Raw genomic sequence first — 69,208 nt, 5'->3', positions numbered from 1 at the left:
CTGGACCTTCACTATAGCGCACTATTAATATTTGGGGCGGGAGACTTCTTTGTTGTGGGAACTGAACAGTACATTGCAAGATGTTTAGCAGCATCCCCGGCCTTTATCTGCAAGATGCCAGTAGCATCGCCCCAGGTGTGACAACCAAAAATATCTCCAGACATTGCAAATGTCTCCTGGGGGTGAAATCACTCCCACTTGAGAACCACTGTCTTTAATGTAGGTCGTAGGGAGCCATGGGATGTTCTAGAGCAGAAGGCAGGAGAACAGAAGAAAAGTCTGGAAGCTGTACAACTGGCGCAGGCGGTCTTCTCTGGGCTGGGATCCTTGACTGATTCCAGTGGAGGACGTCCTCCTGCCCCCTCTGTGAGAGTCCTCTGCTCTTTCCCAGAAAAGGCAGGGCCTGGGAGCTCTCTCTGTGGCCTGACAGTGGGGTGGCAGGTGTGCTGTCAGGGCCTCGAACATCTGGATGGAAAAAGAGAAGCCGCCATCCAGATGTGTTGATCACCCAGATTGGTCGTCATCTGGAGCCAGTCGTGGGCGACGGCCCTGCACACCTTAGAGCTATTTGTGGACTGCACCCCTCTGGGGGGGGGTGGGGTTAAATCGGGCTCTTGGCATCCTGAGACAGTGCCCTGCTTTACTGAGTCATCGGGCTGTTATTACTGGAGGACCTCCCCGTCCAACGGCTGCAGGACCTTCCTCAGCATTTCACTGGGTTTGTGGAGAGGATTCTCTGGGTCATGAACGATTTACGACCCAGACTTGCACGTAGAGGAGTTGGAGAACTTTTGTAAAGTGGCCTCTTTGGTTCTGGCAACCCAAAGCATGTCCCAAGTTAATGGCAGGAAATTGGGACCTGGAAGACCCTTTTGCCCAGAAATATCCCCCTCCCTAACCTCTTGTCTCCAAGGTGCCTTGAGTTCCATTAGAGATCCGTTATCTGATAAAAAGCGTACACCCACGGTGATCTCAAGCCTGTAGCAACAGGATACACCAAAACAAGGCCTGGAGGACATGAGACTGATACTAGCCGCGGCTTGTCCCTGGGTTATAGGCTGTGAAAGCTCTAATTTTTTTCTATTTTTCTGTATTCTCTGTATTTGGTACAATGAGCATGTATTACTTTTAAAAATAAACGTTTTATTTTAGAACAGTTTTGGATTTACAGAAAAGTTGCAAACGCGTAGTACAGAGTTCCTGTGCACCCCACACCTGGCTTCCCTCGCTGTTAACATCTTACGTTAATATGGTGCATTTGTCACAATCGATGAGTCAATACTGATATACTATTATTAACGGCAGTCCTCACTTTATTCAGATTTCCTCAGCTTTTCCCTAATGTCCTCTTTCTCTTGTAGGACCCCACGTTATATACAGTCCTCACGCCCTCTTAGATTTCTCTTGGCTGTGGTAGTTTTTCCGATTTTCCTTGTTTCTGATGACCTTGACAGTTTTGAGGAGTCCTTGTCACGCATTTTGTCAAATATTCATCAAATGGGACTCTGGTGGTTTTCTCTTGGTTAGACTCGGGCAATGTGTTTGGGGAGGATCATCGCAGAGGTGAAGTGCCCTTCTCCACACTTCACATCAAGGGTATGCGCTTCTGCATGTCTTCTCACTGTTGTCGTTGACCTTGATCACCCGGCTGAGATGGCGTTTGTTAGATTTCTCTGCCGTAAAGTGACTTTCTCTACCAGTGTTCTGGGGTCTGACCACTTGAGTTACAGACGTGCTGGCAGCGGGCTCCTGTCTGAGGCACTGCTAATAATAAAACACTCAATGTCTTATTTTAAGGAGCCGCTGGTGCATGCAGATTCATTTTTTCCTTTCCTTACTGTGCCCAGCCCCAGGCCAGCACATGGGCCTGACTCAGTCCCGGCCTCTGCCCTCTAGGGATTCCAGCCTACCAAGGAGAACGTGGGATGATGGCGTTGATGGGTGACCGCGCTGGCTCTGATGGGGGCACAGGTGGGAGGCCTTAGCCCAGCCCCCGGGTGGAGGCTGGGGATTTAGGAAAGGCTTTTGGAAGGAGGCCTGAGTGCTAAGGAGGAGCAGGACTTCGCTTGGGAATGTTGGGGAGAAAAGGGCATGCTGTGGCGGGAGCAGCCTGAACAAAGGCTTGGAGGTGGGAAGGGCCAGCTGATGCTTTGGAAGCACTGAGAAGCTCGTAGAGCTGGGGTCGAGGGAGGGATGGCCGTGAGGTGTGGTGGCCGAGGCTGCCGAGGTCAGCAAGGCTGAGACTGGACCAAATCCCTGGCTTCTCTCAGGCTTCACGGTGAAAGGATGGATCTCTGTTTGACCCAGTGCTCTCATGTCACAGATGAGTGAACGGAGGCCCAGGAGGGTCCCTGACTTGCTCCAGATCACACAGGGGGGTGGGGGAGGGGCCTGCTCCAGGCCTCAGCCACCCGCACGCAGGGTGTGGGACGAGCCAGCGAGTGAACAAATGAATTCTTTACCTGGCCCACGGCCCTGGGTGGTCGGTCTGTCTGAGGGGCCCTTCTCTCCCCCAGTCTTCATGTCTTCCTTATGGTCCAGCTCACAGGAAGCTTCCCCCTCCAGGAAGCGCTCCTGCTTGTCCTCTTTAGACTTCCAGCGGCTCGTCTCTCTCTGCTCCACTTTGGGATGGAAAAGATCACAGACCCGTCTCCACCACTCACTCATGATGTGACTTTGAGCAGGCAGGTGCCTTTGCTGTCTGGGCCTCAGTTTCCTCATCTGTTAAATGGGGCCAGTGGTCCCTGTCTCAAGGGTCACCATTATGAGGTATTGAGCTGATGTGGCCCCACTGGAGAGTGGGGGCTGGCAGGCGAGTGCCCAGTGTGGGCTGTGGGCTGTGCCCAGAGGCCACGCCTCTTCTGAGAGATCATCTGTTTGGGGCCTAAAAATAGGTCCCGACTGTTAGGTTGTCTGTTAGAATCTCTGCCTTCACGCCTGATGCCCCCGTGTGAGGTAGGGTGGGAGTCGTGGCCCCTCCCCAACGCCATGGCCAAGGGGCCCTTGTGAGGACTCACTTGTGCTCCTCATCTCTGGGGTGTGCACCCCACCTTCTAGCTTATAAAATGTTGGAGGCCCTCGAGGGGACCACTGCACCCACTGGGCCAATGGGGGGTGGCACCCAGGGCCTTCTGGGGGCAAAGTTGGGCTCTTCCTGCTGCACCAGGCTTGGTGGGCCGAGTGATGGTGACTAGTCACCTGTGAGGTGGGCCAGGACGGGCCAGACCCCAGGCTGGGCCTTAGCGCCTCCCAACTTCCTGGTTCTCAGGCCCAAAGGGAAGGGAAGGAAGGGCCTTCTGAGAATGGAGGGTGGAGAATGGTGGTTCCAGCCATCGCGGTCACCTTGGTTGGAGGGACCCACTGCTGTCCGAGGGCCATAGCTGGGGGAGGCACCGGCCCGGGGGAGGGTCCTCCCTGGTGGTGGCACTGGGGCCCCCCGCAGACTCGGCCCTGTGACTGGAAGGCAGGGCCTGGGTGGGCCGAGGTTCTCGGTCGCCACCCTAGTCCAGAGCCCCCCGGAAGTGAGGCTTTTATTTTGAGCCCAGGGCAGTGGCCTGGAACCAGGGCTTCACTCGGAGCTCACTCTGAGGCCTGCCTTGGTCTCCCAGGGGACCCCACCCCGCGGGGGGAAAGGCGGGGTGGGTGCACAGAACCTCTAACGAGGCAGGAAGCTGAGCAGGGAGCTGTGTAGAGCGAGGCACTGGCTCCTGCCTTCCAGCCTCAGCCCCGCTGCAGGCCCAGGGCGTCCCTCCCCCTCCCCGAGCCTCAGTTTCCTCCCCGGTGCACGGGGGGCCGATAACTATGACCTGCAGGATCAGAGACTTGAAGGAAACCAGGTGGGAGACACACCCGGCACCCAGTGCGGGCCCCGCAAATGGTAGCTACGCCCTGAGCCCCCATTCGACAGAAGAAGAACTGAGGCTCAGACAGGCCAAGCGACTTTGCAGCCTGGGGTAGATAAAGCACTAGAGCCCAGGTGTCCTGCTTGAGGCCCAGGCTCCGCCGCTGCTGCTCCAGATCGTGGCAGGGGAGGGGCAGGCTTCTTGGCAGCAATGGGGTGAGGTTCAACCGTAAGAGCTGGGGAGTCTTGTTCTTAGAAACAGGGAGCCCACATGCAAAGATGCAGTCTCAATTTCACCTCCAGAGTTGGAGGAGAGCGGGAATGATGCCTGAAACTGCCTCCTAAGGCTGAGGCGAGGACAAATGAATGAGTGTGTGTGGGTGTTCAGAGGACCCGGCCTCTCCTAAATGCTCCAGGAATAGTAGCGCTTATTATCACGTGGGGGCCTTTGCCCTGAAGGTAAACAAGGAACTGATGTTTTATGGGGATGGTTTGGGGGGGTGCAGGGTACTTCTCCAGATACTCAGGAAGTGAAGGAGGATGGGGGTGTGGACCGAGCCTGGGGGCTGGCCCTGGGCCCCCAAATGGGTGCCCATAAAGGATGACCACTGCCTCTCCCCTCCCCCTAAGAATGGCAGAGGCCACTGGGATTCACTGGGCAGGAAATTTCACCCTTAGGGCCTGTTCCTTCAGGGGAAGGCTGGCCATCCTGTCTTCTTTTACAGGAGCAGATCTGAAAGGTTGAAGGGCAGAGGGCAGAGGCCAGGCCTTGCTGGGCTGTCACACACGGGACACCGGCAAGGGAGGGGGCTCGGAGGATGACACACTGGCTTTTCCGGACCCGGGGCCAGAGTGAGCTGCTCCGGTTCTGGCCCTTCGCACACTGCAGGGTGATGAACTGTGGCGTGCACCATCCGACCCATGTTCTCTGCCAGCTCCTGGCCTTCGTACGTGCTGTCTCTTCCACCAGGAGTGCTCTTTTTCCCATCCCTGCCAACCCCAAAGTCAAATCCCTGTAAAACCACATGTCCCCCCAGCATCTCCTGCATCCCCCCACTGGCCCAGCCACCGGCAGCTGCCATTTCCTGAGGGCCTCCTGTGTGCCTGGCACATGGTGAGTCCGATTTACAGTTCCTCAAGAGAAGCTTCTTGCGTTTCCTAAAAGTGTCTCACCCTCTTTTGCTTTCGCTCCTGCTGTTCCCTCTGCCTGGAACACCCTTCCCACTGCCCTTTGGGAGAAATCTTCAAGACTCACTGCCTCTCAGGAACCTTCCTGGAGCCCCGACTCCTGAGCCCCGAGCTCCCGGCATTTCTCTTCATCCCAGGGCAGCTCCCACCCCCACCTGCTGGGGCCCTGGGGGTCACGTGGTCTGGCCTGGAGGCCCAGAGGCTCATCCAGGGCTTGGCCCGGTGTGATACATCTTTGTAATCTTCAGGGCCTGACACGGAGTAGGTGGCAATCAATCTTGATTTTATTTTACTTTCGCAAACCTTTCATTGATGTATAGTTTACGTAAGTGCACGTCTTGTTGATCTTCAGAATGAACACGCAGGTAACCTCTGCCCAGGTTGAGAAATAGGACGGGACCTGCTCCCCGGGCCCCTCATGCCGCCTCCTCGTTGCTACACTGGCTTCTTCCAGAAGCGCCCAGGGGTGAGATTACGCAGCACGGGCTCTTCCTCTCCTTCAATACTGTGTGTGTGAGATTCCTCCGTGTGGCCGTGTGTATCCAGCTCGTTTCCCCATGCTGTATAGTACGTCACTGCATAAACATATCACAACGTATTTGCCTGTTGTGCTGGGGAGGACCCTGGGGTTGTTTCCAGTGTGGGGCTGTTACGATGGCCACGGGGACCGGTGGCTTGGTGTCCACACCAAGCGCCTCTGCTGGTCACTCCATCTTTCTGAATCATCTTTGGTAGCAGACCTATGTCACCTCATCTGCTCCTCCCAACAGCTCTGCTAGGGGGTGGGGCCTTCCCTCTGTTCTGCAGATGAGGAAACTGAGGCACAGAGGAGTACAAGGACCAGGTAGGGGTGGGGGTGGCAGTTAAAAGTAGGCGGGGGTGGGGTGGGAGGCAGGCAGCTTCCAGGGAAGCCGGGCTCCCAGGGAGGTGCGGGCAGCCTGGCTGGGGCAGCGGCTGAGCCGTGGCTCCAGGGGGGCACGTCGTGATGGTATCTGGGCCGGCTGGGGAGGTGTCTGGGGAGACAGTGCTGCAGGGGCGGGGGGAGTGGCCCCACACAGTTGCCCCCGATAAGCTGTGACAGGAAGTGTGGGGTGGGGTTGGGGGAGGGGAGCTTCCTTCTGACGCTGACACGTCTGGTTCTTTTCTCCCATCCTCTGGCCAGACAGCCCCAGGGGGCCCCAAGGAAAATAGGGTGGGTGGGTGAGGTAGAGGCGACGGAACTCCAGGGAGGGGGCGAGGAGGAGGAGGAGGGAGGGGGGGATTACGGTGATAATAGTCTAAATGTGCAGGAGCCCTTGAGTTCCTAAGCCACCAGAGCCGGAGGACACAGGCTCAGGGTGGAGCAGCCCTGGAAGGGGAGAGGGCAGGAAGTGCTGTGCGCTTGGGGCCGGTTTCCCATTGCGCAAGCGGCGCTGTCTCTGCTGGGGAGGGTTGAGGACAAGCCCGGGCCTGACGCCTTGTGCAACCTCAGCCGAGGCACACGCAGACCCCGTTCTCCTCTGATGTAAGTGGGTAAACAGTCCTGACATCACAGACTGGTGAGGAGGGGTAAGTGGAGTTAACAGACAGGAGCGTGTCCGCAAACCGGCTGGTACGTAGTCGACGCTCACTGACCGCTGGGTCTCTGTAAAGTTTACCCCCTGGAAGCTCAGAGGATGGGTCTCCGCCTGCCTGCTTATAAGAGGGTGGGTCCTCAGCCCCCCAGGATGTCCGAGAGGGTGGACCCACGTTCTTAGACTGGGAACTGGTATTTGATCCCCAGCGTTGGGGGGTCTGGTGTCACCACCACCATCGCCACGACCTTCATCACCACCAGCATATCATGTTGTCACCTCTGCCATCGACCTCAGCAGCAGCAGTATAGTCTTACGGTCCTTGCAGTTAATTACCACCTCCTAGCAGACCCGTGGTTGCCTCCATCACCCCCACCCCTGCCACATCCAATGTCACCTCCGTTATCACTGCCCATAGAATCATAACTGTCACCACCACGCTAAACCCAGCCACGGGACAGCCAGTGCCCCCCTCCCAGCACTGTCACCGTTGTCAGCCCCGCCTGAGCCTCATCTCTGCCCCATCCAGCTGCCGCATCACCACCATCATGGCCATGGCCGTGTTCCGTAGTGCTCCCAACCCCCACCCTCCCTGCTTCCTCCTCTCCTCCTACAACAGCGGACCCTTTTATTTCAGCTCCGACTCTTGGTTGCTTCTCAGAGCCACCAGGAGAACAAGCAGAAATTCTCCTGGCCTCCCGGCTGGCCGGCCACTTCTTCCGCCAGCCGCTTCTTCCATTACTCAGCTTAGGGAAGTTGTGTTTGTTTGTTATTGAGAAAGAAGGGCCAGGGTGGGGATGAAAATGGGAACTGAAACCAGGGAGAAGCCGAGGGAAGAGGTGAGAAAGGGGAATGGAGAGCGGAGGTGGCAGGGGGTGGGCTGAGCGTGGCCAAGACTGATGCGGTTATGCAGCCCGAGCCCTGGTGTGGCGTGAGGAGGACTGAGCCTGATTCTGACTCTGCAACATGCGTGCTGTGTGGCCTGGGGCTGGTCACTGCCTCTCTCTGGTCTTCACTTTCCCACTGGTGACATCCCCTCTCTCAGAGAAGAGGCATTCCCACCCCCAAGTTTCCCTGGGTCTGTACAGTTGGCTCCCAGCCTTTATACACAATGATCACTCTCCCTGGTATGCTTTTCTTCCCTCTCTGTTGGAAAACTCCTGCTTATCCATCAAAGCCACGGTCAAGCTTTTCCTGTTTGTGAAAGCCTCCCTGAGCCTTCCCATGTTGTGGCTGTGAACACACTCATCACCAGTTGGGTTCCCCTGGGGACTGTGACACCTGCAGGCCAGGGTCAGTGGTTTTCCTGGACAGGGCATGGAGGCGGTAATGTGCTCAGAGAGTGTTTACTGGATGAACAAACGAGGGAGCAACTATATACCTGCCCAACAGTGTGCACTGATGGAGCGCTTGCTGTATGCCCGGCTTGATGCTGGCATGTCATTTGACCTGATAGCAACCCTACGAGGCAAGTCCAGTTATTATCCCCATTTCCCAGATGAGGAGACTGAGGATCAGAGAGGTTAGTGGCTTGCTCAAGGGCACAGAGCTGGGTTGGGGCCAAGGCCACTTAAATCCAGCACCCTGGCTCTTAACCACATGATCTCACCATGTGGAATTAAGTGGGAAGACGCTGTGATGGAGGAAAAGTGGGCGAGTGAATGCCATCTGCCTGGGTGTTGCAGGAAGAGAGAAGCCCTGTTCCTGTCTCAGGAGGGCATAAGTCACAGCCCAGGCAAGTCCTCAGAGCTCAGGGAGAGGGCAGCTCTGTGTCCACGTGGAAACCAGGGGGGTGAGGGGAAGGGGAGGGCCAGGTGGCCTGGGGACTCTGGACTCTTGGGGTTTCCTGGCCTCTCCCAGCTTATGTTATAGGTAAACCAGGTACTTTCTGCAGCTACAGTCGGTTCTTGGCTGGGGACGTGGGTGGAACAGTGAGGGCCTTCTGATGAGCGGGGTGCAGCTCCAGGGTGGCAGACCCTGGGCAGCCTAGGTGTGGCATGCCGCAGCTGGCAGGAGTTCACCTATTCCAGTGCGAACAGGGGTGACTCTCCTCATTGACTGGAGGGTGTAAACGGAGGCCAGGGAGGAGCCAGGAAGCAGTGGGCGTGGCCTCTCATGTCCCAGCTGCTGTCCCCTAAGCTGAGGGCATCCAGGGCTGGGGATTGACTCTGGGCGAAGGGTGGGCAGACGGTGAGACCAGAGCTGGGTCCCAGAGCAACCACTCAGCCCTTAGGGGAGCCTGGACCCTGGGAGCCCAGGCAACAGGGTTCACATCCCAGCCGGGCCATGTGACACAGGGCACGTGAATCTTCCTCTCTGAGCCTCCATTCCTCATCCATAATGTGGGGGAAATATTGCCTCTTTTGCAGGGTTTTGGGAGATGGCCGTGAAAGCCTATGTGTACAGGTCCGAGCACATAGTAGGTGCACAGTAAATGTCAATTTCTCTCCACCCCATCTCCTAGGGAGCTGCCATGCCTGTCTTTCTTCTGAATCAGGGACTGGTGTCTTCCATTGAAGGTTAGGGGCCAGCAGAGGCTCTGAGTCAGACTCTGAGGTTGCCCTGCTCTGTGACCTGGGGCTAGTTCCTGCCTTCTCTGAGCCTCAGGGTTCTCGTCTGGCAGATGGGGACAAAATTACCTCCCTCCCTCTACAGAATGTTTGAGAAGGTGAAATGGGGCAAAGGAGGAGGTTGGTTTTAAACACATGTGGTTTTTACAAAAGGAGAAATGCTTCTAGTGTCTGCTGCTGCTTCTTGCACAAGCTGTGGGAGGTGGAGGAGGCGGCAGGAGGTCGGTGTCCTGCTGACTCTGCTGGGTACCCACACGGGAGTGGGGGAGGAGGGCAAGCCTCAGACGGAGCCAGGAGGCCAGGAGATGCTGGGAGGACAGTGGAGGGGGGAAGAGAATCAGATCCAGGGTCCACTGGCCTGGGTTTGAATCGTGGCCCTACAGATGATCAGCTGGGAGGCCTTGGACAAATTACCAGACCTCTCTGAACCTTGCTTTTCCCATCTGTGAAATGGGGGTGGGAGGACTAAGAACAGTCCCTTGGCTGAGTTTGGAAGGATCATTGGGATGATGTGGGTGGCAAACATGGGATGGAGTCAGGCTGTACAAATGTCTCTCCTCTTCCCCCCCCTTCCTGGGGTTCCAGAATATTCAGGAGGGGTGGTTGGAGAGGGGTGGTTGGGGCACTACTGGCAGGATTGCAGACACGGTGGCAGGGTTGTAGGAGATGTTTAGGGTCAGAAATGAAGATTTGGGGAGTGGTCTGTGGGTTAGCTCTGGTCTCCAAAGTGGGGTGATACCCAAGATGACCCCTGGGGCCTCAAAATGACAAGATTAGAATTTCTAATTTTTTCAGTCATGTTCTATATTCCTTCCTGGATTTTTTTTGTGTGTAGGTTTTCATTCTAAACCAGGACAGTGGCACAAGGATATCATTTGGAAATCAAGAAATAGAGGGTAGTGTGTGCAAAATGTTTTGCTGACATAGGGCGTGATCAAAATATCTGAGCCCTCTGGGGTCAGGGATAGCAGGGCTCTGAGGTGACTTGGGAAGTGGGGTGTGTGGGAAGGCATCAGGACGCACTGGGACACTGCGACTCTACCTCCACTTCGTCCCCAACTTGCTGTGTGTCCTTGGGCAAGCCAGCTAACCTCTCTGAGCTTAGCAAACAAGCAGAAGGAGCTTATGAAATAAGTGGGCAGAGGCTCTTTCCAACAACTGGAGGTTGAGATTTTCAGATTCTGAGCTTCATTCTAGATCTCAGATAATCCTGGACTCTTGGGACTTCAAAAGCCTTCTTGTGCCACGGCTGATAGATACTCGTTCCTCTCTAAGCCCAGCTGCAGCGGCTCATCTGTGCCTGCTGGCACACCCCAGGGAGCCCCAGAGCTCACCATCCTTCAGGGTGCCCTGTTCTGTCCTGGACTAGACAGTCATCTGCCTCCCTTTCTCTACCCCTCATTACAGGGGAAACTGGGACAAGAGGAGCTGGAGCTCCAGGCATTAGGGGATGAGGAAGCATCATTTCTCTCTCTGAGCTGTTTCCTGTGGGTACCGGCCACAGCCCCCACCACATCTGCTTTCCGCTCTGAGCTGCTTTCCACCCTCCTGGTGAAGCAAAGCCTTTTTGGTTCACCCCACACCAGAAAGAGGGGGAAGCTAGAGCAAGCTCACCGTCAGCCCCCAGGCACCCGCCTCGCAGTACTGCTCCACTGCCCCATGTGAGCTCACACCAGCCAAGAGCAGATTATACCTGCTGAGCACCCACTGCGGGGCTCCAAGCTCAGTGCTTTGCAAATACAATGCAATTTATTCCTTATTAAATCCAGTGATTGCCAGTTTCCAGATGAGGGAATTCAGAGAGGTAGAGTGACTTGCCCAAGGTCACATAATGACCTGGATTCAAATCCATCTCTGCCTGACTCTGGGGCCCAGTTCCTCATCAGTCTTCTCTGCTGTCCCTTTCTGCCCCCTGAACAGGATGTAATATGGCAGGAAGACAAATTGAAACCTATGTCTGAGCTAAAAAAACCCACACAATCAGCGAGGGGGAAACAGATGGTGGGTGTCTAGTTGCTTGTCAGCTGCGCATCAGTTACTAGTGCAGGGCCGCCTAGAAAGCCAATGTAAACTTAGGTCATGTTAATAGAGGTACGGTATCCACGGCAAGGGAGGAGACAGTGTTGCTCACAGTGTGGGCAGATGGTGCCTGGAGACGTGTGTGTGCATAGTGGGGAGAAGGCTTGCTGTAAGGATGTGGATACACGGAAGATTGTGAGTTCCCTGTGGTTGGAAGCATTTAAGTAGAGGCTGCTTGGCGCAGAATTCCTGCTTTAGAAGATGGAGGGCAGGGGTCATGTGACCTCCAAGGTCCTTTCAAACTGCAGTTTTGTGGCTGGACCTCAGCTGTTGCCAGGGCCACAGCAACACTCATGCCCATCAGATTTGCCCTTTCTCTGTCATTCTTAGTAAGGGTCCCCTGAGGGAATAGGGCTTATTCGTTCATCCATCCATCCTTCTGTTCATTCATCTACAACAGCTAAAGCAGTGAACAAGAGACACAGAACCCAGAGTCCAGAGGGAATAATAACAATAATAATAATAATAGCACAGATAGAGTGCTTACCTTTTGTCAGGTACTCTAGGTGGCTTATGCTATCTGGCCCCACCACAACCTTGAGACAGGTGTTATTCTTATCCCCACTTTGAATATGGGGATTGAAGGGCCATGGGGGCTGGGATTCACAGGTCAGATGCTCCCAGGCCTGTGCTGATGATCCCAAGAACTTGAAGTTCTATGATGCTCAGATGCTGTAACTAAGATCCCACGATGCCCAGACCTTGTCATTATAAAAGGGAGTGCAGAGCAGGGGCTCAGTTACTGGTGAGAGCTCTCAGTTTCCCCCACTTCCTCAAATCTGACCTTCCATAGTCACAGTTATTGCTTTAGGGAGAACTGGGTGTGGTTCTAAGTGCTCTCCTGGGATGTTCTCATTCACTCCTCCCATGTGCCTCCTTAGGTAGCTATCAGTATTATTTGCATTTTACAGATGGGGAAACTGAGGCACAGAGAGGTCAAGTAACTTGCCCAAGCTCACACAGCTAGGAAGAGGAAGAAGGAGGACTATGAGCTTGAGCTGTCTATCTGTACAGGCCACACTTTATCCAGGATGCCCCACTGACCCATATCCCATCTCCACCAGGATCCCTCCCTACAGGCCCTGACTGCACGCCGTGGGGTGGGAGGGGTTGGTGGTGGAGCTGCACAGGGCCGGCTCACGGATGCTCTGTTCTGCCCCCAGATCATGAGTGTACTGCTGTTCATTGAGCACTCAGTGGAGGTGGCCCACGGCAAGAACTCCTGCAAGTTCTCAAAGACGGGCTATCTCAGGATTGGTAGGTCCAGGGGAAGCCGTAGGGGGTGGGGGTGGGGTGGGGGGGGAGGGGCGCTGGCCAGGGGTGGACAGGCTGGAGCTGAGGCCCCAACACGTGTCCTTTTTGATGTCTGCAAATAGAAAAATTCCACCCGTCCGCACCAAAGTCTCCAGGTGTGAGAGCAGATAGGATGGCGCCTTGCAAACCTAACCAGCTTAGACCAGTGACAGCAGGACGGTCCTGCTTGCCCTGTCAGTAGCTGCCCATCACACAGAATAAAATCGCAACTCCTGACGGCGGGCTCCAGCCCCTGCCGACCTCTCTGGCGGCATCTCCCACATCTCATAGCTCCCTGCATGCTCCCCCTCGCACCCCGCGCTCCAGCTGCCCTGACCACACCAAGCTGGGCCCCGTCTTGGGGTCCCTGCCTGCACTCCTGGTCACTCGGCTCACAGGCCACCTCCTCAGGGGCCTTCCCCCACCTCACCCCGGTTAAAGGAGACCCCAGGCTGCCCTCCCGCACTGCACCCTCTGCTACACCGTCCTGTGTTACCTGAAATGTTCTGTTTGCCGTCTTGGTAGCCCCTCAGGACGGAGGACTGCTCAGGGGGGTGGGGCCTGGGCTTTCTTGTTCACTGGCATGGCGCCCACACCGGCGGTTCCCAAAGGGTGGCCCTTGGGACCCCGGGTGGGGTTCCTGAGGGCACCTCCCGGCCCCTCACTGCTCTCGTTGCCTTTCAGCTGAGTTGATCTCCAGCTTCCTGCTCATCACCATGCTCTTCATCATCAGCCTGAGCCTGCTGGTCGGCGTGGTCAAGGTGAGGGCCTGGGCGGGGAGGGGAAGGGGAGCCAGGACCTGACGGCCTGCGCGTGGCCCCAGCTGCCCTCCTGGCCCTCCTCTTCACACCTACTGCGTGGGCAGCATGCTGAGAGGTGGGAGGTGGGTATTTGGGGGAGATCCAAGCTGTACCCTAGAGAGCTTCACACTTACTTTTTGGAAACCCCCTTTTCCACACCAGACCCCTCAGGTGGGAGGCCTCGGTTCCGTGTGAAAATACACCCTCCACGGGTGAGGGTGTTCACAGCTGGCTGCAGCCGTCACTGACCACTGATACTTCTAGCCAGCAACCCACATCCTTTTGAATTGCAAATGGTGGCAGGGAATTCGGTAGAGAAAAAGGGAAGGGTCATTTTGAGGCCTAGGTAGACGGAAGAAAGCAGTGGGTTTTGTAATCAGTGAGAGGAGTCAAAGCAGAGGGGAGGGTGTAGATGTGTCCAGCTCAGGGCTGTCCAGCTAACAGATGAGACAGACTGGTGTGGCTCAGACTCTGGCGAAGAGGAACCCGTCTGTCCTTGGCCCCCGGGGGGCAGGAAGCCAGGGCCCCGGCCACACAGGCATGAGAGCAGACCCTGGAAAGAGAGTCCTTTCTGGGCAGACAGCGGCCTGGCACTCCCAGGGTCGGCAGGGTGGGGTGGTGGTCTGGTGCTGGCTTGCAATGTCTCCACCTTGCCTGAAATGCCTCTGTTCACTCCCTGGCTAACGCCGCTCTCTCAGGAGTCCTGCACCCCAGGGAGTGTCTCCCTCGGGTTCCTGGTGGTTCCTGGGCGCTGTGCAGAAACACAGATGCTCTGGCTAGGAAAGTGGATCAGGTCGTCCCTGAAGCCTCTGAGCTTCAGGCTGGGCCATTTCGGTTGCCTCCTGAGTGATATTTAGACAACCACATGAGAAACCACTAAACCACCCTTTCTGTGATTTTGTCGCCAACTGTGGGTTCCTACACATTTCTACTGGTCACAGTGGTCACTTGCTTTCAGTCGAAGGAGAGGGACTTCAGCCTCGGCCCCCCAGGGCCTCTTACTATGACTGAACATCCCCGGGGGTGGCCTACATAGAGGAGAGACCCACTGTTAAAGCAGCAAAAGTTTCTTCCCACCTCTGGGCCTTGTCTCACGCTGGCCCTTCTGCCTCCAACACCCTCCCCTTTCCCTCCCGCTTCTTTCCGGCTCTAGCTCCGGTGCCTTCACTTCCAGGAGGTCTTCTCTGATTCCGTCTCATCTGTAAAATGGACACAAAGTCTTTCCTCATTGGGTTCTTAAGAGCGAGTTGAGGCAGACCCTGGTCCTGGAGCCCCCAAGCATTTGATGGGGACTGTTCCCGGTGTCTCCCGGGACACCAAGACTGCCTCACCCTCAGGGCCTGGGTCTTACCTTCTCCCCATGCCCAGAGCCTCCCTCAGAGGACGGCATGTGGATCCCCGTGGGGTGACCTCAGCCAAGCTGGGCAGGTGGTTCGGGAGAGCACTGAGTTCCCTGGGAGGGAAGGGAACTGCAGGCCAGGGGGCCTGTGGGGCCATCCAGCTGCACGGAGGAGCCTTGTGTAAGGGACCCCTGACCATGCTGGGCCTGCCTTTCAGAACCGGGAGAAGTACCTGCTGCCCTTCCTGTCCCTGCAAATCATGGACTTCCTCCTGTGCCTGCTCACCCTGCTGGGCTCTTACATCGAGCTGCCGGCCTACCTCAAGTTTGCCTCCCGGAGCAGCAGCCGGGCGGTGAGTATGTCCCATGTCCCTGTCCCATGTCCCACAAGCAGCCAGCAGGGGAGGCGGAGGAGCTCAGGCCAGTTGGGGCGGGGTGGGGTGTGTGTGCCAGGGCTCCTTTCTAGTTCAGCAAGTCCCCGAGCGCCTCCAAATCACCTCACGTTTCCTCCGGTAAAGTGTGTCTGAGATCACATCTCATCAATATGTCTTACGAGCACTAAACAAGGAAAGTGTGCACAGGAGCTCAGCACGTGCTAAGCATGGAACATACGCAGCCATGTGTGAATGTACACTGTAGGAAAGGGGAAAGGCCCCGTTTCCCTCCCCAGCCCCTGCTTTGTCTCTCCTCTGTTACCGTGTTGAAGGAAGGAAGGTGAAGATGGTGAGCATCCTTAGTGGGAATGCCCACGACGCCTGGTGCCAGTCACCGCCACAGCTCCCCGAATTGCTTTTCACATTTCCCCTGACTGTGGTCCTTGAGGAGACCAAGGAACTATATCGTAGATAGCCCTGGGCTGGGAGTCAGGAGACCCTGGTTCTAGTCCTGGGTCTGCAGCAGCCCATGGTGTGAATGTCTGAGAAATGGGCCTCCATTGCTCTCTGGGTACTGTGGACCGGGGAGTTCCCGACGTCTCTGGTTGACAGTCTCTCAAGCTGAGGGCGCACTGTGGGCCTCGCAGTGCCCGGGCCTCTGGATTGGGCCTGACTTGCTGGTCTGTCTTCTTCCTCCAAAGGGCCCCTCCAAGGTCCCACTGATGACCCTGAAGCTCTTGGATTTCTGCCTGAGTATCCTGACCCTCTGCAGCTCCTACATGGAAGTGCCCACCTATCTCAACTTCAAGTCCATGAACCACATGGTGAGTCTGGGCCGAGGGTCTGCTCCCATCACTGGCTATGTGGCCCTGAGCGAGTTGCTTTCCCTCTCTGTGCCTCAGTGCTTAGGCTGTGTTCTCTAAAAGTGGAGCTGGGAGAGGGATTCTTGTGTGAGTGATTTCCTGAAGAAGAGCTCTCAGGAAGAGAGCTGAAAAGAGTGAGGGAAGCAAGTTAGACAAAAGGAAGAAGCCAGGCAGACATGTGGCTTTAGAAGTAGCCAGGCTGGATCCCAGAGCGTACCCTAGAGTGTGAACTGAAGTGCAGAAGTGGTATTAGAGTTTTCACTGCTGTCTAAGAAATGATCCCCAAACATAGTGACTTAAAACAATAAACAGTTGTCAGACTTCCCTGGTGCAGTGGTTAAGAATACGCCTGCCAATGCAGGGGACACGGGTTCGAGCCCTGGTCCGGGAAGATCCCACATGCTGTGGAGCAACTAAGCCCGTGTGCCACAATTACTGAAACCTGCGCGCCTAGAGCCTGTGCTCCACAACAAGAGTAGCCCCCGCTCACCACAATGAGAAAGCCCGCATGCAGCAACAAAGACCCAATGCAGCCAAAAAAAAAAAAAAAAATATATATATATATGTATACATGTATATCTCAGAGATTCTACTTATAAAACAAACAAACAAAACAATAAACAGTTGTTATCACTGTCAGGAATTTGGAAGTGGCTTAGCTGGGTTGTTCTGACTCAGAGTCTCTCTTGAGGCTGCACCCCAGCTGGGGATGGGGCTGCAGACACTGAGGGCTTGACTAGGTCTGAAGGACTGGCTCCCAGGCTGGCTTGCCTGTGTGTCTGCGGGCTCTTCGGCTCGTTTCCTCACTGTGTGCGCCTCTGATGAGGCTGCTTGAGCATCCTCACGTTGTGGCTGCCGGCTTTCTCCCAGGGAAGATCCGAGAGAGCAAGGCGGAAATGGCCGTGTGGTCTCAGAGGTCATGCTCGGCTCTGCCACATCCTATTGTTTGTGAGAAGTGAGTCTCTAAGGGTAGCCCACACTCGAGGGGGGCGTGTCAAAGGACGTCTGCACATATTTGCAAATGTCACAGCGGTTGTCCCACCAGAGTGGGAACCTTCCATCAACCAGTCCTGCTTATGAGCTGCCCCTAGGGGTGGGGGCGTACCTCCCAGGTGTTTGAGGATTAGGTGGTTCCGTCTGCCAAGACTCTCCTCCAGAGAAGGGCCTGGGTGTGGCCCACCGCCAGCTGGGGGATGGGGGCACCAGCCGGATAAGGATCATCTGGTCGGGCATCAGCTGCATCCACCTCCCTGGGTCTGTTTACCTGTCGGATGCGGCAGGTGGGAGGTAGCACCAGCCTCCCAGGGCCCTTGCAGGCATCGGCCAAGATAATGGCTGTGTCACGGCTTGTTCCTGTGTGGTGGAGAGCTGGCTTTTATTCCTCGTTGTGTGGGCACCGTTAGAGTTCTTTGTGGCAGAGACACTGATGTGGCCCCCAAATCTGTTGCAGAATTACCTCCCCAGCCAGGAGGGTATAGCTCACAACCAGTTCATCAAGATGATGGTCATCTTTTCCATCGCCTTCATCACCGTCCTCATCCTGAAGGTGAGTGGTCCTTGCCCCACGGTCAGGGAGGGGTGGTGAGGCTGTGCTGCCCCGGGACCACCCATGCCAGAGGCAGGGGAGCATGTCTTCTGCCACTGTCCTCCCTGCTTTTGGCTCCTAATTCCAGCCTTCACCACACCAGTTCCTCTGCCCCCCACGTGGGATCCTTGGGGACATTCCATTTAGAGCAAGTGGATCTGTGAAGATCCACCTGCATTCAGGGGTCGAGGACTTAATATGTACCTCAGAGACACCCCGATCCAGGGGAAGGAGGAGCGGTTTTGTCTGGAATTAGATTCAGGAAGACCTGGGTTTGAATCCCAGCTCTTCCCTCACTAGCTGTGTGGTTGGTTTTCAAGTCACTTCTCTCTGGGTCTTGGGTCTCACCTCATCCTAAGTCTTGTTTTGCCCATGTCAACAGTTTTATGTGATTCAGGCACCAAAATGTAGATGGGTCCTGAGGTCATATTACTAGAGGTTTGGTGATGAGACGGGTGGAGGGGATTGTTTTTTTTCTTCTCAAGGGTAGTCAAGCCCAGAGGATAGAGACAGGAGCGTGTTAATAGCAGCACAACAGAAGGGTGAAGAGGCAAGAAAACTCTGCTGTTTTCAGGAGTCAAGGAAACCAGGGCAGTTCAGCTTGGGAAAGAAATGACTCAAGGGGGACCTGATCGCTGCCTCCAAGTACCTGAAGGACTCTCATGGGGATTCTAGAGGCCACAACAGGGACCTGTGGCCGGAAGCCACAGGGAGGCTGGTGTCGACTCAAGAAAAGGAAGGGCTTTTAAAAGTGTTCTTTTCTGATTGTGAAAGTAACATATGATCAGTGTAGAAATTTAGAAACTATAGATGAGCAGATCAGCCCACCATCCACTGCCACTCAGACAGCAGCATCTCTGATATCTGGGTGCATTTCCGCCACCTCTTTTTATGCGGGTGGTGTAACCAGACCTCACTGCCTCCTTTCATCTGAGGCCCCAAGCAGTCTCTGCTCTCACCCAGTGCCAAACTGGAAACAACTTCGCTCCTTTTAACCTTCCCTCAAAGGACTGACCTAGCACAAGCACATTAGTGATGTACAATGAGAACATTCCTGAAGGGTTAGGGGGACCAATGTGGGGATTTACACCATACACTCTGCTGGAGAAAAACTGCCCAAACTCCACCACACAACTCTGTCCCCCCATCCCTTTCCTATTCTTTATCTTCCCCCAGTGGGGGTTCTCTCTGTACCTCCTTCTCCATCCCACCTCACTGGTCACGCTCCACCTCTTTGCTTTGCCCTGACTTTTCATACTTCATTCTTTCCTAATTCATTTTATTTATTTCCGCGCCCTCTAAGTCCCTTCACGGGGCTCCGTAAACAAGGGAGCTTCCAGATGCCAGGATCCGCTCTCCTTCCTTAGGAGGCAGTTTGGGGGCAGAGAGAGACTTATTGGCTATTGTTTCTTGAACACACCCCTGGGGACTTCACTCCCCACCCTGGAAACCTTCTCCTCAGTTCTTACATCAACTGCTAAGAGAAAGCAGTTCCTCACATCATCTGACAATTATAGACATGCATACATATAATTTTTCTGCATTTATAAACATGGGCTACTACTGCATACACTATTGGATAATCAGCTTTAAAAAACAACCCATTGTCAGCAATTTTGAAGAAAACCTTTCCCACTGTCAGCTCTGTCTCAGGATGGGTGGGGCCACCTCAGGAGGTGGTGAGCTTCCTGTCCCCAGGGGTGGAGAAGCAGGGTCTGCAGGATTATTGCCAGGGAGGCTGAAGGGTGGCCCAGAAGCCTCTAAAAAGCTCCTTCCTGTGCTGAGTCTGTGGGGCAGTGAACAGGGAAACATCTGGAATACCTGAGACTGGCAGGTGAGGCCCCTTCCAACCGGAAGAGGGGTCTGATCTTTCAGGGCAAGCCAGGGATCTCCAGGAAGCGCCCAGCATCTGTCCTAGGCCTGCTGGGGCAGTGAGGAGGAGGGTCACAAAGCAAAGCCTGACCTGGGCCTTTTTTCCAGGTCTGCATGTTCAAGTGTGTGTGGAAATGCTACAGATTCATGAAGTACATGAACTCGGCCCAGGAGAGGAGCGACTCCAAGATGCTGCAGAAGGTGGGCCTGCGGGGGGTGGGGTGGGGTCAAGTCCTAGCTCTGCCACTCACTGTATCATTTAGGGCAGGTCTCTCTGCCTTGCTCAGCCTTAGTTTCTCCACCTGTAAGATGAGGGTTGGCCCAGAGGAAATGGGAAGATCTCTTTCCATTCTGATTGTCTAGGATTCTATTCATTCATTCATGCATTAAACATTTTCTGCCTCTTACTCTCTCTTGGAGTCATATCCAACCCTTGGAATGCAGAGAGAACTAAGATGCCACTCTGTCCTGGAGGAGAGTATAGTCCAGGGTGAATCCAGACACAGAGATCCAATTACAACTCAGTGTGAAGCACAGGGACAATGGGAGGCACCTGGCTTCATCTGGGGTGTCAGGGAAGGCTTCCTGGAGGAGGTGACGCTTGACCAAGTCTTAGACTGTCAGTGGGTACACGTTAGCTGGGAAAGGGGAAGGAGACTCCCAGGCAGAGGGAGGAAGTGCACTTAGAAGCAGTTGATTGGAGAAGTGATGGGAAAAGTGCAGCTGGCTTAAATTACTGGAGGCTCACTTCCCTCATCTGTAAAATGGGGATCGTATTAGTCAAGACTTTTTTGGGTTGCCAGTGTCAGAAACCCAACTCAGTCTCTTATGTAAAAAAGAAAAGGAATTCATCATAGCTTATAGAACTTGGATGTCCAATGTAGGTCTGGCTCAGGCGTAGCTGAAGCCTAATGTCCAGACGTGATCTTATTTTCAGGCAGCCCTTTCCTCATGGTGGCAAAATAGCTGCCAAAATCCTTAGGTTGACATCCCATCCTCTCAGCAACCCCAGCAGAAAGAAAGACATCCCAGAAGCATGTCTGATTAGACCAGCTTGGGTGACAAGCCTATACCCAAAACAATGACGATTGCCAGGGGGATGAAATTCTACTTTGAGTGGCCAGCCCAGGTCTCATGTTCACTCCTCTGCATCAGAGCGCTCATCAATTCTTCTGAAAGCACATGGACTGAGAGTGCTTTCCCAGGGAAAATGGTGTGTTGTTTAAACGGTGTGTGAAAACCAGGGGGCTTCATGCTGAGCAGGCAGAGGCAAGTCTGTCCATTACAGGAACAGAAACCTCATGATTTGCCTGCAGTGCCTAGCACGTAGTAAGTACCCAAGGCAGCTAGTCATCCTCAGCATCATTTTGCCAGAGGTGGGGGTTGGAGCCCTTTGACCCCAGGTTGGAGAGGTGGTCCCATCTGGTCAATTCTCAGCCTTCATTTCTCTGTCTCTCCCAGGTGGTCCTGCCATCCTATGAGGAAGCTGTGTCTTTGCCGTACAAGATTCCGGAGGGGGGCCCAGCACCACCCCCCTACTCAGAGGTGTGATGCTCGCCAGGCCCCAGCCCTGATGCTGGGAGGGGCGGAGCTGCCTCGCAATCCGCTTCTTTGCTTTGGTGGCCCCTGTGGCCGGGGTGAACCACCTGGCTGACTTCAGGACAATCCGCTTGTGTCCCCCTCGCTGGCCTGCTTTTCCTGTGGGGCCTGGGAGATGCTCACCATTGGGTCAACCCCTTTAGGCTGAATGATGCCTTGGGTCTCAAAAATTCAGTCCAACAGCACTCGGCTTCTTTTGATCAGCTCTGACATTGGTTTAAATGATTGGTCTTTCTAAGTCATTGAGTTTGGTTAAATAACTCTGAACTTGACCAGTTTTACCAAGTGGCTGACAAATCAAAAACGCTCATCAGTTCAGTGAAAATAATGTGGTCAAACAGCAAAGTCCATTGTGTGGGTTTGTAAATAGTTGTCAATTCGCGGAGCAGTTTAGTCAAGTAATCATCAATTAGTTCTCCCCACCAAATACATACATCCAATTTCTTCTAATAGTTGCTTAAACAACTATTGTCAGCCAACTCTCAGTTAATTTAGAATTGTGATAAAGTCCAATAATAAAAAAAAATCAAATTAGCCGCCAAGCCATTCAATTTAATCTGGTTCAATAACCAGCCACCCACTGTGGTTAATTCAGTCTTTGTGAGTTCTGAAGAATTGTTAACTCAAGTGAAAATTCAGTCAGTCGGCAAACTGTCATTCAAGGGCTAGTACCAGGAATAACAGTTGTTTCAATTATCAAACAGTCCCTACAAACACACAATAGGTTTGCTAAAGAGCTGTCATCCTTAACAACCAGTCACACGTGGCCTCATAGCAGTGGGTCCTGGGAAATGAATCTCCCCAACCGTGGTCTTCATCGCTAGTAACCAGTTGTCAGCCCATTCTACAGCCTGTCCGTTGCCAGATAAGTTGTAGGCAACCCTGTTCTGCCTGACGCTTGTGGTCAAGCAGAAATTCAGCCCTGAAATCAGACAAATCCATTTGTTGGACTAAATCCACAGGTTAGTTCAGTCAAAACAGGCAAACTCTTTGTGGGCACAGACCCTGCCTTGGGGGCTCGTGTTGGTGGGGCCGTAGGGAAGGTTTTGGCCCCTGCACCCCCTTTTGCCTGCCTCCCTGGGGGCTGGGATTCCCAAGGGTGCTGACCCAAATGCCGAGATGAGGCCACAAAGGCAGGTTCTCTGGGGTCTAAGAAGGGGGTACAGAGGGAGAGGGCTGTGCAAGGGGCTGCCCACCAACACCCCTTGTGTCATTGCTTTGTGTGATGGGGAAGAAGTTTCAATAAAGCAGCAACACGCTTCTCTCTGGCTGATGTGGTTTCTAAAATATGGTGTGTGGCCAGGGCTGGGCACCCAACCTCCATCACCTCGACACACACACACACACACACACACACACCCATTCATTCAGTCCAGAAACTCACAGGGGCCATGTCCAGCTGAGAGGCATCATGAACTGGCACTCTTTCTGATCACAAATCATGGACCCTGTAAGCACCCTGATGTCTCTCTGATAAGGCATGGACTCCACTCCCCTGGACAGCACCCACCTGGAGCCAGATCCTACGCTGGGCACTGGGGTGACCACAGTGGGTCAGAGGAGCCTCCAGTCACCCCCAGTCTGGGGAAGGGGAAGACAGATGCATACATGATTATAATAGCTTGTAATGATTATAACACCATCATGGGGAAAGTCTGAGGGAACTCAGGCAGCCAGAGGAGGCTTCTTGGAGGAGGTGTCACCGAGCTGAGTCTGAAGGATGAAAGGGCAGCAGTGAGCAAAGCGCGGGAGGATGTTCTGGGCAGAAGTAGCAGGATGTGGAAGGCCTCGTAGAGTGGGGAGAGGAGCTGGGGAGGTAGCCAAGTGTGGCTGCAAGTGGGGAGGGGAGGGAGAGGAGGCTGGCAGGGTCTCAGGGCCTGGATCACGAAGAGCCTTTGGGTTCGTCAGGGTTCTTTGGCTGCGAGCCCACCCTGGCTAACTTCGGCCAAGAAGGGCATTTACAGGAAGGAGATGGTTGCTGGTAACAGGAACCTTAGTGAACCAAATGTAGTTAAAACAACAACAGCAACAACAGCAAAATGGTGGTCGTGATGTTTCTTGGCTCACATACATGAAAAATCCAAGGAATACTGGCTTCAGGCATGGTTGGACCCAGGAATCAAATTCTTCAGTAATCTCTTTCTCTTTCTTCCCACCTCTCACTTTTTTCCTCCCAGGTTGGGCTGCCTGAGAGTGAAGTGGTAGAGAGCACCAGGCAGTCTGAGTTGGGCTCTGTCCCCAGCACCAAAGAAGACATAACCGAGCCTTGAATGCTGTGCCCAGGAGCATGTGCTCATCCTGGGAGTCTTTGAGGGCTTTTGGGCACCGGAGTTACAGGATCGGGCTTGGATTTTAGGAAGGAAGAGACCAAACTCAGGGACCCATAGGAAGGCTGGTGAAGTCCTCCGGTGGGGAAGGAGAGAAGGGGATTTGAGAGAAGTTGTCCACCTTCTGGAGTTGTCAGCTTTTCTTGGGGATAGCAGATTTCTTCATGGATTTTATCTGCGCTTTATTAGATCCCCAAATAACTGATGAAGTGAGGTTCTATAGAGATGGACAGCGCCCTCCTGTTCACACATGAGGGGATTGAGGCCCAGAGACATCAAATGACTTTCCTGAGGCCACACAGCAGTCAGGGGTTAGACTAAGTGCCTTTTTATTCTCCTTCACGTGGAGGCTAAGAGGGCTGGGGCTCCAGTCTGTGGGAGCTCTTGGTTCTTGTGACGATCTGTATAAAGAGGCCCACCCCCGCCGAAGCCCCCATCAAATGCCGATTGGGGGCAGAAGTCACAGGAGGTGGGGACTGGCCGTGCTGCCAGCCTTGCATCCTTATCAAGAAGATGCCAAGGGGCTGTGGCCGTGTGTCCTGAGGACCAGCTGAGGTGACACCCCCATCCTCCTTCCCACCCCACCCCTGGCTTGAAGCCAAAGAGCGGGCTGAGATGTATAGTGGAATTGTGCCCTGTGGCCAGGCGGCTGGGAGGGGGCTGGCCAGAGGAACAGGAAATAGCTGTGTTTGGGGACGTCGAGTGGCCCGGGCCAAGCCAAGCCAGCCTGCCATCGTTGGGCAGCCCTCACCGCGGCCCTATCAATGCCTCATTTGAGACTCATACAGGGTTCCTTTGACGGGGCTGGACGGACCCACTGAGAGGGCCTGTTTGAGCTAGATGCCCGGAAAGGAGCTGGCCCCAGGAAAGAGGGACTGCATGCGGGCCAGGCAGGTGGGTGCCGCCTGGACGGGCTGGCTCTTGGAGACGAGGAGAGTCGACAAAATCAAGCCTGTGGCTGAGCGGGAGGGAGCCCCCCAGTTTCTCAGGGCTGTGATAGTATTGAGTGAGCTCTTCAGTGTGCATCTCTGTGACTCTCCCACCGGTTCCACATGCAGTTGCCCTGCAAGGGTGCTTCCTGAGGCTCAGGACAGCAAGCCACTTGCCCAGAGTCACCATCAAAGTCACCATCGGTTGAGGGCCAAGCTGGGCTTTGACTCTGACAGGCTGTTGGAGCCTGAGCTTCTCCCTCTGGTCCTTCCTGGCCCACCTCCGTCACCTTGCAGGACGAGCAGAGGGTGGCAGGGTTCTGAACCTTGAAAAGTCCCTTGAAGATGGGGACTGAGACACAATCATCGTTGTACACCCAACACTGAGGACAGGCCTAGCTCTAAAGCCCTGCGCTGCTTGTGGTATAGATGGGGGTCCGTTGTGGGTACAGGGCCCAGACAGAAGGTGATGGGGGGAGTGGTCCAGGTGAGGTATGCTGGGGGCACAAATTTAGGCAGTGGCCATGGGGCTGGGTAGATTCATGAGGCATTTGGGAAGCAGGACCTGCAGGGCAGAAGTGAGGAAGAGGAGGGTCATGGGACAGGTGCCCAGGTTTGGCGAGCCTTTCAGATAGGGGTGCCCAGCTTTGAGCTGAAGACACAGGACAGGGGACGAAAGAAGATGCACTGAGCTTGCATTTGAGCTACCTTGGGGACCACATGATGGGAGATGCTCAGAAGGCAGCTGCGTCTATAGGTCTGGAGTCAGAAGAGTGAGGAAGGAGGGAGGACGGAATGTGCGTGCCATCGTGGACGTGTGGGTGGGATGTCAAGTGGATGGGGTGTCACCAAGTGGATGGGTTTATGGAGACGTTAACCAACCAGCAGGACATGATGCTGGCGCATGGCCTCCCAGGCCGTGCCCTCACATGAAAGCACGTGCCTCCTTGCCCCGCCCAGCCCCAGGCTTCCAGCCTGCCTGATTGCTTGTAGGGCCTGAGACCAAGACAGCATGTGTGAGGTCTGACGACCCACGGGAGAGAGTGGTTCACATGCGCAGAGGCTGCGGCCTGGAGGGCCCATGAACTGAAGGGCAGCGCAGCTACACTGCAACAGCCCGGGCTGCGGGGCTGAGTGCACCCACGTGGTGGACGAAGAAGCCCTGCCCTTGGTTTATGGGCAAGTTCTCCATTTTGTGGGGTCTCTGATGACTTCTGGGGAGACCAGCGACTCATGTCCAATCAGGCAATGAAATCTCCAATTTGCAATGAAATCTCCAATTTGCAATGAAATAGTTTTAAGTCTCAAGAAAAGCAGTTCCCAGATTCAAGGAAGCTGGGCCCTGGGGGGTGTGGGAGCACCTACTCTGGGTGTGAGAAGTAGCTCCTGTGGGTCTCTGTGGCCACAGGCCCCAGCCCCCTGCCCACCTGGATGGGAGCCAGTGCTCACATTCCAGCCTCTCCCCTGGGACTCCAGGAGGAAGCCGGCCTCATTAGACACCAAGGGCGTTTCAATAGGCAGTGGGCTTGGCAGGGAGCGGCCAGTACAAGCAGCCGCAGACTTAAACAAACAGAGTCCATTTGGTAAACAGTTTTGTTGCCTCCTCCCTGGCCCACATGGTCAAGCAGGACACTGACCTTGCAGCTGCCTCTGCACCACGTGCTTGCGGGGACAGTCCAGGCAGGGAGACAGCCTAAGCAAAGGCCTGGAGACATGACCACAGGTCAAAGGGTGACACCAGCCTGGAGTCTCCCCTTTCATAACTCACAACTTCTGACACCACAGTTTGTTCAGCCTTGACCTTGCCAGGGCCAAGTTGCTGAAATTTTATATGTAGGTGGAGCGGAATACCTGTTAGAAGTTTTGGGGAAAAGACAAGATATTCTAAGGGGCTTCAGGTGGGACAGTGGAAGGAACAGGAACCTGCCAGGCATGTCACCGTGCACCTTCCCAGCTCCTCTGCCCTGAGAGGTGATGTCAGGCGTCGTAGGGGGAGTGTGGGAAGGAAAGGTTTGGATGTTTCTGGCTTTGGACGTCCTTACAGAGGCTGTAGGTGGAACAACCTTGACCCTGTAATATTCCTCGGTTGCCCACGGTCACTCTGCGAGTAAGAACAGGGCCAGACCTTGTTCTCAGGTGGTCAGACTCCACAGGGCGCTTCCCCACCACCCTTCATTGCTGAAGGCACCACAGGGAGAGGGACCTGTAGGCTCAGTAACCACTGGGCATAGTTTTGGTGTAATTAACACCTAGTCCTTACCATACTGACCCTGAAGCAACTTTCCCTGAACTGAGAAATGCTGTATTTCTTTTCTTCTTTTTTTGAGATCCAGTTTTTATTTTTGTAGATACATGCCTAGAAGTGGCATTGCTGGAACATAAGTTTCCAAATCGAGTTTTAATTTTTTGAGGAACGGTCATCCTGTTTTACATGGTGTCTGAAACGATTTACATTTCCACCAACAGGGAACAAAGATTTCCTTTCTTTCCACATTCTCACCGGTGCTTGTTTTACCTTGTCTTGTTAATGATGGTGTTTTAACAGGTGTCAGGAGACATCTGGTGGTTTGATTTGCATTTCGCTGATAGTGATGCTGAGCATCGTTTCACGTATCTGTTGGCCATTTGGATGTCTTCTTTCAAAAAATGTGTATTTATTTCCTCTGTCCATTTAAAGAATCTATTATTATTAATTAATTACTCAATTTATGGCTGCTTTGGGTCTTTGTTGCTGTGCATGGGCTTTCTCTGCTTGTGGCGAGTGGGGGCTACTCTTTGTTGTGGTGCACGGGCTTCTCATTGTGGTGGCTCCTCTTGTTGTGGAGTGCAGGCTGTAGGCACATGGGCTTCAGTAGTTGTGGCACACGGGCTTAGTTACTCTGCAGCATGTGGGATCTTCCTGGACCAGGGATGGAACCCATGTTCCCTGCATTGGCAGGAGGATTCTTAAGCACCGCACCACCAGGGAAATCCCTCCTCTGTCCATTTTTGAATCAGATTTTTTTGGAAGTATAGTTGATTTACAATATTGTGTTAATATTATTCCCTATGCTATACAGTAAATCCTTGTTGTTTATCTATTTTATATAGTCACGTGTATATTTTAATCCCGTACTCCTAATCCCGTACTCCCTTTCCCCTTTGGAAGCCATAAGTTTGTTTTCTATGTCTGTGAGTCTGTTTCTGTTTTGTAGATTCATTTGTATTATAAAAATGTTATATTTCCTTGTCAATCCCCTGCTCTCCACCCTCCCTCCCCTTTAACTATGCCCATATACACCACCTGTGGTGGGCAGAATTCTAAGAAGCCTCCAGTGACCTATGACCTTATCTAGTTCTCTCCCCTTGAGTGTGGATGGAGCCTGGGACTCTCATGGGACAGTCACCCCTGGGACTGGGTTATGTTACCTGGCAAGTTGATTTTAAGCAAGGGAGATTATTCTGGGTGAGCCTGACCTGATCAGTTGATCCCTTAAAAAGGACAGGGATCTTCTGAAAGAGGGGGCTTGGTGTGGGAGAGATGTGATGCGTGAGAGGCCTTGGGGGAGACCACATGACAAGGAATGTCAGGTGGCCCCTGGGTACTGAGTGGTCCCTGGGTAATAGCCTGTGAGAGGGGGTGACGGAGGGAGTTCAGTCTGACAACCGCAAGGAACCAAATTCTGCCAACCACCGTGTGAGCTTGAAAGAGGATCCTCAGCTCCAGAAAAGAACAAGGCCCAGCCTTGATTTCAGCCTCGTGAGGCACTGAGCAGATAACCCAGACTTCTGACCTTCAGGAACCGTGAGGAACTGTATTTGTGCTGTGTGTAAGTTGCTAAGTTTGTGGTAATTTGTTCCATAGCAATGGAAAAAGAATGTAGCACCCCTTCCTGATTTGGAGGAAGTTTTATTTTTCCTCCTTCAGTGTCTAACTGGCAGGAACACCAACGATCTTGCATGTCTGAAGTCTTGGTCGGTGTAGACCCAGAGTTTTGAAAGATGAAACAGGTGAGCCAACCGCTGTTTACACTTCCTGAAATGTTCTTCTCAGGTCTCCAGAGGTTCTGTTTTGAGGCTGAGGGAGAAACAGCAGGGATTTTAGGCAACACAAGGGGAGGTTAGATACCTTGGAAAATGGGGGAGAAAAATATATTCTGTTCTGCTAGTTGGAACATTATATTAAATTCAGAGCTAAAATTTTTAAGAAGGAAAGAGACAAATTGAAATGCCACTGGGAGCTGGCACCAGGCTGGTAATGGGCTGAAATCCATGTGTTGTAAAGGCTGGTTGTAGGATATGAGGATGTTTTCATCAGGGAAGAATCAACTTAGTGGGGGCATGACCATGATCTTCAGGTCATTGAACATGGTGCACAGGGAGACTGGATGGAAAATACTTTGGAGAGCAGCAAGCTCCCTATTTAAGAGGCTGAATCCCATAGGCTGGACAATAGCTTTCCAGAGAGAGAAGTTATGCTTCATATGGGAGGTTGGGTGAGATTGGTGGTTTAGTTACATCAGAACCACCTGGAGAGCTTTGAAATACAGAGTCACTGGGTGTGGGATGGAGTTTGGAAATCTGTATTTTCTTTTGAACCACTTTAACCAAACTATAGGCAGCATGTGGGTAACTGAAGGGATTATGAAAGAATCACTGGCAGATGCGTCTGGTTGAGGATTCTGCTTGTGCCCCGCAGATCCTAGCTGCCCTCGGAGTCCTGCAGGGGCATCTCCCTTCCTGACCCTCACCCGCCCCACTTGTTGGGGACCTGTTCTTCCCCACCTCCAGGAGGGTCCCAAAGGCATCCTCATGTTGGACCCCAAAACTTTGCCTTTGCTTCGCTTAAGATCCCCCCAAAGCAGATCCTGAGACATGAACTTGGGTACAGGTCATTTACTTGGGAGGTGGTCCCAGGAAGTACAGTGAGAGGGGAAGTGAAGCAGAGAAGGGATAAAAGCCAATAAAAATGTGCGATGAGAGAAGATGGAGGAGTGAGCAACTCATTCTGTGGTGAGAAGAGGGGGGATGGAGGGGAGGGAGAGAGACTAGCGGCAGCCTGAAAAAGGTGTCAAGAAACAGATTTTAATGCCCAGCTAAGTTTGAATTTTCATCTAGAGGTGATATAAGGCCAACAGAAGCTGTTCTTCCTTGGGAAGAGTGACAGAGCATGTCCTGCTCACTAAACGCCCACATCCCACCCCTGGAGTCACTCCATCCCCAGGTGGAGTCACTGATGTGTGCTCCCTGTCTCTCTCTTGTCTGTATGGCTGGAGAGAAAGGATGTGGAAATGATGGGCTGGAAAGATAGAGGTAGCTTTGGGGAGGGCCTGTCTAGCACTGGGCTGTGTCATGGGGGAGAAACAGACCCTTGTGTTGAGCCATTGTGATCCAAGGGCTTGCTTGTTACTGTAACTTAGCGTATTCTATGCTGACTAATACAAGAAGGCATTACAAAAGCAGTAAGCATGGATGTAGAATTCAATACCTTTCCTTCTTCACCATCCTCTGACATGGGCATTGAGATCCCAACTTTATAGATGTAGAACCGAAGAGCAGAAAAGTGAGGGGATTCACCGGATGTCAACACAGCTGGCAGGTGACTGAACAGGGCATCAAACCCAGCTCTGTCTGATTCCAAAGCTGTTTCATTTCATAGGATTCCGCAATGTCTGGCATGCACACCACTGGCAGAGCACAAGATAATTTTTGGTGACATGTGGATGAAAAAGTTAAGTTTTATATGTATAACTGAATCTCTATGCTATACACCTGAAACTAACACAACACTGTAAATCAACTATACTCCAATAAAATTTAAAAAGTTAAGTTTAATTCATTTTGAATTTATTTGAAGGCATATTGAAATGAGTATGTAAACTGTACATCAAACCAGTGATTTCATGGCTGTTATTTCTTAGGAGGAGGAGAAATTTTTCTCCAAAAGTGAGTTGGTTTAAAGTTAGAGAGAATAATTAAAAAATAGTAAAGGTAACTATTGAGAACCTACTGTATAGCACAGGGAACTCTACTCAGTGATCTGTGGTGATCTAAATGGGAAGGAAATCTAAAAAAGAGTGGATATATGTATACGTATAACTGATTCACTTTGCTGTACAGCAGAAACTAAGACAACATTGTAAAGCACCTCTACTCCAATTTTAAAAAAATGTAAAGGTATAGGTGGATCCAGCAAATGGTGATGATGGTTTGGAAGGATGAAGGGGACAGGCAGCCCTGGACTTCATTGTGTCGAGAGAGACCCAAGTTTGCTCTTCAGGAAAAGAACTGAGCTTGGTGCACAGGAAGGGGAGGCCTATGTACTTTCCCCTGACGCACACTCTGCCCAGGGGCATCTCAATGGATCACAAACACTCTCTCTTGGATAAAACACTAAAGGCTTTAAGTTTCTGGAAACCCAAGGTGTGTGAAAACAAGGAGAGGGAACAGGGGGAGCCCTTCATGGCTGCCTGTCTGACTCGAGAGCAGCCTCGATGAAGGCCCCTCAGCGTGGTTTTTCTCCTTGGCCAATACCAGACACTCTGTTCCCAGTTTTGATTCCTGGGGTAAAATGTTTCACATTTTAAAAACAGAAATATTTATTTTCTTTCCTCAATGTATATACTCAACTTCCAGGTCTCCTCCCCCCACAAGCCCCTGCTCCTGCTATGGAATGTTTAAGTTGCCCCTTTGGGGGAAACCCATCTCTGTTCCTGAAAACTTACCTGTAGCATGTTTCTGTGGCTTCCCTAATGAGCAAAGTGACACAGAAAAGGCACTTGTGTTCCTCGGAGGAGCCCATAGACCTGCCATTCAGAGACGGAGCTGAAAGAGCTGTTTCACGGGCCCAGCTGCCGCCCCGGCCAAGAGGGCTTTGTACCCTGAGCTCCGGACAAAGCTCTGTCCATCGGGGAGAGGGGCGGTGGGCGAGGAGACTCCAGCTCACGTTCTGCTCGTCCACTTTCAGCAGGGGAGTCGGGGCGGGGGGTGGGGCACTGTGCCTCTGTCGCCATTGGTCACCATTGCCCACCCCAGCCTGACCTTTGATGGCTAACATGGAAATGGACCTAGTTCATTACTTCCTTCTTTCAATTCTTCATTTGCTCACCAGATACCCTGTGATGGGCACCAGGCCAGGTCTGGGGGGTTCATTGGTGATGAGACAGATAAGACGCCTGCTGGGAGGGAGTTGACATCCTCTGGGGCAGGGGTGGGGGGGGCAGGTACCACATTCATAACAAAATTTTGGGACGTGATAAGGGCCACAGTGCCCACACCCTGCAGCATCTCTGGAGAAGAGAATTAGACTTACAAGCTGTAGAGAGAAAAGAAATCAGTTTCAACTGGTTTTTGGAAATGGGGAGGGCTGTGGAATGTGAAAAAATGAAACCAAAATGGGAAAAGTCAGAGGGAAATGCTCTTAACTTCCTTGTTCCCTAAAATAGGGGCAAAGGGGAATGGGACCTGATTTCTAAGCTTGGCTCTGCCCCTAAACAGGCTGGGTGGCTTCAGGCAAGTCATGAACCTCTCTGGGCCTCAGTTTCCTCATGGGACAAATAGGCTAATATAGTTGGATCTGCTGACCTCACAGGTTTGTTGGGGGAACAAAGGAGACAGAGCGATAGAGTGAGTGACCGTGCTGGGTCACATGTGGAAGGGATGGTTACATCATCATCGCTGAAGATTGTGACAACGTGGGTTAGATCAGCTGTGCCCGGAAATCACTTTTTAAAAAATATCTGTACATTTCCACAGATCAACTGGTTTGCAAGGCAGAAATAGAGACAGATGTAGAGAACAAACACATGGACACCAAGGGGAAGGTTGGGGGGGGGGTTGGGGCTGGGGTGGGATGAATTGGGAGATTGGGATTGCCATATATACATTACTAATAAGAAAAAAAATAGCAAATTGTACACTTTAAATATAAAAGTCTCTTGTATGTCAATTGTATCTCAATAAAAGTTCTTAAAAAAGAATCAGTTCCATTCCTGGGTACCTTGAACAGATTAATATTGGGCTGGGAGAGCATAAAATCTGTTGCTTTTGAGAGGAGATCTGGAGTTTTCTCTTGGATAACAGAGGGACAAATGGGGGGAATAATTTTTCTTTTTGGCTTTTTAAAAAAAATTGACACCACATGCATATGGAGAAGGGCACCAAACCTAAGTGTCTACTCATCAGTGAATTTTTCCAAAGTGCTCCACCCATATGTGACAACTACAGAACAAGAAACGGAACATCACCAGTGCCCCCAAAGCCCCCTACCCTCCTGAACCTCCAAAGGTAACCACACAGACGTGTAACACATCTTAACTTTACAGTGTGTAGACTAGTTTTCCCTGGTTGTGAACTTACCAGTAGAATCACGGAGTAGGTCATCTTTGGTGTCTAGCTTCTTTGGTCAAAATTGTATTTGTGGTATCTTTTCACATTGTTGCATTTAGTTGAGTTCCAATCATTTCCTTTGCTGGGTAGCATCTTAGAGTCTAAGTAGACCACACTTTCTATGTGTATTCTTTATATGTTCCATATATGCTCTTTCGCTGTGTGTCAGGTTGTTGTTGTTTACTATTACACATAAAGCTGCTATGAATACTAAAAAAAAAAATCTATACATTTCCTTTTGTTGACATATAATTTATATAGAGCGAAGTCACAGGTCTTAAGTATTAGTGATTATACACCCCCCGCCCTGAAAGATGATCATCCTTCCATCCCTCAATCTCCACTTCCATCTTCTCATCGACTCCTCAACACAGCTCCAGTGAGGCAGGCAAGCCAAGAGCTACCATTCTTTTGTCATCTTGCATGGCAACCAGCTGAGGCTCACAGAGGCTAAATCACCAGCTCCAGGTCACACAGCTGGTGAGCGGCAGAAGTGAATTTGAACCTGGGTCTCTCAGATGGCCAAGCCCATGCTCTCTCTATTCTAGCCCATCAACTACTGGACCCAGATGCAATGGGGGGACCCTTCCTGGTTATATACTTTACTTACAAGCCTTTATTTTTGCCTCTTCTGTGCAGACCCTGGGCTGGGCCCGGATGCAGTGATACATCAGTCAGACACTTAACCACTCATAGATGAGACAGACAGTGCACAGAAGCACAGGGAGGGGGTCCGAACCCAGGGGAGCTAGGGGTGCTGTGGGCATGGAGAAGGCCCCTCCAGTAAGCTTCACCCATGCAAGCAGGGTGGCTGAGAACATCAGCCTGGGGCCCTTTCCCGGCAGTGACAATTAGCTGAACGTTAGACAAGTTACTTCAAAACTCTATTTTTCAGTTCCTCATCTGGGAAGCGGGGGTAATAATATTGGTTGCCTCACAGGGTTGTCAAGGGAATTCAATGAGATGGTTCATATAAGTCTGCTCCTCCAATCAACCCTGGCAGGTAGGCACTGGTAGGGCCTCCAGTTTCCAGAGGAGGGATCTGAGGCACAGAGAGGGGAAGTAACCCCCCCACAGCCACACAGGTAGTAAGGAGCAAACCAAGCTCATCTGGCTCCTAAGTCTGAGCTCTCAACCCTCTTCCCTACTGCGCCTCACATACTAAGGGCTCGGGTACATGTTCACTCCACATGACCCTGAAAGATTGTTGGGCAGAGAGTGATGGGGAAGAAAGGGCATTCTAGGCGGATGGTCCTGCATGTACAAAGGCTTCAGGAGAACTCAGAATCCCGGCACAGCTGGAGAGCAGGGTGTGGGCGGAGAGGCAGCAGACAGCCTCTGCTGGAGACTGGGAGACTGAGGTTGGATTTGTAGGTGGGAGAGGAATGTGGGTGTGGGATGAGGGTGCGGGGTGGGGGTGGGGCGGGCGCGGGGCATTGGACGCAGGTTTCCCTGGGCTTGGAGTGGCAGCTTCGGGCCAGTGCAGGCTCCCGGCGGGCCCTGGAGGAGCCACCCTCCACCCACCTGAGACTTCCTGGATTCCAGCGGCAGCTTCTGCAGGCAAAGGAGCCCTTGTGGTCAGAGGGGCCTCTGGAGCCCAGGCCGGGCGGCTCCCTCCCTCCCTGGCACACACACCTCTATTCAGCCCGGCCCCGCCCCCCACGAGGGCCGACCCCATGTCAGTGGGGGCCGCCTGGGCGGGCAGCGAGCTTGATAAGACCTGGCCCCCACTGGCCCCCACGACTGTTGCTACTGCCCGCGCTACCAGAGCCATGAGGGTACCCTGTGGGCCCTGCCTCGCGCTCTGCGGCCTGCTGCTGCTCCAGGCCCCACGCACACCTGGCCTCGCCCCCCTGCCCAGAGGTGAGGGGGCCCGTGTAAGGCGGGGGACACTGGGCACTGAGACAGACAGAGGCTAAATGGGATCCAGGATGGGGAGGGGGCAGGGAGGCTGGAGTGGCCTGCAGGCTGACCCAGGGGCAGACAGAGATGGTGCGCTTCACAAGGGCCAGGGCAGGGGGACCCTGTCTGTTCTGTCTGGGGACATGAATGGGTTTCTCTGAGCCTCTCTCTGGGCTTTGCAGCTCCCAGGCTGTCCTCAGGGACCATGCAAACTGCAGAGCCCTCAGGCTTCTGGGTCACTGCTGGCAGAAGCTACCCAGAGAGCCTGCTGATATGTGGGGCTGCACCAGGCCTAGCGTTGAGCTCAGGGCTCCCCGATGGATGCGGATCTGGGGGGGCCAAGATGACATTCCCCCTTCTACCAGCCCTGCCAGCACCTTCCGGATTGGGGTCCCCATGAGCTGTGCCTGTCTGAGTTCCAGCGTTGGGCACAGAATCCTAGAATGCTTGACTTCTCCTGTACAGATGGGGAAGCTGAGGCCAGAGAGGGGAGGGCCCGTCTAAAACCACAGAGCGAGAAAGCCTCAGAGCCTCCTGGCTCCTGATCCACTGCCCATGGTGTGGCCAATTCCCTCTCTCTCTCTGGGCCTCAGTTTGCCCATTTGTAGCCTCAGCTAGTGGGGACCAGGGAGCCAACTGCAAGGTGATTTCTGAGGTCCCTTGAGGACCTCTGATGCCCGGGCTTGGGGCACTGTGGCTGGGGGTTGGGACAGTCCCGCAGCCTTTCCTGATTCTTCTTCCTGCATCTCTGCTTGGGAGCGGCTCAGACTCCGTGTGGGATCGATGGGGCGGGCCTTGGTACTAAGTCTCACCAGCCTTCAGATCCAGGCCGGTGATAACATCAGGCATTAGGCCTATTCTTCCCTCCAGACAGATGAGAAACGTGAAGCTTCAAAGGTGCAATGATCCGTCCAGGGCCACAGAGTGGCTGTGCTGGGATTCGGACCCCCATCTACTTCACTCAGGCTCTGGGTACCATCCAGCATATGGTGCTGCCTCCCAGGCTGTCTGGGAAGACATCACTCCTTGGTGGGGGGGTGTCTTGGGGGCCCACTTGGTCAGGCTGCCAAGGAGGCCACTAGGAACTCCTGCCTTTTTTCTTGCTCTTAGATAGCAGCTGGCAGATTGAGGCAAACTCGGTCCACTTTGCTGATTCTCTTTGATGCTCAGATGAGAGGCCACGTTGACGGGTGCTGTTGTTGGCCTTTGAGGCTGTGCCCACCCAAGGGCCCACCCTCAGGGCCCTCCTGCTGAGCCAGGGGAAAGAGCTGCCCCTTGTCTGCGGCAGCCACTCTGGGCTGAATCCTGAGACGTGAAGGCTGTCTTCTCCTTTGCTGCCCCCTGAACACCCTGTGTGCCCAGTCCTGTGCTGGCATCCTATACGCACTTTTGCTTGTCCTCAAAGGATCGTGTAAGGAAGGGATCACCTGCTCATTGTATAGAAAGGAAACTGAGGCTCAGAGAGATGAAGGCACCATTCAAGCCTCTGTTTTTCCCAAGGGCTGGGCTGGGGGGCCTCTGGCAAGTTACTGGCTTGGGTGTCCCCACCCTGATGTTAGGACCCAGACAGCCTGGGTCACTTCTGGTCTATTCTGCCTGACACCTCAGGTCCAGACCTACGTAGCCCCTGGTGCTCTGCTCCTTTGCCTTGAGTGTCTCTGGTCCATCCTCCTGACCTCTGCCCCCTCCCAGGGCACATCTGCCGGACCCGGCCCGTAGACCTGGTGTTCGTCGTTGACAGCTCACGCAGCGTGCGGCCCGTGGAGTTCCAGAAGGTGAAGGTGTTCCTGTCCCAGGTCATCGAGTCGCTGGACGTGGGGCCCAATGCCACCCGCGTGGGTGTGGTCAACTACGCCAGCTCCGTGAAGCAGGAGTTCCCGCTGCGGGCCCACGGCTCCAAGGCTGCACTGCTGCAAGCCGTGCACCGCATCCAGCCGCTGTCCACGGGCACCATGACAGGTCTGGCCATCCAGTTCGCCATCACCAAGGCCTTCAGCGATGCCGAGGGTGGTCGCCCCAGGTCGCCCGACATCAGCAAGGTAGGGACTCCAGGGAATGTGGCAGCATGTGACAGGGAAGAGTGGCAGCTGGGTTTTCAGTGCCAGGAGCCCAAGCCTCCGGTGGGGAAGAGATTGTGCAAGGCCGCTCCCCAGGGGGCCCAGAGTCATGATATTAAAAATAGTGCTGCCCCTGTGGTCTTCTTACCATGCATTGTCTCACCACACCCCCTTTATCCAGGTGAAGGAACGGGGGCTCAGGAAGGTGAGCTGTGACTCGTAGAGCTGCATTTCTAACCCAGGCCCGTCAGGTCACCAAGACAGGGAGTCAGGGACTGGGGCCAGGGCTGGGGACCCAGGAATCAGAAGCAGACTGAGTCAGAAGAGGAAAAGCAGCTAAGGGGGCTGGATGCCGAGTCCCAGACTCCAGCAGAGCTGTCAGGACCTGACGTCAGGGCAGGCTCAAGCAGGGAGTGACAAGGGCCAGACTCAGCACCAGGTCGCCTCCTGTTGCTCTTTCTGGGGTATAGCACACAGAGGCCTTGTGGGAAGGGAGGTGTTTTCCTCTTAGGAAAGGGCAAGTAGTATCTTGGGGGATGGAGGGAGAAAAGGCAGCATCTTCCTTCATTCCCTGAGCCTCAATGTGGGAACAGCCTCCCTCCCAGGGCGTACAGGAGAAAAATGGCCTGGCGGGAGGAAACACTGTCATTCTGTAGCCTCTGCCTCCCTCCGGTGGCCAAAGGGTAGAACTGCGTGGTGTTGAGCACAGGGTTGGCCAGGCTGTCCGAGGCCCTCGTTTGACAGGTGAGACGTGGCCCTGCCCTCAGGCGGCCACAGAGCTGCCTGCCTGAGGGCAGAGACACCCAGAGGCCCTAGTCAGATGGGAGAACACCTCAGCCACGTCTCTCAGTCAGAGAAAACCTGCTTCCTCGTCCTCTATCCAGGTTCTTTTCCCTAGACCAAAACCCCGGTGTGGGTGGGGGGTCAGATCCACCTGCTGCCAACTAGCTGTGTCACCCCGGCTAGCCACTCCGCCCCTCCGGATCAATCTCCTCTTATGCCAACCGTCCCCGGGGGTTTCCTGGAGGGCCGCGCGGCCCACCCAGCGCGGGGAGGGAGGCCGGGTCCGCACACGCGCCCCGCGTGTGTATCGCAGGTGGTCATCGTGGTGACAGACGGGAGGCCCCAGGACAGCGTGCGGGACGTGTCCGCGCGGGCCCGGGCCAGCGGCATCGAGCTGTTCGCCATCGGCGTAGGCCGCGTGGACAAGGGCACGCTGCAGCAGATCGCCAGCGAGCCGCAGGACGAGCACGTCGACTACGTGGAGAGCTACAGCGTCATCGAGAAGCTGTCCAAGAAGTTCCAGGAGGCCTTCTGCTGTGCGCGGGGCAGGGGAGGGACCACGCCGGAGTGGCGCTGGGGGAGGGAGGTGGAGGGGGCGGGGACCGGTGTCTGGGCGGGGCCAGGAAAGGGGCGGAGCTGAGAGGGGCGGCGTGGGGGCGGGGCCTGGGCAGGGAGGGGGCCTATACGCGGCAGGGACTGAGGTAGAGCCAACATCGGGGCGGGGCCAGGGCTCCGGGCCGCCAGATCTGGAGGCTGTCCCTGGCCTGGGGTTAAGGGAGCTGGGGAGAGGCGACACCAGGAAGAACGCTTTTTGTGGTAGAGTCTGGCAGGGACCAAGGAGGGGCCGGACCCCAGTAAGGGGAGGGCCTAAAAAAACCTGTGCTATTTGGATGCGGGGTGTGTGTGTGTGTGTGTGTGAGGTGTATGCGCCAGAGTCTTCTGCGATGTGGGAGGGCTTGAGGGGTCTGGGCACTGGGCAGGAGAATGTTCAGAGTCTTTTGCGGGGGGTGGGGTAGGGGAGTGAGAAGGGAAACAGTGCAAGGATTCTTCTCCATTTGTAAAAATGGGTCTAGGAAAACAGACAAACAAAAAAACCGAAAGATGGATCTAGGAAGAGCATGCATCTGAGACTTCGAGGAAACAATGCGCAGCACACTGCCCCCTCTGTAGTATTTAACAAAGATTTCTTGAGCTGTGTTCACTGCTGCAGGTGTTGCTCCAGACACTTGGAACACAGCAGTGAACAAAGGGGACTGAAGGCCCCGCCCCTGTGGCTTGTACCTTTTTAACGGGAAGTTTTAGTTTATTACCAGCAATATCAGCTTCTCCGGGGATGTCAGTCCCGCTGCAATGATTCTGGCCCTGGGCTGAGGGCCTGGGACCCCACTCAGTTGGGGGCCTCAGTTTCCCTGAGTGTGTGAGGGACCATCTTTGCTGAGATGTCCAAGTCCCCATGACCATGAGATGCTGAGTCTCTTCTTGTCACCACAGTGGTGTCAGACTTGTGTGCCACGGGCGACCACGACTGTGAGCAGGTGTGCCTCAGCTCCCCAGGCTCCTACACCTGTGCCTGCCGCGAGGGCTTCACCCTGAACAGTGATGGCAAGACCTGCAATGGTCAGTGGGCTGGACACAGGCAAGCCTGGAGAGGGTGGCGGGGAGAGGATGGGGCCTTGGCCACTCCCCAGGAAGCCCACCCAAGCCTCCCTGCACTTTGCCTCTAGACCAATCTGCAGTAGATGCCTTCTAGAGTCTGATGTCTGCAGAAGTTCTCTTCTCACTGCTGTCCCTCTTTCTGTCACAGTGGGTGGTGGGTTTAGTATGGTGGAAGGAGTTACATGGTCTTGAGTTCACATCTTGGTGCCGCTACTTCTGAGCTGTGTGATTTAATAGCTTTTAGAGCTTCAGGTTTCAATGTTGTAAAATGGGGGCCAGGAACTTAGGCTTCACAGATGGTGTTTTGAGGACCAAATGGGATGCTCCTCTGTACAGATCTTGGGTGTGGTGGGTACCCTGCCAGTGGCTGTCCTTAAGCATTACCTCCTGCCTTCCTACCCTCCCCAGTCTGCAATGGTGGTGGTGGCAGTTCAGCTACTGATCTGGTTTTCCTCATTGATGGATCCAAGAGTGTGAGGCCGGAGAACTTCGAGCTGGTGAAGAAGTTCATCAACCAGATCGTGGACACACTGAACGTGTCAGACAAGCTGGCCCAAGTGGGGCTGGTGCAGTACTCAAGCTCTGTGCGCCAGGAGTTCCCACTGGGCCGCTTCCACACCAAGAAGGACATCAAGGCAGCCGTGCGGAACATGTCCTACATGGAGAAGGGCACCATGACCGGGGCTGCCCTCAAGTACCTCATTGACAATTCCTTCAGTGTGTCCAGTGGGGCCAGGCCTGGTGCCCAGAAGGTGGGCATTGTCTTCACTGATGGCCGGAGCCAGGACTACATTAATGATGCTGCCAAGAAAGCCAAGGACCTTGGTAGGTGCTGCCTGGACCCTGAACACCACCAATGGCCAGGGGTACACATGGAATAATTCAACTATAGTTTATCTTATGTCTGTTCTATCAATGCCCTAAACCCGGGTTCAATGTTAATGAGGAGGGATTGGTTTGTTCAACTCTTTCTTATGCTGATGAGAAAATTGAGGTCCCAGGAGAGTAACTGCCTTGTTTTGATGGTGCTTTGGTAGGTGGGGCTTGAAATTTTTCCAGTTGAATGTTCCTAAGAACACACCAACTGTTGGTTGGCAACCCCACTTTGGGACAAGCCTGAGTTTTATCACCTGTTAAATGAGAATAATAATAACAACCAGAGGGATGGTTATGAGGGTTACATGAGATTACAAAGTTCCCAGTACAGGGAGTCAGTACAAGTCTGATGTATGGTAGAACCTGGGGAAATGTTGATTTCCTCAATCATTGTGCCTGCAATTCCAGCATCTGCCACCAGGAGGTGTCTGGTGTTGATTGCCTGGGAATTTCTCAAGAGGCTCAGCCATGGCTGCCTGTCCCCATGGCCACCGCTGCTCATCCTGTTCTTCTTGGCAGGCTTTAGGATGTTTGCCGTGGGTGTGGGCAATGCTGTGGAGGATGAGCTGAGGGAAATCGCCTCGGAGCCTGTGGCAGAGCACTATTTCTACACGGCTGACTTCAAGACCATCAACCAGATTGGCAAGAAGTTGCAGAGGAAGATCTGCGTGGGTGAGTGAGGCCAGAAAGGGCATTGATGGGAGGGGCAGGTGGGGCTCTGGTCAGGGTGTGTGTGTGTGTGTGTGTGTGACTATTCTGGACTGGATGTGGGTGGGGAAAATGGGAGCTGGGGTGGCACCATGAGTTGGCAGAATCAGGAGGAAGGCTGGCCAGTCAGACTTTTACAACCAGCACATGTATATTGAATGCTTTTTTGCATGTGGCACTGTTCTCAGTGCTCTCCAAATATGAAATCATTTAATCCTATTTGCTAGGAATATTGTTATCCCCATTTTACAGACAGGAAAACAAAGGTCAGAAGGGTGGACCAACTTAATAACTGGAAGAGCCAAGATTTGAACCCTGCTACCTCCCCTGATCCTCCCTAGTGACCTTGCCAGCTGGTTCCCAGTGGTAAAGAGTATGGATTCCAGACCGAGACATGCCTGGGTTTGCATGTTTGTTCTGACACTAACTACCTGTTGGCTGTGGGCAAGTTGTTTTCCTTCTCAAGCTCTTCATTTGTAAAGTGGAAATTCAACCCCAAAGAGTTGGGGTGAGGAGTCACCAAGATGACCTAGAGACCCCTGACAACACTGTCCTGCGCATAATAGGTGACCAGCTAGGGATGCCAGTATTGGAGTTCTTTATGAGGGCTTTGAGTGATCGGGAAGACACTCAGGGGCTGCCCCCTCCATCATTCCTAGGAGCTCTGTCTTAAGAATTTCACATGGCGCCCTGCCTTCTTGCATCTCCTAGGCCCCACTCTCCCCCAAGACACCCTAGTCTTAGCCCTGGGCAGTGACTAACCGTCTCCATGGCAGGCAGCCACTCACCATCCTCTTTCTCGTTCCCCACTTCCTTCCACCCCAGAGGAAGACCCGTGTGCCTGCGAGTCCATTGTGAAATTCCAGACCAAAGTGGAGGGGCTGCTGCAGGCCCTGACCAGGAAGCATATCCTTTCCCAGAGGCCGCTGCGGGGAGGGGGAGGGGCGGGGAGGGCCCTGTGGAGAGAGGTGAGAGCTGTGCCCCTTGCGTGGAGGGATCGGGGCAGGCTCCTCCTTGCCTGCCTCCTGCTGAAGACGGGCTGGATCCTGGCCAGGTAGCCTGGCTCTGGCTTTGGTACTGACCCTGCTAGAGCAGAGGCAGAAAGCAAGATCTAGACTGGACGCACACAGAGTCCTGGACATGCTCAGGAAAGCATGGTGCCCATGGACTCCCATTGCTCAGGCTCTGGGTGACCTGACTCCCACTGGTCTCCGCTCAGATGGGGCTGGACCCTGCACAGCTCCCGTGGCTCAGGCAGGACTAGGTGGGGGACCCAGCAGGCCTAAACCTACACTGGGCAGTGCTGGGCTCACTGTAACTGCCTGATGGTTTTTGGAAGGCACCATTCTGAGGGCTGTGGATGGATAAGTTTTGACCTTGGGGAGAACACACGCTATAGAGGGGATGAGAGAAAGTCCTGGAAGGAGGGTCCTGAGTGCAGGTGCTACCCTGTCACTGTCCTGCTCTGGCCAGCCTGCACCTCTCCTTAACTCCCAGTCCACTGGAAGCAGTGAGTAAGCGTCTGGCCATCCTGGAGAACAGAATCGTCTAAGGCCACCTGTCTTCTGCAGCCTCTCCATGTCCCCACCCCAAGCGCAGCTCACAGAGCCCTGTGTGTGTCCCCTAGACCCCGAGTTTAGTCTAGCTTTGCCATTCCAGTGAGCGGGGCTTGGGAGGGGCGGGGCCCTGGGACAGCACCGGGTCTCTTCCTCTCCCACCCTGTGAGCCTGGGGGGAGTGCATGTTTGAATGTGCATTCTGGGAGTGTGTGCATGTTTGGAAGCACGTGTGTGTGTGTGTGCACGTGTGCACACACCTGAAGGCAGGTGTGTGTCTTGGAGCATGAGTGAGAACACAGGCGTGAGTGTGGGAGGAACTGCGTTTGCATTTTTCTAATCAAAAGCTTAATATATTCCTATTTTTTTAGTTCACCCTTTCTTGACTGTGAGTGCTGTGAAACTCTTTTCTGATTTCTCTATCCCCTTTTGAAAAACTATTAAATGTGATTTAACTTAAGCACTGAATGGGGCCAGCGGCAGCGTGGTTATTTGGGGAGCAGGAGGAAGGACTGTGAGGATGGCAGGTGACGGGGATGGTCTCAGGATGGCAACAGCAGTAGTAACAGGGATGACTGCCACTGCTCCCACAAGGGTTCATGTTTGTCCTGCCTTTTCAGTTACAAATTCATTGATGAGATCTCATTTCATCCTCCCAGCAAGCAACCTTACCTGGAACAGATCTGAGTCATCCCCAGTTTAGAGATGGGAAAGCTAAGATGACTTGCTCGCCAGTGGGTCAGTCAGAGAGATGGGGCTTGAATCCAGGACTGAGAGATACCAAAAGAAAAAGGCACCAGATAGGACCATCCATCATTCATTCATTCATTCTTTCGTGCGGACAATAAACACAGAGCACGTGCCCTATGTTAAGCGGTGTGGAGATCGTGGCCTGTGGGATAGACACGGTCCCATCTCTTAAGAGGTTTTAGTTGAGCAGGGCGCCCTGTCACCCTCACCCCAGCTGGAGGAAAAGAGAGAGGGTTTAGGTTGTATCAGGAGCCCCTGGGCTGAGTGTGTGTGTGCATGCATGGTGAGGCTGGTGAGGGGCAGGGTCCCAGCCCAAGCCTGGGCTGGCCCTCCGCCCCCTGCCCGGCCCCTCTTCCCCTTGGAGTCCCCTCTGTTGCTTCCTGGTGTGTCAGCAGCCTCAGCCCCACCCCCAACACAGACAGCTGCAGCCCCCTTCTCAGGGACAGTGCAAAGACAGTCTTGGACCCCCATGTCCCCCTGGGACCCTGTCCCAGGCGCCTCTAGAGTTTCAATCCTGCACCTCGCAGAGGGGGAGCTTGGGTGATTTTCGGAACCCATTCTTGTTTAATGGAGTGTTTTTAGCGTAAGTAGATTCACACTTGAGAGCATGTAAAAGGCTTTTATAGGAAGCCCAGACCATCCTGAAAGATCTTCCTTAGAGGCAGTTCAACAAGGTAGAATAACACTACCAGCAACACCCAACAACCTGGGTGTTGGTAAAACAGCACAACCTCATAAGAGCAACGTAAAAGACATACAACTGTGCACAGCTTTCACCCAGCCCTTTCTCTGTGCCAGGCCCTGGACCAGGGGTTTTTCTGCTGTCCAAAGAGGCACCTTGTCACTGCCTCTGTGGCAATTGCTCAGCCCACACTTCCTATCTTCTGAGATTATCCACACTACCCGCCCCCCCCCCCCCCCCACTGGGGCAGGGTGGCAGGGCCATGTGGATGCAGGGTAGCCCTGCTTCCTGGACTCAGCTGATTGGTTAAATGGGATCACATGACCTAAGTTGGGCCAATCAGTGTCTCTCTTCTGGGAATTTGGACCTGAGGACCCTAGGTACCTGGCTGCTGGTGCTGGAGCGGGGAGGTCTCTCTCTTCTTCCAGGTGTGCTGATGGCTTTCTAGTCCAAGGCTGTTTCTGTGACTTATTGCTGTGTAACAAACCACTCCAAAACTTAGTGGCTTGAAACAACCACCTGTTATTGTGCAATTCTGCGGTTGACTGGGCCCATTTGGGTGGTTCTTTTGCTCTGCTTGGTGTTGGCTGGGGCTGCAGTGGTTTGGGTTCCAACCAGGCTGGAGTGTGTCCGGCTCACATGACTGCTGCTTTGGTGAGGACGGTTGCCAGACTGGGTCCTTGACCTTGTGTCCATCTCTGTTTCTTTGTCTCTCTCTCCATGTAGTCTCAGGGCCTTTTTTTTTTAGTATTTTATTTTATTTTATTTATTTTGTTTTATTTTACTTTTTGGCAGCATTGGGTCTTCGTTACTGTGTGTGGGCTTTCTCTAGTTGTAGTGAGTCGGGGCTATTCTTCGTTGCAGTGCATGGGCTTCTCAGTGTAGTAGCTTCTCTTGTTTCAGAGCATGGGCTCTAGGCATGTGGGCTTCAGTAGTTGCAGCACGTGGGTTCAGTAGTTGCAGCATGCAGGCCTTAGAGTGGTCAGGCTTCAGTAGTTGTGGTGCACAGGCTCTGTAGTTGTGGCACATGGGCTTAGTTGCTCCATGGCATGTGGGATCTTCCTGGATCAGGGATCGAATCCATGTCCCCCGCATTGGCAGGTGAATTCTTAACCATTGCACCACCTTACTTTCTCCATGTGGGCTCTCCAGCAGGGGAACTAAACTTCTTACATGGCAGCTCAGGGCTTCCAGAAGCTTCTGAGGCCCCAGATTGGTGCTGCATGCCTTTCACCATATCCTGTTGGTCAAAGCAGTTATAGCCCAGTTGAAATTCAAGGGGTGGATGATAAACTTCATGTTTCCTCCATGAGGGGAGAGTGACGAGGAATTTGTGGCCGTTTTTAATCTACCACCTGGGGTCATACACTAGTCCCCCTGGGCCTGGCTACTCTCCCTGCCTGGCCATGCATGAAACACCCAGGAAACCTCAGCAAAGTTAAACACGGTCAAGTCAGTTTCAGTTTCAGGCAATGCAAAAGCCCTGACTTGGCTTTTCCATCACCTGTATTTTCCCCCACCCATGTGTGGTCTTGGTGTCCTGATTCTCAGTTTTCACTTCTGGGAAGTGACCCGAGCATCCTGGCTTCTAGCTCCTCAGCTGCCTGGTAACTTGTCAGGGCCTTTCACCTGAGCCTCAAAGGCTGCATGCCTGGAAAAGAACTACCAGCTCTGCCCCAAGGGGAGTCGCAGGGGGTGAATGAGGAACAAACAGGAAGCACTCAGCACAGCACCTACCCACGCTTTGCATCCAGAGTGGAGTTGGCATCACCGGTGCTAGCTGGGGGTAATTTTCTGGCCTCAGGGATACACTCACACCTGTCCATTCCTCAAGACCTCCCTTGTTCCCATCTGGTACTGGTGTCCCTCAAGATGCTGCGGCCACCTGGCCTCCAGTGACCACCTGGGGCACCTGTTACCTGCTGGAGACCACCCCAGAGGGTGGACCACCCTCTGCTCCTCAGCAGGGGGCTTGCCCCCTTGTGTCATGTTAACAGGTGTCCATCCTCTGGCCCCACCAGGAGGCTAAGATGAGGACAGCCTTCCCTCTGCTTCAAGGGGCCCAAGCCTGAGTGCCAGGGCTCAGGAGGCAAGGCCAGGAGTGTGTTCGAACCTTCAGACTTCCAGGGACAGCGGCCAGCTCCATCATACAGTCATTTGCTGAATGTTTGTACTGCACCAATGCCAGGCCCTCTTCTGGGCACTAGAGATAGAGGGGAGAACAAAATAGACCGAGGTCCCTATGTTTGTGGGCTGACACTTTCTGTGTGAACCTGGACAGGGCATCCCATCTCCCTGCGGGCCTTAGCTCTTCACCAGTGAAATGGAGAGAAGATCCAGAAACAAGGAGCGACTGAGGAGAAAGCTCCAAAGAAGCACGTGGTGTGCACCCCAAGACCAAAAGCGGTCCACATTTCTTTGATGAAGTCAAAGGAACAAAGATAGCCAGGTGCCCAGGGGGCACCCGTCTGGCCTGGCAGAGACCAAGCATCAGGACTTGAGTTTCCAGGAAATTTCCCATGGGCAGGTGATATCGGGGGGCCAGCAGCCCTGTCTTTGGAGTCACACAGCCCTGGTGTGAGTTCCCCACGGTTCCCTTGCCTTGGATAAACTCCTTCACCCTCCGACCTCGGCTTCCTCAACAGTAAACAGGGCAACAGCACCCTCCTTGCCGTGGTCATGCTGAGGGCACTCAGACAGACAGAGGGCTTGGCGTGAGTGTGGCCAGCCCAGCGGGGCTCTTGGGAGGAGACAGCAGAGGGGGATTTACGGGGAGCAGGAGGGCTGGACTTGCAAGGAAAGTCTGGAAAGTGAGGTGTGTGGGGAGGGAGAGGGGAGCTGAAAAGGGCACATGGCTGGGAGAGGGGCGGGGAAGGGAGCCGTAAGTCAGGCTGTGGGGCTCCAGGGGCAGTTCTGGTCTGATTCCTTCCTCCTTCCCTATCTTCTTTCCTTCCTTCTCTCCTTCCCTCCACATTTATTAAGCATCACCAAAGGCCAAAGCATACACCAGGCACTAGGGGAGAAATGGAAAATGCTCGCCGTCTGGTGGGGCAGACAGACATTAGACAGAAAGCTGCACCGAGAGTCTGGCTGTGATAACAGGTTGGAGGCATTCAGGTGTTGACAAAAGTAATCAATAAACAAGCCATAATAAGAACAGAAAAGAGGTTTATCTGAGCCACACTGAGGGCGGTGGCCCCAAAGACCGCCTCTCAGATTGCTCTGTGGAACTGCTCTTCGGAAGCATGGTTTTCAGCACCATTTCTATCTTCTTAGAACTAAGACCATTAAACAAGTCAGGGATACCTTCCTTCAAGGTTTCAAAAAAACAGACCTGCACATACACAATGAGTCACTGTGGCCTTGGCACCTGGGGAGGGAGTCCTATCACGGGAGGAGTATTGGCATTGGCGTCCCATGAAGGGAGGCATTTGACCTTTACTTTTAGCGTGGACATTCTTTACATTGGTCCACACGCCCTTTTCTTTAATAACTAAAGCAGATGTACAATGTTTGTTTGATAAGCCAGAACGACTTCCCCAGACCTCAATATGTGAAAGTTTGTTTGATCAAGGGCGTGCTGCAAAGGCTTGTAACAGAGGGTCTGATCAAGCCATACAGAGGTGGGGAGGCATCCTGGAAGAGCTGGACTTAAGCATGGATCTGAAGGTGATTCAAGAGGAAGGTGAAGGGGGTGGTGGAGAAGAGCACATCAAATGGCGATAGCAGCACGTGCAAGGGCCCTGAGGCAGGAAGGCGTGCGGTCCTCCAAGGGCCTGGATGCAGCTCTATGTGGCGAGGAGCAGCCAGGAGCAAGGAGTAGGCCCAAGACAAGACTGGTCAGGGGCTCCACCTGCGGTGTGCTGTGAAGACATGGCAAGGTTTTAAGTAAGGAGGTGAAAGGACCAGATTACCCAGTGACCAATAGGACGGGTGTTTCTTCCATAAACCCCTGGATAGAGTGTAAGGCAGGCTGTGAAGAGGGCTCAGCTGGGATGGGCAGCGACAGACATCCATGCCACACCCCTGGGGAGGGGCCATGACCTTGACACTGGCCCTGCTGGGTCAGGTGGTCACCTGTCAGGGTGAGGCAGTGAGACCCCAGCCGGTTCAAACCCTTACTTGCAGGGAGAATTGAGAAACTGCTCCCGAGGGTGGCACTGAGGGCCCCGATGAATCCCTCCAGGGACCCTAAGAGGCAGTGTTAGTGTGGTGCGTGTCCCACATGCTGAGACTTGCCGGAGTCAGTGGAAGAGCTGATTCCTCGGTTTACCTGATGCTAAGGCTTTTCTCAAGAACAGCCCGTACTTAGTTCTGCTGCCTGTAATAATGAATGTGGAGCCCGGGGCACACAGTAGGCACTCAGCAGACCCCAGTGGCCTCTTCGCACCCCCTCCCCCCGCCCCCAGGCGGTCAGCAGGCTCCGAGTCTGGCAGAGGGTGGACCTGGTCCTGGAAGAGCCTGAGGCTAGACCTCAGAGGGCGGAGGGTGCAGGGTGGGACCCCAGAGGTGGGGGCTGCTGAGGGCCAGGCCGGGAGTAAGGCCCCCCACCCCGCAAGCAGGCTGGAGCTGGAGAATGCACAGAACCCAGTGCCCGGGAGGAGCCACAGAGGGAAGGCCGGGGGAGGCCACAGTTCGGCGGCTAGAACCAGGGGGCCTGAGGCTAAGGTCTGGCCTCCTGGCTGGTCAGGCCGGGCTCCGGCCCCAGTCCAGGCTGAGCTGAGGTGGGCTGGAGATCTGGGCTTGGGGCTGAGCGTTAGGATTCGCCACGAAAGCAACAAACGGAGAGGGGTGTGTGCCCAGGATGCAGGCATTTTGTGGGGGGGGGAGGGCTGCTTCCTGTTTCCAACATTCCCGCCTGAGGGAGTCCATGCCAGGAGGGAGGGTAAGACACAGCTGGCAGCAGAAGCGGTGTGGTCATCCACCTGAAGACCGTGAGCCAGAACCGGGTGAGTCAGGGCTCCTGGTTGCAAGTGACAGAAACTCCACACCAAGCAGCTTAAGCCCAAGAAGTGAGTAGATGGGATCCGGTGACTGAAGGTGCTGGGGGAGGGGGCTGGGCTCAGGCCTCCGTCTCTCTCTGATCTTGACTCTGGTCTCCACCATGACGGCCTCAGGCCCAGGCAGGTCCTCTCCTCGACAGGGGCCCACAGCTCCACGCTGACACCCTGCCAACTCCACGTGTGAGGACCTTCCCATAATCCAGTTTCCTTGGCCCTGATTGGGTCCTGTCCTCAACCTTGAACAGTCATTGTGGCCAGGGGAATGCAAAGCTGTGACTGGCCAGGCCTGGGGGCTCTGCCTGTCCCTGGGTGATGGGTGGAGTCAGCTACACGGGATTCTCTAGGTCTGGGAAGACAGAGCAGTGGTTCTCCAGGAGGAGGGGTTGTTAGATGCCAGGGCCTGGGTGCGGGGCGGGCTGAACCAATGCATATTCCCAAAGGGTAGGGGCAGGGACGGCGGCGTGGAACCCCTGCTGGAACAGCTCCTGGGGGTCCCATCATGCTTCCCTGCGTGGGGGCTGGGGAGTGAGCTCTTAAAGGACCACGTCCATCATCAGGCTCCAAGGAAGGCAGGGGCTGGCATCCTGGGATCTTTCAAACCCAAACTCCTGCTGTTAGCTCATCTCAATTCTGCCCGCAGCTACTGCAGGTCCCCGTGCCATTCCCCCTCTCCATGTAAGTCCCTGGTCTCTCTCTGCTTTCAGTTTGATTAACAGAAGGTTATGAACAAGTCCCAGAAAGAAAGAAAACCAGCATCTCCCCAGGGCAGCTGCAGTCTTTTGGCAGACAGCAAGTTACTTTGTAACCGATATTTTTTGGGGTTTTTTTTTGTTTTTTGTTTTTTTGTATGGATAAACAGGACCAAACTAATTAGGATTTTTTTTTTCTTCCTTTCTTTCCTCAGGTCTTGGATGACAATGGGAGTCTCTTGGCCCCACAGTGAATTGGTTACCAGGTTTCAATAAGGGGTTTGTCTTTGTAATTACAGTTCATTAATGGATTTACAAGGGAGGGAAGATGGCAAAGTCTGCTAAGGGGATTGTTTTGCATTTCTCGTCTGTTAATTACATGATTTTCTCCTGAACCAATGTGCTGTGAAAAATGGCAGGGGGTGGGGAAGTCCCAACACCCCATCTGTTCCGATGCAAATACAGTTAATACGGGAGGAGGCAGGAGATGCTCAGAGGCCTCCCGCTACCTGAGTGTGGCACCCCTGCTCTCAGAGCTTCTGCCTGGCGGCGTGGGGGGTGGGGTCGGGAGGGCAGGAGCGGAGGGGGCTTGGCCACCATCAGGGTATATTGACCTGGGGAGGGGATGGCTCTGCTTATGGGGGCAGGGCAACCTTTGCATATCTGGGGTCAAAATCAGATTTGGATTACTCATTGAGTTACCTTTTTTGGATCATCCACTAGGTGTTTGGTAATATACACACAATGTCTAATCCAAACTTCTTGGTGATCTTTTTAATACATTTTCTTTTTCCACGAACAAGGTAATCAAGGTTGCCAGATATAAAGCTTCACCCAGCCTGTGAGTGGCAGGGCTGTATTTGAACGCTGGAATCTCTGGCTCCAAAGTTAGGGCTTTTTCTAGGACTTTCCCTCTCTGAGGTTCAGGCTCACTAGGATTAAGATGGTGGAGTAGGAGGACGTGCTCACTCCCTCTTGCAAGAGCACCGGAATTACAACTAACTGCTGAACAATCACCAACAGAAAGACACTGGAACTCACCAAAAAAAACACCCCACAACCAGAGACAAAGGAGAAGCCGCAATGAGATGGTAGGAGGGGTGCAATTGCATTAAAATCAAATCCCATAAATGCTGGGTGGGTGAATCACAAACTGGAGAACAGTTATCTTGCAGAATTCCACCCACTAAAGTGAGGGTTCTGAGCCCCACGTCAGGCTTCCCAACCTGGGAGTCCAGCAACGGGAGGAGAAATCCCCAGAGAATCAGACTTTGAAAGCCAGTGGGATTTGATTGCAGGACCTCCACAGGACTGGGGGAAACAGAGACTCCACTCTTGGAAGGCACACAAAAAAGTGTGCTCACCAGGACCCAGGGGGAAGGAGCAGTGACCCCATAGGAGACGGAACCAGACCTACCTGCTGTTGTTGGGGGGTTGCCTGTGGAGGTGGGGAGCAGCTGTGGCTCACCAAGGAGACAGGGGCACTGGCAGTAGGGGTTCTGGGAAGTGCTCATTGGTGTGAGCCCTCCCAGAGTCTGCCATTAGCCCCACCAAAGAGCCTGTAAGCTCCAGTGCTAGGTAGCCTCAGGCCAAACAAGCAACAAGGTGGGAACACAGCCCCACCCATTAGCAGACAAGCAGATTAAAGTTTTACTGAGCTCCACCCACCCAACCCTACCCACCATCAGTCCCTCTCATCAGGAAGCACACAGGAGGCTCCTAGATAGCTTCCTCCACAAGAGGGCAGACAGCAGTATCAAGCAGTATCAGCAGTATTTCGTCGTCTTGCGGAACTGAAAACCACAGCCACAGAAAGATAGAGAAAATGAAAATGCAGAGGACTTTGTACTAGCTGAAGGGACAGGATAAAGCCCCAGAAAAACAACTAAATGAAGAGAAAAAGAATTACAGAAAAAGAATTCAGAATAATGATAGTGAAGATGATCCAGGACTTTGAAAAAAGACTGGAGGCAAAAATTGAAAAGTTTACCAAAGACCTAGAAGAATTAAAGAGCAAACAAACAGATATGCAACACAATAACGGAAATGAAAAATACACTAGAAGAAACCAATAGCAGATTAACTGAGGCAGAAGGGCAAACAAGTGACCTGGAGGACAGAATGGTGATAATCACTGATGTGGAAAAGAATAAGGAAAAAAGAATGAAAGGAACTGAAGACAGCCTAAGAGACCTCTGGGACAATGTTAAACACACCAACATTCGCATTATAGGGGTCCCAGAAGGAGACGAGAGAGAGAAAGGACCTGAGAAAATATTGGAAGAGATTATAGTTGAAAACTTCCCTAACATGGGAAAGGAAATAGCTACCCAAGTGCAGGAAGTGCAGAGAGTCCCAGGCACGATAAACCCAAGGAGAAACAGGCCAAGACATATAGTAGTCAAATTGACAAAAATTAAAGACAGAGAAATGTTATTAAAAGCAACAAGGGAAAAACGACACAAAACATACAAGGGAACTCCCATAAGGGTAACAGCTGATTTCTTAGCAGAAACTCTGCAAACCAGAAGGGAGTGGCATGATATATTTCAAGTGATGAAAGGGAAGAACCTACAACCAGGAATACTCTACCCAGCAAGGATCTCATTCAGATTCGATGGAGAAATCAAAAGCTTTCCAGATAAGCAACAGCTAAGAGACTTCAGCACCACCAAACCAGCCCTACAACAAATGCTAAAGGAACTTCTCTAATCGGGAAACATGAGAAGAAAAGGACCTACAGAAACAATAACAAAACAATTAAGAAAATGGTAATAGGAACATACATATCGATAATTACCTTGAATGTAAATGGACTAAATGCACCAACCAGAAGACACAGACTGGCTGAATGGATACAAAAACAAGACCCATATATGTGCTGTCTCGAAGAGACCCGCTTCAGACCTAGGCACACATACAGACTGAAAGTGAGGGGATGGAAAAAGATATTCCATGCAAATGGAAATCAAAAGAAAGCTGGAGTAGCAATACTCATATCAGATACAATAGACTTTAAAATAAAAAATGTTACAAGAAACAAGAAAGGATATTACATAAAGATCAAGGGATCCATCCAAGAAGAGGAGATAAGAATTATAAATATATATGCACCCAGTATAGGAGCACCACAATACATAAGGCAAATGCTAACAACTGTGAAAGAGGAAATGTAAGGCAGAAATAGAGACACGGATGTAGAGAACAAACACATGGACACCAAGTGGGGAAAGTAGGGAGGGTTGGGGGGGGGAATGAATTGGGAGATTGGGATACCAAATTGTACACTCTAAATATACGCTGTTTATTGTCTGTTAACTGTATCTCAATAGAAGTTCTTAAAAAAAAAAAAAAAAAAGAAATGGACTCCTGACGCTGGGCAAGAAGATCTCAAGAATTGTCTTGGACCTTGGAGTTAAGTGATTGTAGTGGGGCTGGAATCGCAGGCCTGGGGCTGCTATGGCAGTATATGGCCACAGGATGGCACCATCAGCCCAGGAATGGGGTAGCCAGGCTGCCCGGGGGCTGGGGTCCAGCAATCCTTACTGTGAGCTGGGCCAGTTCCATCACTTGTCACACGCAGTAGCACCTAATCTAATCCCTTTAAACTGCCCCTCCCTCCTGTACACAGGGGCTCCCAAGGAGGGCAGCAGCCACTCTCCAGGGCAGACTGTGGGTGTCAGTCTGCTCAGAGGTGGATGTTATCTTCCCACTGCTATTGCTCACTCTGAGGTGCCCTGAGAAGGGCCTGGGCTGAAGGCACCTCCGGTCTCCCAGGGCCTGACCAGGGGCTTTGCTGGACGAGGCATGGCAGCTCAGACCTGAACTGCGGGGAAGGGCGAGGGATAGGTAGGAGCGCCCCCATTAGGCATCTTCCTGTTCCCCTGCCCTCTCTTGTTCCTGTGGGCAGTGGTAAGTCTTCTGTCCCTAAATCAGGATATGTGTCTTCAAGCCAAAAATAAGTGCAGCCTGGGGAGGCGGGTGTCTCAGAGATCCTGGAGTAGAGGTAACTTGGAGGCCCCAAGACACCTCACCATCCAAGGAGCGGGGTGAGTCCCAGCGCTGTCCCTGATGTGCTGGGTGGCTTCCAGCACGTGACTGTTCCTCTGGATCCCAGTTTGCTCACCTAGGAAATGGGGAGAACACGTCCCACCCGGCTGGGACGTGGAGACCGAAAGGGGACAGTGTGTGACTGCTGAGCACAAGGTGAGGGGCCCCAGGGGCTCAAGACAGACGCTGCATCTCCCTCAGATTTGGGGGCTTTGGGTCCAGGAGCCGCATCTCAGTCACAGGTCTCCCCCGAGCGCTTCCAGGAGGAGCTGCATCTCCTCGGATCAAGAACGGTCCTTTCCTCCATCATGGAAAACCTGCTCAACAGGTCAGGACACGTCCCCTCCCATGTGGCCCTCAGGTCCCAGGGCCCGAAGTGGCTCCTTTCTGTCCGTCCCCTCTCCTTGTAACGTGTGAGCGGCTGCCCTCCTCAGAGCTGGGGCCCGTGGGCTCTACAGGGGACGGTGTGGAGGGTGGCCACCCTGCCTGTGCCCAGACCTGGGTGTGAGGCTCCACACGGGCCTCGTGTGACCGTGGCAAGTCCTCCACCACCCTGAGCCTCATTTCATGGATGACACCTCCGGCCGTGACAGGTGTGCAGAAGGCACGTCATCCCTGGGAACTGAACTTGGAACCCCAGTACCCTAAAAGTTACGGCCCCTCCGTCCTTTCTAAGGCGCCCACATGAGGGGGTGTGATTGTGCTCAGTCATGCCCCAGCGTGAGCTGCACCCTGCTTCCCGGGGCCTTGAGAAGCATGTATATTGAATGAATGTGGGAAGGAACGAAGGCGTCCGGGCCACACAGAACATATCTGCTCCCTCGATTCCCCTGGCCTTTCCGTGGTGATAATAAAAAATGATCTATAAACAGTGATTTATGGTATATTACAGTGTATATAGTATGTCTATATACTTATACTTAATACTTATATATAACACGTTATGACATAGGTTAAAATAAATAATATAACCATGCAAATAATGAATATAGATTTAACATAATTAAATATATTATTATGTAATAATGTACTTACAGTAAACCTATAAATAGTAATTATAAATTTAACTCTATGAATAGCTAATCTATATCTGTGCTTACTATGGGCTAAGGCGTGTCCTAAGAGTGCTAACCTTGTTTATTCCTCACAAGTGCTTTGGGAGATGATTATCCCCATTGTACAGGTTAGGTAAAGTGAGGCTCAGAGAGCAGAAGGGACCCGCAGAGGCAAGTAGAGGCTCTGGGACTTGAGACCCAGGCCTGTCTGCCCCACATGATCCTGGAGTCTTCCTCCCTCCAGGAGAAAACCCCTTCATAGGTTGGGGTCTTGGCCCCACCGGTTCCGCCTCTGGACCCCATCCATCTTGGCCACATCCCCTCCAGAGCGTGGGCTGAAACAGACTTCTTGCTCGGTCCTGCATCCTCCGCTCCCACCTGCAGGCCTCTCTGCCGGTTGCCTCCCTTCCCCCAACCCCCATGGTTGGCACAGATGCTGCTTGGGCATCTGGCCACACTGGGGAAGGATTTTCCCCTCTTCTTGGTATCAAATTTTCCCTTGCAGTTTCCTGCTCTCATTCCTGGCAGGAACCCTTGGCCCACAGACAGCAATCCCTCCCAGCCTCTCTCTTGTGTTTGGTGCAGAGCCAGGAATTCTGCCCCAAGCCCGGGGCTTCCTCCAGGAGCCAGGACTGGTGGGGAGCGGATGTGGTGAGCATCCCCACAGGCATCCCGCTGGGGACACCACGGCCTTTTGATCCCTTCCCCCCAGGGTCTTCCCTCATGGGGCTTGTGGTCAGCAGGCCCCCTCAGCTGCCACGGTGTTTCCCTTTGCCAAGGCCCAGCCTGCGGCAGCAGGTGAGGGTGGGGCCTCCCCAGGAGAAAGAATTGCCGCTGCCCTGGGCCGGGCTGGGCTGGGCGAGGCCAGGCCATGTCCACCCGCTCAGACGCCACCTTCTCCCCCTCCTCCCAGCCTCTCCAGCAGCAGCCCCGGAGTCTGCCAGAGAGTGGGGGCTCTGAGAGGTGACTGCGGGGGGTGCTTGGACAAACATTAACATGTTATATTTTACCAGTCATGTATTTATTTTAATGGGTATCAGGAAAAAAACTCACAAGCAATTAATGCATTAAACCCTCGACTTCATGGATGTTATTGCTCAGGGTGAGGCAAATTGAAAAAGAGAGGCTATTTCAAGTCCATTTAAAGGGACTGATTGGATCAAAATCAATATCGTGCAGGGGGAGGGTGGAGGTGGCAAACGCACGCGAGGGTCAGAGAAGCTGCTGGAGCTCGGGAGACCCTGAGGAGGCCCGGGAGCTCGAGCGAGGTCCCCGGGGTCCAGCCTGGCTCTGCTGGTGGCGGGACGGGCGGACCTGGGGCAGCTCACTGCACCTCGTGAGCCTCAGTTTCCTCCTCTGTAACGTGGGGAAGAGCAGTAGCGGCTGGCGGGGCTGTGGCGGGGGTTAAACCAGGTGCGGAGGGCGGGGGGCTGGCCCGGAGCTGCGGCCGCAGCGGATGGTGGCAGAGAAAGAGAGGGATACAGCTGGCAGGGACATCGCGTTCAGGTTTGTTTGTTGTTTGTTATAAGGGGAGAGGGATTTGAATAAAATCAAATATGAATCAGATGTGAAGGGAAGGGGGCGGTAGAGCTAGAGAAATAGACAGACGGACAGATAAAGAGATTAAAGCTGCCCCTCCCTCCCCCGCTGGCCAGATTGAGGAGGTGGGTGGGAGGGGCCTGCCAGAGCGGTCCGGGCCCAGACCGAGCGAGGGGACTCTCTCCATCTCCAGGAGGCGGAAGAGGAGGGCCGTGTAGCTGCTGAGGGGTGTGGAGGTTTGGTGTCAGGAAGTCTAGGGAGTTTCTGTTTTGAGGCTTGGGTCTTCTTTGGGTCGAGGAGTGAGCTCACCTGCTGAGAAGGACGGGGAGCGGGGAGGGGAGCATGAGGAGGGCTGAGGGGCTGAAAGAGTCCCCTTGGTGATGAGGCCCTTGGGCGTAGGTAGGAACAGGGGGAGGGGCTGACTCCGGGAACGCCTTGGGCTTCGTGGGAGTATGTGAGCTGTGCCTTTGTGTGTTGGGTCCTGGTCTGGGCTCTGGGTTGAAGTGACCCCAGGCCACTGCTCAGCCCATCCCCCACCCCCATCCCCCCATTTGTACCCGAGTCACCCAACCTGTGGCCCCTGGGTGCCAGGAAACTCTCTGTGAGAAGAGGACCCTAAAGCACTGGGACCAGGAGATGCACCAGTCTCCCAGTTGGTCCCCTCACGTCTGTCCTGCTGCTGGAAGGTGCTTTCTAATATGTGAATTTTCCTGACATGCCCTAGCTCAAGAACCTTCAGTAGCTCCTAACTGTCTGTGGGCTCACGTTCAACTTTCTTGGTCTGGAATTCAAGACTTCTCCGAGTCGGGCCCTGCCTCCTTTCAGGCTATGTCTTCTCCCTGCTCCCTCATGACACATCCACCTGGGTGCTGGACCTGGGGTCCAGCCACACTGAGCCTTTCTCAAAAAGCCAGGCTCTCCTGTTCTGGGCCTCTGCTGGGCCTCTGCCCAGAATGCCCTTCCCCCTCTGCTGAGGCTGGTGAGAACTCAGCCCCTCCCTCCTGCCATCCTCCCTGACTCCCCCAGGGAGGGTGCTCCCTCGGGACTCCACCAGATCTCTAACTATGGCCATTCTCACTGGGCTGGAAGGGTCTTCGGACATCAGTGACAGTCTTATCCTTCATAGTGTCTCCCTCCAGGACTTGCACAAAGCAGTTCTAGGTTCATGCTCTAAATCAGCAAGAGAATGATTGGATGGATGGATGGGTAGATGGATGAATGGATGGACAGATGGATGGATTCACACAGAGTTAGGAACCAAGAGAACTCCGGGAAAGGAGCTGGCAGAGAGCTCAGAGCCCAGCCTCAGATCTTGCCTCAGATGATGTTTATTGAGGGCCTACTGTGTGCCGGGCACACGAGTCTCTTTCTAACCTTCACGCTATCCCCACAGGTAGGGCCATCACTTCCATTTTGCAGATGAGGAAACTGAGGCTGAGAGAGGCCCAAGGCACATATCTAGGAAGTGAATGGGCCATGGTTTGAGCCTCAATTTCCCCACTCTCAGTCCAGGGCCCTGCCTGGAGCTTACACCTGCGGCCCTGACGCCTATGCCTGAGGGAGCCTGTCGATGTTGGTTATTTCATGTCTGCATTGATTGGGGCACAAGGAAAATCACCTGCTTTGCAGCAAGAGAGGCCTGGGTGGGAAGCCTGGCCCTGTCATTCAACAGCTGGTGACTTGGGCGTGTCACGTCATCGTGGACACTCAGTTTTCTCATCTGAAAAATGGGGACATTAACAGAGGCTCCCAGGGCTGTTGTGAATGAAGGTTACAAAAGACAGAGTGTGTGAAGTTCCTGTCACAGGTGAGGGGCAGGGGCTCTGAACACAACCCCCGTCCATCTCCCCCTCCTCCCCCTTCTCTCCCAGGCCAGCCCCTCCCTCAGACCCCCCTGCCCTGGCTTCTCTCCCCTCAGCCCTGTCCCCAGCTGCCTGGGTCACCTGGCTGTCTGTGCTGTCACTGTAGCCGCCACCTCAGCCCTGCGAGGGGAGGTGGGAAACAGGCCAGAGCAGTCCTGAGGCTGCATGGTTCTGATCTGTCCCTTAATGGCTCTGGCCTCAGCATCTCTCTACATGGAGGCTGCCCGGTCTCTGGTCCTTGAGCCAAAGGCCTGTCCTGCCTTGGCCCGGGGTGGGTGCGGGCTCCCCTGTGTTCCCATCTGACCAGAGGAGCCAGGTGGCAGCTGCCAGAGATGCTCCTGCCCTCTGGAGCACAGAAAGCAGGTGGGCGGGTGCCCTCACTGCCTGGCCCCGAGGGACTCCCTCTCCCGCACAGGCAGGCTCCTGCACCCAGGGTGCAGTAGATTTAACCCCAAAGCCCCCTGGTTCTCTCTTCCACGGCCAAGTCTGCTGGGCTCTGGGCTCCGGGTTTCCTCTCTGCTGCAGGTGCCTGGGACCTCCACCTGCCCGCCGAGGTCGGGGTGGGTGGGTGAGGGCCGCCCTGGGATGTCCTGGAGGACCGACTGTGGACCCGGCCTCCTCCAGTATTCTGGCCCCTCCCTTCCTGTCTCCCACGTCTCCTTTTCCGGGATCCAGTTTCTTCCAGAGAAACCAAAGGAACCTGGCAGGACAGCCAGTGCTCAGAGCCCACTGAGAGCACCCGGACTGAACAGAGAATATAGGAGGAGAGCTCCGTGGAGCAGGGTGAGAGGATCAGGAAACACAAACAGAACTGAAGTGAAAGCGGGCTCCTCCTCCTTTCTCTCTAAGGTGTTTATTTTGAGTGAAACTCACCAGGACAATCCCACTTGGCCTCCAAAGGCTGCCATCCTACCGCTGTCATAATTAACACTAGAGGAAAAATCCCTGAGGTGTTTGTCTGGGACCACATCTGCCCAAAGATTTTTCTAATGGTTTTTGTTATCTGGGCTTCAAGACCTATTAAACCCACCCAAGATGTGGGGGGCGTGTGCAGAAGCCCTGTGGTGGACCTGGGTTATCACAGGTGACGACCCCCACCGAGAAGGTCCCAATCACAGGGCAGCAGGGGTGCAGCCCACCTGGGAGCTGGGGAGGGGCAGGAGGAGAGGAGCTAGGGTGGGGGGAGGGACATCCCAGCCCTGGTGCTCCAAGCTGGGGGGGGGTCCCCAGGGGACGTGAATGTGGGAGAATCCAAAGAAGCAGTTTGTGGGCTAGTGTCAAGGACCAAGGGCGGGGTCTGTCTTTGCTGGCAGGTTAATCAGGATCGGGTGGAAGTGGGGAGGACACGAGGGTGGGGGCTTCTGGAATATCTCATTCCACTCTAAGGGCTCTGGGTCCTTGAAGGGAAAGACGGGGGTGAGCCGTGTGGGGATGATAGAGAGGAGGGACTGGACTGGGAACACCCAGGGACTCTGCTTTTTACTCCTGAGAAGTCCCTGGAGAGAAACCACTGAATAATCTCCTAAAGATACTGAAATGTGAGAAGCTCAGGGTCTTTGAACCTTCACTTCCCACATGTATCTGGAGCATTCTGGAATATGCTAGTACCAGTCAGAGCATCTGAGATGCACAGAATCTTGGGATTAGAACAGCTTTCGCAGACTCAAAGATGTATTTCATAGAATCTTTAAACGGCAAGATCTGAGCATCTTGTCTTTGTACAGAATCCTGGAATTACGGGAGCACAGGTGCATTCACCGACTCGTAGGCCCACAGAATCTGAGGACTTAGGAATCTCTGCAGAAGACTTGGAACAACATAAAAGCATTCAGAGAAACAGAGTTGAAATAGAAACTTTCGAATCAGGATATTAGCACAGGAAATAACTTTAGTCCAACTCCCTCCTGCAATAAAGGAAGCTCTCTCTTTGCTGTAATAACTTGAACACTTCTAGGGACGGGGAGCTCATCACCTGACAGGGAAAATTATCTCACTGTGAGCAGATTTGTTGAGCTCACTGCTGATGCTGAGCCTAAATCTGTCCCCAAGTGAGTCACCCACCCCTCTCTCCCTGGCCCCACTCCCTGTCTTCTTCTATTCACCTCAAAACACTGGGCTGAACAAGTAACATAGACACAAAGACAGACACTAAACTATCTCCTGGCTGAAAATAATGACTTTTGAGGGCAATGGGGCTATGGAAGTTTTAGGCTATGACAACTCCTGGCAATGACACTCACCCCTTTCTTTGGTGCCCTGCCCTGGTGAGAGCAAGACATCTACCGCCTGCCAGCCCTCAATTGAGCCCTCCAGCTCTGCAGAGCCAGAAAGTTGAGCAAGCTAAAAGCCACTGGAAACAATTGTGGAAAAGTCCAGATCTGCTCCCAGCCAAATCCCAGGCAACAGCAAGAAGAGTGATTTGATGGTAAAACCAAACACCATGCTGAGTGTGGGAGCTGGATTTCATTAGGCTGTTTTGAATGTCGACTGGGGGTGGGGTGGGGTGGGATGTGATGGGAAGGCCTGGTCCTGCTGATGAGCCTCAGCCATGATACTGGCCCAAAGCAGAGCTGGAAGTGTGGCCAGACTACCTAGTTGGAGTCCCAGCTCTGCCCCACGCTGTGTGACCTGAGGCAAGCTCCTAACCTCTCTGTGCCTCAGTTTTCTGTCCTCTGAGGAAAGGATAATGGGAATATGTCCAGTATGATCCTAGCCTTGGTGACTCAAGGCAGGCTTGCTTCCTGCCATCTAGTAACCCACACTCGTGTGTTCAGTGCATGCGTTCATTCTTGCTCTCACATACTCGCCCCATCCATGCATCTATCATCCATCCATCCATCCATCCATCCATCATTCATTCATTCACTCAGGCATCAGCACACTTGTTCCTTCACTCCTCAGTGCACTGATTCATTCGTGCGTCCTGGCATGCTGAGTCCACTGTCCAGCCTTTCTCCAGCTTGTGGGTGGACCGTTCCAGCCCAAGAAAGGACTCTGGCCTTGGGGCTGGTAGAAAAGCTGTGATCACTTCCATGTCACTTAAAGGTGCTGAGAATCATAAGGATCTAGGGCACGACTTCATCTGGGTCTCATGGCCTCAAATCCCCACCCTGCTTCCTCGTCCACCCTGTCACTTGGGGACAGAGTGACCCATTAATGGGCAGACCCTGGAGGGCTGGTCAGAGCAGCCTATCTGGAGGGTTTCTGTGTGAGGTGGACCAGACCATCTGCCATGTCTCTATCCCAGGAAGTCCCTTCACCACTGATGAGAGTTGTCTGAGCACCCATGAGCTCTGGGCTGGGAGACAGTTCTGCCTGTAATGTGTTTGCAGAAAACAGAGGCCCATCATCCATCTTGTCACTCATGGCCCTCGTTTTATTGAGGTGTATTTTGGTGTAAGAACAGAGCATAGCAGACTCTCTATTCCAGAAAAATGAAGAGTCCTCTTCCCTCGGGTGTCTCACTTCTGACCTGGAGGGGCCGATGGCTGGAGGCTGAGCCTGGTTCAGGGTTGGCTCCTGGACCCAGGAGGCGATGAGATGGATCATCTTCAAAATCTGTTCCACTCTTTACCTTGGTTAAGGGTATCCTGCAGCTAAGCGCCCACTGGTTGGTTGCACGAATTGATTTTCTTGTCCAAATTTGAGCCCTCTGAGCCCTGCATGCAAATATATGCAAACGACTAGAGGAGTGGGTTGAATCCAAAGCCTGGTGGGCGTCTGCCTGGACCAGGCTGATTTCTCTGCTCATCTTTCCCATCACCATCCTCCGTGTTCCCAGGGAGCAGAGGACCTGGAGAGGAGCAGGGACCTGCGAGCCAGCAGCCCTGGGTTCCAACCCCAGCCCCAGCTCTTACTGCCCGGGGCCATCCTGGGCGAGTCCCTTCCTCTCACTGTCACGTGGCCCCCACCGCGCAGCCGGGGTAACACTCCAGGTTGTGCGGGGCTCGGGGCCCAAGGAAGCAGGCGCTCAACACCCAGAGCTCGCGATATTGCTGTAGCAGCCGCCCAGCTTGGAGCTCCCACATCGCGCATTTCTGAGGCTTGGGGAGAAAAGTGCCTGCTCTCTGGGTTTGCAGCCTTGGAAGAGCGTGTACTCCTTGGAAGGAGAGCTGAGATTTCCCTGATGAGTGGCACCTGCTCCCTACTCATGTCCTGGCCTCCTCTTCCTGTATCACAGGGGTCCCCCCCGGGCTGCAGACCAGTAACGGTCCTCGGCCTGTTAGGAACCAGGGCCGCACAGCAGGAGGTGAGAGGCAGGCCGGGAGGTGGGGGTGGGGTGGTGGTGAATCTTCATCTGCCGCTCACATCCCTGGCATGACCGCCTGAACCATGCCTACCCTCCTGCCCGCTTGGAAAAATTGTCTTGCACGAAACCGGTCCCTGGTGCCAGAAAGGTTGGGGACCGCTGCTGTATCGTGTGTTTTATATGTGACCTTTGCCAAACGCAGCCATTCCTCTTTGGGTGTGGGAAGGATTTTTTTTTTAAAGGATTGGCATTTAAACAGCCTGAAAGATTTATTCTATGTAATGGATGGAACAAATACCACACAAATTATGTTCAGAGCAACAAGGCTGAGGCAGGCTGGAGGCCGGGCTGGGGCCTGGGAGGGAGGGGTGGGGCTGGGGGGTTCGGAGGCTGCTGGATAAAGGATTTATTCAAAAGCTTCTTTAAATCCTTAGCTCTGAATTGGATGCAACTTATAGTTTGCCTGCCTTTGCACGGGACGGGGTAGGGGGGCCTACTCTGTGCAGGGGCCGGGCACAGGCTGAACCCCATCAGCCCTCGCACTGCCCTCCACCCACGGGCACTGCTGCTCCCACTTTTCTGCAAGGGAGTCTGGGCTCTGAGGGATGAGTTGACTGGCCCCAGGTCACTTGGCTCGCCAGTGGCAGGAGGGGATGAGAGCCCAGGCCTGGTTGACCCCGGGATCCTGGCTCTTTCCCTGGTCCTGTGGAGTAGGGACACGGGGGCTGGTGCATCAGGGAAGCTGGGACCCAGATGTCAGCGGTGGGACTTGTTACTGACCCTTGTACCATTCAGCTGAGCGCTGAACATTTCTTGTGAACCCCAGGTGTTCACTCTAAGGACGGTCCGAGAGAGGCAGGTCCTGGGCCCCTGGGAGTGGGCTCCTCACTGGGGAAAAACCTCCAAACAAGCAGCTGGGGAGAGAGGCTCAGGGGTTTTCTGGGGAAGCGCCAGACCCCCCTGAAGAGCCAACTGTGGGGACCATAGAGGCCTGGCTGGAAGATAGACTGGGAAGGGCATCCAGGCAGGGGTACCGCAGGGCACAGCTGGGAGGCAGGAAGCCAGGAGCAGATGAGTTCACTGAACAAACCTTCATCAACCCAGCTAGCCCCCATTTTTGCATGTTCCAGGGACCCAGGGAGGACCCGGGATGATTCTTGCTTGAGTTGCGCACCACCTAGCTGGGGAGACAACCTGGGACGCAGGTAATCCCACAAAGCGGAGAGGTGGGGGTACAACTGCTTCTTGGCTGTGTGGCCTCAGGCAAGTTGCAGGCCTCTCTGAGCTCAGTTTCCTCATCTGTACAGCAGCGATAATAATGATCCTGCCTCACAAGGTGGGGGTAAGGATTAAGTGAGGTGACACAGGCGACGGGTGAGCACGTGCTACAGGCTCAGGACATGTTCTCTACCAGCTGCTCTGGGCAGAGTTAAAGGAGCGATTAGTCTGCCTGGAAAGGGCTTCACCAAAGAGGTGAATCCTGGGCTTTGAAGGATGACTAGGAGTTCCTCAGAGGGAGGAGGGGAAAGGAGGAGGGATACAGCAGGAGCAAAGCCCTGGCAGGGTTGGGGGGTTGGGGTTTCCTGGCCAGGGACGGACGGGAGGGGTGGTGGATGGTAAGGAGTATGGCCTGAGGCAGCTGACAGCAGGAGCCACCGCAGGTCCTCGAGCAGCGATGCAGGTGATGTGGAGGATGGTCCTTCTGCCCGGTGACCCCTGTGTCAGGCGGGGGAGGGGAGGAACAGGAGCAGAGTCTCTACATCAGGGTTCACGATGGAGCATCAGTCGTTCTGGTGCCCAGGGCTCTGGGGAGGGTGGGAGGTCAGGGCCCAGCACATGAGGGCTTATCAAGGTGAACTCTCTTCCTTTGTCCAAGCCCCTCACTTCGCCTATGGGAAACTGAAGCTCAGAGAGGGCAAGTGACTTCCCCAGGGACACACAGCAGGTCTTGTTCTGGGACTCCAGGGGCTGCCTTCCGCTTGGGGAGGGGGGAAAGAGGGAGAAGGGGGAGGGGAAGTCCAGGAAGGGGGGCATGGGTCTGGGGGCCTTTGGGGTGTCTGTGTCAACACAACAGTGAATTTAAGGTGCTTCCTCCCCAGGGAGGGAAAGTGACTCAGAAGAGGAAGGTGGAGGGAAATTCTGTCCTGTTACCTTAGCCCAGGGAGGGGTGAGGAGGGAATGGGGAGGGGGCTCGGTCACCCTCTTAAAGGCCCCATCTCTGTCTCCGGGAGAGGTCAGGGCTGTTAGGGTCTGCTTTCTCTAGGGCGAGCCCAGCGTTGGCCAAAGTGCCCAGGTGGCCAGGCTGTCAGGGAAGGCTCACACTCAGATAGCCCTCCTGTGGTCCCGGCACCATCCTCAGCTCCTTGAATTCTCAAACTGCCATGGGAGGAGGTGGCTGTTATCATGTCCCCAGTCAATGACGGAAGAGCCCAGAGAGGGTTAGCGACCTCGTTAGCGACAAGGGCTCAGGTTTGGATCCAGAGTCTGGGCTCTTAGCACGTAGCTGTGCTCACCTCCTCTGGGGGCCACAGCCTCCTCACCTGCCCCCTTTCACTACCCACCCATGGGTTGCCCTCCCATGGCTGGAGGGGCTGGCCCTCAGTTTCCTGAACAGACTTATCTCTTTTGCCCCAGGGCCTTTGTACTGATTGTTCTTTCCAGCTCAACAGCTCTTCCTCCCCTTCCTCCTCTCTCTCTTCCTCCCTCTCCTCCTCCTGGCAGAATTAACCCCTACTCACCTTCAGGCCCCAGAGCAGACAGCCCCTCCTTGGGGAGCCCCCGACACCCCAGGCTGGTGAGGGTTCCCCTCTGGCTCTCACACCGCCTGTGCTTCCCCATCAGATCCCACTGCATCCTCATCGGCTGTCTCCCACGGGACTGGGGGCCTGGAGGGCAGCGATCCTGTCTCCATCCCCGTGGTTGACACAGGGCCGGCCTCCATCATTTGGACAAGCCTCCATCTCCTGACCTCTCAGAGCCTCAGTGTCCTCATCTGTAAAAGGGGTGAACTCACATGCCCCGGGTTGGCTGTGGTATGAAACGACCCGTGTGTGTGGAAAACATGGTGCCGGGTGCACACAGCAGCACGTGCTCTCCAGACACCGGCCCCCTCCCTCCCGCCTCACTTCTCTCCATTCTCACCTCAGCCTTGGATGGGGCCCAGGGCTCCTCTCCCCTGCACAGCTCCCCACCACCCACCTTCTCCCTACTTTCAGAGCAAAGTTAATTAGAAACTTCCTCCAGGACTCATATTCCTGAAGTTCTGTGCCTAATTAGCGGGTCCTGTTGGCACAGGAGTTCTGAAGGCAGCCTCCCAGTCCTGGCGGGTGTGAAGTGCTGTGACACCTGGCTTCTCCCTGACAGTGTTTCTCTCTTCCCACCCTCCTGGCTTTTTGTGTCCCTGAATCTGAGCCGGTTTTACTGCCACATGTATTTGGAACTCAGGGAGCGAATGACAGTGCTTTATAAAGAGTCACAGGCAAGGGAAGTAAGGCCCGGAAAGGGCAGGCCCTGGTGGGAGTCACAGAGCGAAAACTGTCAGGGCCAGAATTCAACCCATTAATTACCTACTTCAGGTAAAAAGCACGTATCAAAGTCCACAACGTGGAATGCCCCAAGTTTAGTAAAATCCAGCATGTTCTAAGGGCCGTGAACAGAGCAGCCTCACGCCTGTGTGCAGGGCATCGCCTGGTGCTGGGCTCTGGGCTGGCTCCCTTCAGGCCTGGATGGTGTTCTTTCTCACCGCCACGTGGGCGAGAACACACTGTCATCCCTGTGTACCTGCGGACGACACTGGAGCTGGGAGAGGTGAAGGAACTTGAAGGCAACCCTGAAAGTGTTGAGGTAGGATCTGGCCCTGGGCCGCTGGGCTCCCAGTCAAGTGCTCTTTCCAAGAGGCTGGAGATGGGGTCAGCTATTAGGAGCGGGCTGCGTCACAGCGCAGGGAGGACCGTGTCAGGATAGGAAGGCTCTGAGGCTGGGGCTGATGGGCGGAGGTTGTATGAGGAAGAAAAGATGACAAGATAATAACAAGAGCTGCCTTTCACCAAGCACTTACTAGCTACCAATAGCCCGGTATGCACTTAACACACTTACCTCCTATAATCCTCTTCACGCCCCGTTGAGCTATGCTTAGCACGGAGCACAGTGCCCGGCACAGAGGAGCTGCTCAGCACGCAGCAGGCCTCCCCTGCCTCTGTGTGTTCCAGAGCGCCAATCCCGCCGCTGTGACGTGGTGGCTCTGAAGTCCCTTCCTCTGCTCCCACCGTCCCGGCCCCCGTCACTCCCCACCTGGTTGCCTGGACAGGTCTGTTCCCTTTGAGCTTGCAAAGGGCACCATCTCCACTGTGTCCCTGAGGACCAGGGTCACCCGTGGAGCCATCAGGTGGGTTGGGTGGCTGGCTGAGAGTGACTTCCCTTTGTGTGACACACGATCGACAGACACACGGACACAGACCCAGACCCAGACCCAGACATATACATGCCTCATTCAGATGTGCAGGTTGGGCTGGTTATGTGAGATGATGCTGTCTGCCTCTCTTTCCCTTTGGCTCTCTCCTCCTCACTTCCTCACCCGGATGTGGCCACACCAGTGTGCAAGCATCCACGCACTGGCGCACTCTGGTCCCCCATGTGGAGGCTGGTTGGTCGGACTCTTGCCCTCTTTCCCTCGTGTCCCCTCCCATCTGCCTCCAGCACCCCAGATGAGGGGTGGGGAGGGGCAGGGGGAGGATGGTCACCGCAGGGCCTTGTAAGGACCTCAAGGTTATCCCAAGGACAACGAGGATGGGAGGCCCAGGGTGGGAGGGTTTGAGCAGAGGACTGATGTGCTCTGACTTGTGTTCTGACGTGCCTGGCTGCTGGGTTGGGGTTGAGCAGAGCCTTCAGGAGTGGGGTGGGCGGAGCAGGGAGCCCCTGTGGCAGCCGTGAGAGAGTCACGTGGCTGGACCAGGGCAGCGGTGGTGGCAGGAAGCGGTTAGTTTTGCGACACTGAAGGTAGAGCCGTTGGGATGTGCTGGGGGACTGGGTGAGGGGTGTGAGAGACAGTGAGGGGTCAAGGTCAACTCAAGGTTTTATCCTGAGTGATGAGAAGGATGGAGTTTCTGTCCACAGAGACGGGATGGCTGTGGGAGGGGCAGGCTTGGGCACGGCTGGGGACAGGTGACAGGCAGGAGTTCAGTTTGGGGTGTTAAGTTTGAGATGCTCAATAGATGGCCGGAAGGAGATGTCGAGAAGGCAGTTGCATCTAACGACCTGGAATTCCAGGCTGCAGGGAAATATATGGGAATTGTCCATGGTGGGGCCCTATTTAAGCCTTGAAACTGGCCTGGTCCATCCAGGGAAGGAGAGCAAATAGAGAAGAGAAGAGGTGTGATCACCCAGCCGGGGGCAGCTCCACATGTAGAGGACAAGATGCTGAGGAGGAAGAGGCAAAGGAAGCTCTCTCCTTCCCGGGAAGCCCCTAGACCAGTCTCGGTCGTGCCCGGGAGCCAGTGAGGCTGGGCCTCTGAGCCAGGTCGATGAGATGGGCGGTCAGGGGGAAGGGACACAGTGTGGGGGCTGAGTGTACTTACTGGACAAGGCCAGACTTAGACACAAAGGATTCTGAAAAACAGTAGTAAAGAAACCTCTCAAGTTGATGAGCTGCTAGAAGTCTTGAAGAAACCAACCCATTAAATTAAAGGGTTGCACTCTCTCTGCTTTTAGAAGATGGTTATCCTCTCTCTTCCCTCTCTGTCTGCTTCACCCCTTCCAAGGGAAGTCCCACCTCCTCCACTCTCTCTCATTCCTTTTCTTTCTCCCCTACTCCTGAGCTGCAACCTATGATGAGGTCCAGTGCAGGCAGAGAGCTGGGGCCGCCCCTGCCCCTTAATGGGTACGGAGCCCATCCTCTGGGGTCCTCACTTTCCCCACCTGTCAACCAGCCATTGGCTGAGCAGCTCCTGGGACAGATGCCAAAGCTCTCCCCTCCTCTCCCACCTCCGGACAGTGTGTGTGTGTTGGGCGGGCCCCAGGGTCTCCAGGTTGGGGTGTCTCCTTCTACCCTGGGTGGTTAGGGCTGCGTTAGGGGGGTTATGTACCCTGGAGCATGTTTAAATGAACAACTAGGCACTGCCACACGGATGGGAGACACAGATGGGAGTGGGGGTAAATGCACCCAGAGGAGGTGAAATTACCCAGCCTCCCTGTCCTTGCTCTTCCCAGCTCTGTCTCCACCTCCCCCTGCAGCTCGGGATTCCCTCTTTCCAGGCCACGCAGTAGACCGAGGACACCAGCTCCCAAGGCTCCCAGGCCTAGATCCCCATCTGCTCCGGCTTGGGTCAAGCATCCCCTCCTGGTCCAATCTGCTTGGGCCGGAGGTGTGGTGACACATTGCAGACTCTGTGAAGCCCAGAGGAGCTGAGCTTGCCCAGTGGGGAGGGAGGGTGGTTCCTGGAGGAAAAGAAGAGTTGTTGTGAGCTGGGCGGGCATCTGGGAAGGGTCACAATGCCCCGAGTTGATCACAGGCTGGGAAATAAGTGGGAGTTTGTTTGGCAGAGAAAGGGAAGAGGGGAGGGCATGCCATTTGGAGGGAGTGCCTGTGACACGGTGGGGGCGGGAGAGTTACACTTGGCCTCCCGGCAGCTAATGTGGTGTTTCGTTCTGTTTCTGTTCTCAGATGAAGAAGAAAGATCATTTTCAGAAAGATCTCTTTTAAAAAAAAAAAATTAATTAGTTGGCTGCGTTGGGTCTTTGTTGCTGAGCGAAGGCTTTCTCTAGTTGCAGCAAGCAGGGGCTTCTCTTGTGGAGCACGGGCACTAGGCGGGTGGGCTTCTGTAGTTGTGGCACACGGGTTCAATAGTTGTGGCTTGCAGGCTCTAGAGCGCAGGCTCAGCAGTTGTGGCGCATGGGCTTAGTTGCTCCGCGGCATGTGGCATCCTCCTGGACCAGGGATCGAACCCGTGTCCCCTGCATCGGCAGGTGGATTCTTAACCACTGCGCCACCAGGGAAGTCCCCAGAAAGATCTTTTACCATCCACGATTGTTCAGTTTATTTCTTTACTGATGATTGTTGTTCTTCCCCACAGGACTATCAGTCCCAGGAGGGTGGCCCTGCCTGTCCCCTTCCCCCTGTAATCCCCAGGGTGGGCCGTGGAAGGTGCCCAACGCATGTGAGTGGAATGAATGAATGAATGAATGAATGAATGCTAACAGGGAGCAGAAGTCTCAAAAG

At 54.0% G+C, this 69,208-nt stretch overlaps 2 protein-coding genes across 4 annotated transcripts in view; both read left to right on the top strand.

The window, feature by feature from the left end:
• The window catches only part of LAPTM5 (lysosomal protein transmembrane 5), a 24,990-nt gene extending 2,763 nt beyond the window's left edge, over positions 1–22,227 (top strand). The window contains exons 2-9 of one of the 3 annotated variants that reach the window (XM_057714750.1): positions 1,848–1,971; positions 12,395–12,488; positions 13,209–13,285; positions 14,882–15,016; positions 15,739–15,861; positions 17,351–17,446; positions 19,466–19,558; positions 20,819–22,227. In XM_057714750.1, the coding sequence (XP_057570733.1) occupies positions 1,960–1,971; positions 12,395–12,488; positions 13,209–13,285; positions 14,882–15,016; positions 15,739–15,861; positions 17,351–17,446; positions 19,466–19,558; positions 20,819–20,908 (720 nt within the window). In that variant the 5' untranslated portion in view covers positions 1,848–1,959 and the 3' untranslated portion in view covers positions 20,909–22,227. Of the gene's footprint in view, positions 1–1,847; positions 1,972–9,376; positions 9,399–12,394; positions 12,489–13,208; positions 13,286–14,881; positions 15,017–15,738; positions 15,862–17,350; positions 17,447–19,465; positions 19,559–20,818 lie in introns of those variants that run through there. The other 2 variants (XM_057715630.1, XM_057713864.1) reach the window with 2 other exon arrangements.
• Positions 22,228–34,310: 12,083 nt separating this feature from the next.
• MATN1 (matrilin 1) lies at positions 34,311–42,113 on the top strand. The gene is made up of 8 exons (XM_057749877.1): positions 34,311–34,442; positions 36,174–36,520; positions 37,635–37,857; positions 38,813–38,938; positions 39,386–39,802; positions 40,373–40,525; positions 41,387–41,467; positions 42,064–42,113. Exons 1-8 carry the CDS (start codon positions 34,352–34,354, stop codon positions 42,111–42,113), a joined length of 1,488 nt encoding a protein of 495 aa, XP_057605860.1. The 5' UTR covers positions 34,311–34,351.
• Positions 42,114–69,208: the final 27,095 nt, after the last annotated feature.

Source organism: Hippopotamus amphibius, chromosome 1, assembly GCF_030028045.1.
Source record: "Hippopotamus amphibius kiboko isolate mHipAmp2 chromosome 1, mHipAmp2.hap2, whole genome shotgun sequence".
NCBI lineage: Eukaryota > Metazoa > Chordata > Mammalia > Artiodactyla > Hippopotamidae > Hippopotamus > Hippopotamus amphibius.
Note: the sequence above shows the minus strand (reverse complement) of the source record. Positions and strands in the feature narration are given on the sequence as shown.

Coding starts and splice junctions, on each gene's coding strand:
- MATN1 (XM_057749877.1), top strand. CDS start 34,352: ATGAGGGTACCCTGTGGGCCCTGCCTCGCGCTCTGCGGCCTGCTGCTG. Junction 37,858..38,812: donor GTTCCAGGAGGCCTTCTGCT/GTGCGCGGGGCA, acceptor TTGTCACCACAG/TGGTGTCAGACTTGTGTGCC. Junction 39,803..40,372: donor CAAGAAAGCCAAGGACCTTG/GTAGGTGCTGCC, acceptor TCTTCTTGGCAG/GCTTTAGGATGTTTGCCGTG.